This window comes from Notamacropus eugenii, chromosome 5 (genome assembly GCF_028372415.1).
Source record: "Notamacropus eugenii isolate mMacEug1 chromosome 5, mMacEug1.pri_v2, whole genome shotgun sequence".
NCBI classification, from domain to species: Eukaryota; Metazoa; Chordata; class Mammalia; order Diprotodontia; family Macropodidae; genus Notamacropus; species Notamacropus eugenii.
The window spans coordinates 70,903,056-70,975,144 of NC_092876.1; the positions used below are offsets into that span (position 1 = coordinate 70,903,056).

The window sequence follows — 72,089 nt, forward strand, 5'->3', positions numbered from 1 at the left end:
ACTTCAACCTATTTGTCTCAGTTTCTTCATCTGTAAAATGAGCTGGAAAAAGAAATGGCAAACTAATATCATTGCCAAGACAACCTCAAATGAGGTCAGAAAGAGTTGCATGCAACTGAATAATACAACAATGCTGAACCCAGAGCTACTATCTTTTTCAGGATTTTCTGAGGTCCCTTATAGTTCTGAGACTGATTTTGTCCTTTTTTGGGTTCTACCCCCAATCATCAAATGTTTCTTTGTGTTCCACCATGAGGCATTGAATGCTGCATGCAGCAGACACTCAATAAAGACATCTTGAATGAAAGAGCCAATGAATGAAGCCACATGGTTGACTTGCCTCAACCTGAGGTGCTCTTGGTTCATTCTTTAAGTGAATGGTAGGGTGGAATTCTTAATTGATTTTATTCATTCATTCATTCAATTTTCATCTCAATGGTAAATATGCATTGAATGGCTGAATTAATTAATTAATTAACACTTACTATGTACAAAGCCTCAGGATCCATGTTATGAAACATACAGTGTCCAAGACTTCTTCCCCCACCCCTACGCCATGGAGCTTCTAGTAATGGTGGAGTACAAGTTACTATAACACAAAGAAGAATGACCCAGTGCAAAGAGCCCTGGATTTAGAAGATGTCACTTCAAACCCAACCTTTGACATTTAATATCTGTGTTACCCTGTTTCAGTCATCTGACTTCTCTGGGCCTCACTTTTCTTATCTGTAAAATAAGGGAGTTGGACTAAATGGCCTCTAAGTTCCCATAGAATCATAGAATTTGAAAGCTGGAAGGGACCTCAGCAGCTACCTGGTTCAGCCCAGATATAGTATATGGAAGGAATCCCTTCTCCTCAAGTCGTCATTCAAGTTTCTGTTTGAATATCTCCAAGGAAGGAGAACTCACCACCTCTCTAGACAGTCCATTCCAGCTCTAAATCTATAACCCTAAATCATAATGTCACCAGGACTTCATGAGTGCAGGCAGGCGATGGATATTCAGAGAAGGGAGTGATTGCTAACGACTGGGGTGACTGAGGAAGAGAAGATGGGTCCTGAATGGAGTTCAGGGAGATTCTCAAAAGGGTGAGATAGGGAAAGGGGCAGAAGTGGGATAGAGGAATGCCTAGAATGTGTCAGAGGGATGATAAGAACTATCAGACCAGAGGGGGAGGTCCCATAGAGGTAAAAAGAGAGAGCCCAGTGGAAGGGCAGCTGGCTGCCTAAGAGCAAGGAGCCTTATCATCAGTTCAGCTGGCCTATGGAAGGGAGATGCTGGGTGGCTGTTGTTTGTTCTTCATTCTCAAAGAGGACAATGATGCCAGGGAGATGTCATGTCATGTAAGTGAATTGGATTTAAGTGAGGGAGGCCTGTGCAAAGTCACCAACCTCACTTTCTTCTCTGGAGCCATCTGGGTCCAGTGGCCAGGTACACATCAGGACTATTGGAGATGGCCCTGGGTGCAGTGGGAGACCTTTGCTCCCAGTCTCAGTTTGACCCACACAAAACCTATTCAATGATTAAGGCTAGGTAAAAAAAGAATAAGGCAAAGAATAGTTTCTTTAGCCTAGTCCTCCAAAAAAATCAAACTGGGAGGGGAAGCCCCTCACCTCCTCAGACCCCATGCTCAGTGAATATTGTCCCAGCTCATGCCTCCTGAGAGGCAGGCCCTGGACATCTAACAGGGCCAATGGAGTATTTTTGATGTGAAGTTGGAGGGGATGGGAAGGAAAAGGGGAGAGGGAAAGAATGAAGTCTAGGATGCCTAAGGGGAGGATTTTGCATTAACCTTTAAATCATAGGTTAAGTTAGATGTGCATCCCTGCAGTGTCTGCTACTAATGGGGCGCCAAGAACTGGAGAAAGCTTAGCCAATTAGAAGGCTTGGCTCTTACCCATTGCCAGAAAGCAGTCAGACTTTCCAGGGCAGTCGTTTCCCTCTGCCCTGACACCAGCCAGCCAAGAACAGAAATTCAGCCTTGACTGAGGAGTGTTTGTGTATGTATGTGGTGAGGAGGGGTTCTTGGAAGGGAGGGGTGATGGGAAATGGACTCAAAAGGGAATTATATCTAACTTCTGGCTTCAGGGATGTGCTGGGTTTATTTTTCTCATTAAAAAAAGAAAAAAGACAACAGAAAAGCTGCCCAACTCCAAATGTTCATCCAGCCTCTGCTTGCAGACCCCTAGTGATCAGGGATCTGTTGCTTCCCAAGGCTACTCCCCTCTTGCACAGCTGTAATAATTAGTAGGTTTCTTTTCCCTTGACACTAAGCTTAAATCTGCTCTTCCATGATTTTTCATCCATTGCTCAAAGTTCTACGCTATGTGGCCAAGCAGAGAAAGCCAGGTGACTTCTTTTTCATGCCTGCCCTCAGCTACTTTAAGACAACTATTACATCCTTCTCTGGGCTAACCATCCCCGCTTCCTTCAAGTGATCTCATTTGGCATGAGCTAAAAGCTCTTCACCTCCCTCATTGGTGATGCCATGGTGCCTGGCATGTAGTGGGCACTTGATAAATGCTTTGTTGACTTAACTTGGCTGCCCTCCATCTGGAATTCTTCAGTTTCTCATTGGAGGCAGGAGCTCTCTAAACCAGTCCAGGTCCTCAAATTCTCTGCAGTTTATAGTAGTTTCCTGGGGACCCTGAGAGGTTAAGCACCTGGCCCAAGGTCACACAGCTAGGATGTGCCAGGGTGTAGGAATTGAACCCAGGTCTTCCTGGCTCCAAGGTCAACTCTGTCTGCTGCAATATCTGTCTCTTCAGGCTGTGATTACCCTTACCGAGCTGTGGCGCTTTCCCTCAGCTATGACCCTCTGTCTACTCTGCATATAATTTCTGCATAACTAGTTGGTTGCTTATTATCCCCCCATTAGACTAGGAATTCCTTGGGACTAGGATTGGTTTTTCTTTTCTTTTCTCTTCTCGCCTCTTCTTTGATTTTCTTTTTCTTCCCTTCCCTTTTCTTCCCTTCCTTTCATTCGGAATAAGCTACTTAACTATCAGGAAAACTTAACTACTTAACTACTCTCAGACTCAATTTCTTTACCTGTAAAGTGTGTGTGTATGTGTGTAGGTAGGACTAGATGACCTATAATGTCCCTTCCAGGCTTAAGTCTATGATTCTTTTCCTTCCTTCCTTCCTTCCTTCCTTCCTTCCTTCCTTCCTTCCTTCCTTCCTTCCTTCCTTCCTTCCTTCCTTCCTTTCTCCCTGCCTGCTATAAAGGTTGAGAATTCTGAGATGAGACAGACAATTTGCAACATTTCCCAGTGTTCTTGCAGTTGCTGGTAATAGAGCATTGGAGTGCTGGAGATCCAGTCCCTGGGCATATTTGTGATGGAGTGTGGAGTGGTTATTGAATGAATAGAAGGAGGTGTGGTATTGCTTCTAGATAAAATGCAAACTTCTTTCTGTTTGGCATTTAAAGCCTTTCATAGTCTGGCTCCAACCCATCTTTCCAAACTTACTTCTCATTACTCCTCTTCATACACTCTACCATCTAGTCAGTCTGGTATGTTTGCTTTCCCAGATACATGACAGTCCATCTCCCACATCTATTCCTTTGCTCCCTTGTATCTGGAATTCTCTCCTTCATCACATCTGCTTCTTGGAATCCATAATTCTCTCTAGGGTTCAGGTCAAATCCACCTCCTAAAGAGCTTTCTGATTCTTTCAATTGTTAGTTATCACTCCCCCCCTCAATTACGTAGCCACTCAACAAGCATTTATTAAATACCACGGTGTTGGGCATTGTGCAAAATGTTTGAGATAAAAGAAAGAAAAAATCAAAGTCTCTGCTCTCAAGGATTTTACAGTCCAAAGGGGGAGACAACATGACAATGTAAATGGATATAGATCTATAGGCAGATAGAGACAGATGCATTATGTATGGACAACATATGTACAGGAAAAGGTAGAGATACTCAATAGAAGGAAGACACTAACACTAAAAGAGATGAGGAAAGGCTTTTTGTAGAAGATGAGATTTTAGCTGAGATTTGAAGAAAGCTAGGAGGTGGAGATGAGAAAGGAGAAAATTCCAGGCATAGGGACCAGGGAGATAAAGTGTTTTGTGCAAGGAATGGCAAAGCAGCTGTTATTGTTTGCCCTTTGTTCTTGAAGAGGACCATAACTTCAGGAAGGTGATGCCATGACATGCAAGTGAATTGGATTTAAGTGAGGCAGGGCTGTGCAAAGTCACCAGCCTCACTTTCTCATCCAGAGCCATCTGGGTCCATATATAGATCAGGGTGAATGGAGATGGCCCCCAGCAAGGCAGCTAGTATCATAGAGTATGTGGGTGTGGATGTGCTATGGGAAGGGTTGGAGGGGGAGGAGTTAAGGTGTGAAATGGAAAGGTAGGGGAAGGTTATGAAGGACTTTAAATGCCAAATAGGATTATATATTTGATCCTGGAGGTGATAAGAAATCACTGGAGTTTATTGAATAGGGAGGAAAGTGACAAGGTCAAACCTTCACTTTAGTAAGACCCATTTGATAGCTGAGTGGAAGGTAGACTGGAGTAAGCATAGCAGGGAGACTGGCTAGTAGGCTATTGCAGTAGTTCACAAGTGAGATGATGGTTTCTTCACTAAGTGGTGGCTGTATGTATGGAAAGAAAGAGGTGTATAAAAGAGATATGAAGGCAAAATCAATGGGACTTGGGACAGATTGGATAGGCAGAGAAAGACAGAATTAAGAATCAAGGATGATGCTTAGGTTTCCATTGAGTGACTGGGAAGATAATGGTGCCCTCAATAATAATAGGAAAGTTTGGAAAAGGAAGGATTGGAGGGTGGATCAAAGATAAGGAGTTGAATACGTTGAGTTTAAGATGTCTATAGGACGTCTCTTTTAAGATGTCCCAGGGGTAGGTGGAGATGTGAGACTGAAAATTAGCAGTGAGGTTGGGGTTGGATAAGTAGACTTGAGACTCATTAGTATAGTAGTAGTATTTGAATGCATTGGAGCTGATGAGATCATCAAGTGAAATACTAGAGAGAGAGAAGAGAAAAGGACCCAGGACAAAGTCCTGGGGCACAATCACCATTAATGGGCATGACCTGGATGAAATTCCATTCAAGAGATTGAGAAGGAGTGGTCAGATACTGAGGGAACCAGGATGAAGTCGTGTGATGGAAACCTAGAGAGAAGAGATTGGCAAGCAGAAGATGGTGATTAACACTATCATTCTGGCTGCTTGCAGTATTTTATCATTGACCTGATAATTCTGGAATTTGGCAACAACATTTCTTGGCATTTTCAATTTGGGATCTCTTTCAGGAGGTGATTGATGAATTCTTTTGATGGTTATTTTGCCCTCTGGATCTAGGACCTCAGGACAGTTTTCCTTAATGATTTTGTGGAAGATACTGTCCAGGCTCTTTTTTTTTACCCTGCCTTTCTGGCAAACCAATAATTCTTAGATTTTCTCTACTGGATCTATTTTTCAAGTCAGCGGTTTTGTTTTTCCAATGAGATATTTTATGTTTTCTTCTATTCTTTAGGTTTTGTTGGACTGATTCTTGATGCCTCATAGAGTCAACCCAATTCTAATTTTTAATGAATTATTTTATTCAGTTAGTTTTTGTACCTCCTTTTCCATTTGTCCAATTTTTCCTTTTAAGGAGTTATTTTCTCCAGTTAGATTTTGTACCTCCTAATCCATTTGGCCAATTTTACTTTTTAAGGAACTGATTGTATGTTTAAAAATCATTGACCAATTTTTCTTCTACCTCTAATTTGGCTTTTAAAATCCCTCTTGAGTTCTTCCAAGAATGTTCTTTGGGCTTGAGACCAGTTTATATTGCCTTTTGAGGTTTCAGATGTGGGTATAGTGTTAATGGTGTCCTCTTCTGAATTCATATTTTGATCTTCTCTTTCCCAGTAATAAGATTCTATGGTCTTTGCTTTTCCAATTTGCTTCTTGCTCATGGTGATTGAATTTTTCCTGTCTTTTAAAGTGAATCTCTGCTTCTGGAGCACAGGGGTCTCTGTCCCACATTTCTTGTGCTGGAAGCTAGGGGCCTAGTTACTGACTTTGTGTGCTGTTGCCTCTGGTTCTTTCAACTAGAAGCTATATAATGCTGCAGCTTACCTGGTGCTGAGTTGGCTGATGTGTGCCAAGGTGGAGGCCAGGTGAAGTTTATTTGAGTTTCCCCATGGTTACACTGAAGCCTGGAGAGTGAGGTATGGGGGAGGGGTGGTCTGGATACTGGAGATCTTCTTTTCCCCTAGGTCTGTGCTAGAGCATGAGTAGGTTCAATGGCTGTTGAACTCCATCTGAGTTGGTGTCTGCCTAGTTTCCCTGGCTGTGCTAAGACATGCCTGGGGTCCTGGTGTTGCTGCTTACTGGCTTCACCCCCTTGGGGCTCAGGATCTCCTGCTGATCCTCTGAGGTGGGGCTTGCTGGGACACCTCTGGTCCTGCACTGGTCTCCTTGTAATGTTAATTAGAGAGTTAAAGATCTTCCCCAATCATTAATGGGTCTGCTCACTAAGGGAAGCTTGATTAGGGGAGGCCCACAAGTTTTGTTAATTTCTAAGCACTCATTCTCAAGGTTATGACACCCTCTGACTCTGAAAAGTGTATAAATACTATGAAGTGAAGTTTTGTTTTAGGGTTTACTCACTGGAAGTGTTTGTTTGGCCAGAAGAGAGTCTGGGCAGCCTCTAAGGAGCCCCCTGGCTTTGAAAATTCAGATATTGGTGCTTCTCTCTCTGGTAACTCTGTACATATGTAATAGTCAGACAGTTGAATCTATCTGTTGAGTTGTGATATATGCATTGCTTAGGGTCAGACAGTTGGAAGCCCTGCTGTTGATTATTATTTCTTTGTATTTTCTCTGAAGTTCACGGTGCTGACATCCCCCTAAACCAAGTGAATGATATATGTGCTTGATTAAAATGATTGTTGACCCCTCAAAAGTTACTTTCCTTTCAGAAAAGCAGAACAAAGAACCTGGGGCAATATTCTCTGGGTTTTTCAAGGTCAACAAGTGAGGGTGAAAGCATTTATAGTTCACTCTATCATCTTGCCTCCTGGAAGTTCAAGTTGGTGATCAAAGGCTGCAGAGAGGTCAAGAAGGAGGAAGATTAAGAAAAATGCCAGTAGGTTGGTGATTATGAGGTTATTGGTATCTTTGGAGAGAGCAGTTTCAGCTGAATAATGTGGTCTGCAAGGCAGACTATAGAGAATTAAGAGAGAGCATGAGGATGAGAGAGGGACAATTTACTGGAGAATGTGGTATGCAGTAGGGTCACTTGTGCATGGGAAGGACTTTGGTTTGGTAAAAAGAAGAGCCATCCCTTCATGTGAGACAGAGGAGAAGGAGATAGTTGAAGAAGACTTCTGAATGATGTGGAGAAGATGGAGCTATTGCCAAGTAGCTTTCATCAGTGAAATATGAGGTAAGGTTCTCAGGTGAGAGCAAGGGAAGGTGAGCTATGGGAGGTTTGAGGAGGGATGGAAAGGTTTGGAAGAGCCACTGGGATGAGTGGGATAGTAAGTCAAGTAGGGAAATGTCAAAGGATTGCCCATCTTTTTATATTTGGCGTGACCTTTGATTCCTCACCCCACATATCCAGTCAGTAATGCTTTATTTCTATACAACATTTCTGGCATCTATCCTCTTGTCTCTACTTACGTGACCACCACCTTAGCCCAGACTCTCATCATTGCCTGGACTCTTGCAGTACCCTTCTAATTAGCTTCCTTAGTCCAAGTTTCTTCCCATTCCAATCTATCCTACACAAGTTATGAGAGTGGTTTTCTTAAAGGATGGCTCTAACTGTGCTTTGTATTCCCCTACTCCATAAAATCCAGTCATTCATTATTATGTCAAGGACTTTGTATGACTTTGGATGACTTTTAAAGTTCCTCACAGTCTGCCCTCTTCCTGTCTTTCCATAGTAGGATCAGAGACATTTTGGATCACCCTGAAGCCCCTGCACTCTCAACTCATAGCAATGCTGATATTTTCTATAGAACAAAAAACATGTTGGACAACTTTCTGGGTTTCAGTCAAGTCTGTACAATGACTTGTCAAACTTTCTGGACTCTCAAGGAGCAGGATGCTTCCCCTCTGCCTCAAATGCTTCATAAGAATTTTCCCTTGGTCTCACAGATGTAAATGACCTGTGCTTTGGTCTGCAGTCCCTCAGCTTGACAAGGGTACTCATGGAGTACCCATATAGCACAGACCAACCCATGATTGAGAGTGAGTACGCTCAATAAACCCCTGGCAAATGAACTGGGAGAACCTCTTCTCAGCTTCTTGCCTCTGGACCCTGCTGACTCTGGAAAAGTTTCCAACACCATCTAAGAGAAGATTCTTCCTGGATGCTCATCTTTCTAGATCCATATTTCAGTAGCTCCTCTGATTAGACACAAGTGAATTCAGTTCTGAATTAGACTATCTCTCACATTTAATTTCTAGCCTTCCTGCTGTACCTGGAGTCAGGAAGTCTTGAGTTCAAGTACTAACCCAGACATTTATTAACTCTATGGCTAATACAATGGCTAATGCAAGTCACTTGGCATCTGTGTGCCTCAGTTTTCTCATCTGTAATCATAATAGCATCTCCCTCCCAGGGTTGTTGTGAGGATCAAATGAGATAATTATAAAGTGCTTAGCACAGCACCTGGAGTACAGTAAGTACTACATAAGTGTTAGCTGTTATAGGCAGAAACTGCTTAATTTTTCCTTTTTTTGCTCCAGCACATATCACAATGCCTAGAATACAGTGAGCTCTTAATACATGGTTGTTGATGGAATAATTGAAATACTATTTTCTTCTGGGCCTTGAGTGATGATCATTATGGGAAAGCCTGGCAATCAATTAATCAATAAACAAGCATGAATTATAAGCTTTCCACGTACCAGATGTTGGGGACAGAAAGAGGAAAGGAAAACAATCCCTGAACTCAAGAAGCTTGAATTCTGTCGGGGGACACAATGGGGGCTAAGAGGTTTCTAATGATCCTGGTGCACAGGAGAAACTGACCGTCCTCCCCCCGCCCCTCACCTGGACTCTCATATATGCACTGCAATGGAGCAGGAAGCTATGTGGTAGGATGGAGGTACACAATCAAGAGGGATGAGCATTTCTGGTGTAGTGGTCTTGAAATCAAGAAGATCCAGGCTCATATCTCATCTCTGACTCAGGCTATGGGATCATGGGCAAGTGACTTACCTTTTCTGTGCCTTAGTTTCCTCATCTGTGATATGAGGGGGATTGGATCTAATGATTTCTAAGTTCTCATCCAGTGCTAAATCTATAATCTTATTCTTTTTCTTTTTTCTTTGAGATTCAGACTTGCTAATAAGCTCAGGGACACCTGGGATTATCAGTAGCCGATGACCCTTCAACATGAACAATTTTTCTTCTAGGAGATACAAGAAAGTGACCAGGCCTGGCTACTGAGGCTGCTGCTATAGCCTGAAATTTGAGCTGATGGTGAACAACACATCTGGAAACCAACCTGTGGAGGAGAATCAGATCCTGAAGCAGAAATCTATATTAGAGTGTGGGGGATGGGGTGGAGAATCCCAGGTCCTAAGTCCTATTGAGAATCCCATTAGCTGGTGAGTATAAGAAAGAGATGATTGATTTCTCCCACTACTCTTCCATTGATTTCTCATTTTATAGTTGGTGACGTGGAACTGAAGTTAGCCACACATACAGGCTTCTTTTCTTATTCCTTATCTGTGAGTTGTGAATCTCCTCAACCCACCCCCAAGCTCACCTAAAGATCTTGGAGGCATGGAGTCAGAGGAAAGTTTGAGATGTGACTGGAGGCAGATGGCATCCTATGGGAATACTTAATCCATTTCTTCCTGTTTTTGATATGGTTAATACATGGTATGATCACAATACACCAGACATTGGAATCCTATGAATGTGGAGGGTTGTGACTAGAAGGAAAAAAGCCCAGATAGCATCCTAACATCATTGATTGAGAGTTAGAAGGGACCTTGTAGTTCATCTCTTTCATTTGGAAAGATCAGGAAGCTGAGGCCCAGAGAGGTTAAGCAATTTTTGCCCAACTTTACAAAAATAGTAAGCACGATTATACGGATAGTAAGGCTGGGTTTGAATCCAGGTCCTCTGACTCCATAGCCAGAGCTAGTTCCACTCTAGCATGCTGCCTTCTTCTCCTTGATTTGATAATATTTGATATTCAATGAAATTGGATCTACAAGTGAGTGTTTAGACTGTTTAGTGCCTCTGAAAAGGAAGGGGTTCTTCATTGGGGAAAATAGTCAAGACTTCTTCAGGGAGCTTCTCTGGCAACCCTAGAGAATAGTATTATTTTTGAGGAGGCCATCTGAAACATGCACCAGAGGAATTGAGGTGACTATCTGACTGGTGACTAGTGGTGATCACCACCTAGTGGGCAATTCAGAGAATTGCACTCCCTTGCTGGAGAACTGATATAATAACATGCTGCCAGTCTATAGCCATTAAGGAGGATACAGCACACAAACCAATTTGGACTGCTCATTCTGTAGACTGCCACATGCATTGTAAAAGAAGTTATATGCCTATTCCAGCATCTACCAATGTGTCTGGTACTTAAAATGCTTGTTGGATTTCTCAGTATGGTATGATGTGTCGGGGATGGTTTGGGCATGAGGGTGTTGTGTCTCTCTCAGTAGAATATGAGCTCCTCAAAGGCAAGGATTGTTGAGCTTTTATCAAAGTATCCTTAGTATGAATACCTGGTACCTAGCTCCTAGTAGGCATTACAAAAAACTTATTGACTCGAATTTAACTGTAAGACTCATATCCCAATGAGTGGTCCTTCTCCCTTCTCCCCAGGGTCCCACACTCCACCAAAGAGCAAGAAGTTCAGATGACCCCCTCCTAAGTTGCCTCTTCTACCTGAAAGACATACTCAACATTTCAATATAGCTTTGATTCAAATGCATCTCTGGGCACGTCAAGAATGTCAAAATGTTAGGATCTTCTGATAAGGAGTGATAAATGGAACCAAAAGAATTAAATATAGACCTAATGAGGCAAGTGGGTTCAGTGAGATGTAGCTATGGTTACAGAACTTTATGATTTTCTTTCTCTACACTAGTCCCAGAGCCAGGCTGATATTTAGACTGGCATTAGAAAACTTTCTTAGAGGACCTCATTAGGAGGCTTGCCTCTCTACCTTCATGCCAATCAGGGCAGGGCTCACCTCCCAGTCTCAGCTCACCTGTTGGCTCTATAAAATGCCTGTTGAAGCAGGACTACATCTTCAGTGGGCCCAAGGGCCCCCACCTGAGTAGACCCAGGACCATCAGTCATTGTCCTGGAGGGCAACCCCTGTGGACACATGACCTGGTGCTTGCTCCTACAGGTGCTACAGTCTCCCCTTCCCAGGCTTTATAGACCTGGAAAAGAGAGCTGTTGTCATCAAGGATTATGACAATGTCATATGGTTCAACATCAGAAGAAGTGTTTTAATCAGTAGAAATGACATTGAAAAAGAGGCATGGTATATCAGCAAATGTTCTGACACATCTAGGATGGTCTGCTAGCACAGGTTCTTACATCTGTTTTTCTAAAAGGAAAGCAACTTTTTAAAAATAGTTTTATTTATTTATTTTTAGATTTCGACATTCATTTCCACAAAATTTTGGGTTCCAATCCCTCCTCCCCACCCCATAAAAACTTGCATTCTGATTACTCCTTCCCTCAATGTACCCTCCCTTCTATCACATCCCACCCTTCTCTTATCCTCATATTCTCTCTTTTCTTGTAGGGCAAGATAAATTTCTATACCCCATTACCTGCATTTCTTATTTCCCAGTTATATGTAATAATAATTCTCAACATTCGTTTCTAATACTTTGAATTCCAACTTCTCTCTCTCTCTCCCTTCCTACCCATCCCCACTGAGAAGGCAAGCAATTAAATACAGGCTATATATGTGTCGTCTTGCAAAAGACTTCCATAATAGTCATATTGTGTAAGACTAACTATATTGCCCTCCATCCTACCCTGTCCCCTCTTTTTTCTGTTCTCTCATTTGACCTTGACCCTTCCCAAACGTGTTTATTTCTAGTTACTCCCTTCTCCCATTTGCCCTCCCTTCTATCATTCCCCTCACCCCATTTGTCCCCTTCTCCCCTACTTCCCTGTAGTGTAAGATAGATTTTCATACCAAATTTAGTGAGCATATTATTCCCTCCTTAAGCCACCTCCTCCCTTTTCTCTTCCATTGAACAAGATTTTTCTTATCTCTTTTATGAGTGATAAATTTCTCACTTTCTCCTCCCAATATTTTCCTCTCTCACCCCTTAATTATATTTCTTTTATGGATATCATCTCTTCTGATTCAACTCAATCTGTACTCTCTGTCTATGTGTGTGTGTGTGTGTGTGTGTGTGTGTGTATAATCCCTCCACCTACCCAAATACTGAGAAGAGTCTCAAGAGTTACAAATATTATCTTTCCATGTAGGAATGTAAACAGTTCAGCTTTAGGAAGTCCTTTATGATTTCTCTTTCCTGTTTACCTTTACATGCTTCTCTTGAATTTTGTGTTTGAAAGTCAAATTTTCTATTCAGTTCTGGTCTTTTCACCATGAATGCTTGAAAGTCCTCTGTATCACTGAATGACCCTTTATTTCCTTGAAGTATTATACTCAGTTTTGTTGGGTAGGTGATTCTTGGTTTTAATCCCAGTTCCTTTGACTTCTGGAATATCCGATTCCAAGGTCTTCGATCCCTTAATGTAGAAGCTGCCAGATCCTGTGTTATCCTGATTGTATTTCCACAATACTCGAATTGTTTCTTTCTATCTGCTTGCAATATTTTCTCCTTGACCTGGGAACTCTGAAATTTGGCCTCAATATTCCTAAGAGTTTCTCTTTTTGGGTCTCTTTCAGGAGATGATTGGTGGATTCTTTCAATATTTATTTTACCTTCTGGTTCTAGAATATCAGGGCAGTTTTTCTTGATAATTTCATGAAAGATAATGTCCAGGTTCTTTTTTTGATCATGGCTTTCAGGTAGTCCCATAATTTAAAAACTGTTTCTCCTGGATCTATTTTCCAGGTCAGTTGTTTTTCCCATGAGATGTTTCATGTTATCTTTTATTTTTTCCATGTTTTGGTTTGTTTTGTAGCTTCTTGGTTTCATCTCATAGTAATTAGCTTCCCTGAACTCCACTCTCTTTTTTTTAAAGAACTATTTTGTTCAGTGAGCTTTGGAACCTCCTTTTCCATTTTGCTAATTCTGTTTTTTAAAGCCTCCTTCTCCTCATTGGCTTTTTGAACCTCTTTTCCCAATTGAGTTATCCTCTTTTGAAAGGTGTTATTTTCCTCAGTAATTTTTTGGGTAATCCTTTAGCAAGCTGCTGACTCGCTTTTTAAGCTCTTCTATGGCCTAAGCCCATTTTGTATTCATTTTAGAAGTACTGGAGGCAGAAGCCTTGACTTCCACTGACAATATACCTTGTTCTTCCTTATCAGAAAGGATGGAAGGAGACACCTATTTACCAAGAAAGTAACCTTCTATGGTCTTATTTTTTTCCCTTTTTGGGGCATTTTTTCCAGCCAGTTACTTGACTTCTGAATCTTTTGTCAAGAGGAGGGTCCTAGTGCTCCTTCTCCCCCCAGTACCATGCTCAGGGCTGAGGTTCAGGTCAGCTTCTCAATTCCCCCAGAGACTTTAAGCTGAGCTGCCTGGACAATGGACCCAGGCTGCTTCCACTGCCACCATAGCTATCCACTGCCCGCTGCTATTGCCGTCACTGCTTCTGCCACTGCCTGGGGCCAGTGCTGGGGGGACTCTGCTCCCCACTCTCCTTTCACCCAGCTGGGAAAGCCCTCCCACACTGACCTTTGGAGCTTTCTTGTCGCTTGTGGGTTGAGGGATCTGTGACCCTCCCTGCTGGGAATTTGACCCTGGAGGTCTGTTCAGGTCCTGTTCCTCCTCATGCTGCACAGCCAGGGCTGGACTCCACTCTGTTCAGCATCCCATGGGATAGACCTTCCCTGTTGGCCTTCCAGGTTACCTTTGGCTGGAAACCTCTTTCACCCTGTTGTTCTGTGACTTCTGCTGCTCTAGAATTTGTTGAGAGTCATTTTTTACAGGTATTTTGTGGGCTGTGGGGGAAGCGCTAGAGTATATGCATCTTTCTACTCCACCATCTTGGCTCTGCCCCAAGGAAAACAACTTTTGAGGGGTCAACAATGTTCTTTAATCACATATATCAACAGAGAAAATACAAACAGAGAAATAAAGACCAATAGACAGGGCTTCTAACTGTTTCATCATAATCAATACATACTTCACAGATCAACAGACAGATCCAACTGTTTGACCATTACATATATATATATACATAGCTACCAGAGAGAGAAGTACCAGCATCTGAGTTTCTAAAGGAAGGAAGAGGGATGCTCCTTAATGGCTACTCAGAGTCTCATCTGGCATACAAACCTTCCAAAGAGTAAGCCCCAAAGCAAAATCTCACCTCAGAGTATGTATACACTTTTCAGAGCCAGAGGACATCTGCATGCTCTTGACCCAGTGACTCAATAGAAATTAGCAAAAGGTGTGGGCCTTCCTAGAAAACAAGCCTCCCTCAATCAAGCTTTCCTTAATGGGCTTCATCTGAGGTCTATTAATGGGGGGGTAAGGAAGATTTTTAACTCACATAATACAAGACTGTCTGCTTTGTTGTTGTTCACTAAGTATCAGGGGATTTTTCACCTGATTTGAACTGAAATCTTTCATTTGTCTCCCCATTAGAGCATGAGCTCCTTGGGAACAGGGATGGTCTGCTTTTCTGGGAACAGTGCTTTGCACATAGTAAGTGATTAATAAATGCTTTTTCATTCACTCATTCATGCATTCATTCACTCACTCATTCATTCATTTATTCATTCATTCTTTCACTCAATACTAGTGGCTAGTGACTGAGATATAAAACAGGCAGGGAAGCAAGCAGCATTTGCACTGGGATGAGGGGTCACCTTAAAGGCCACCTTCTCTCTATAGCAATTCATTTTCATCCTCCCTGACTTCTAGTCTCAGCCTCCTTAGACCTATGATGTCTGCTTGGTACTCTCTGCCTTCATTGACCTCCCCAGATGCAAGTCTTCCCTACCTGGACTGGACAGCGTCTGCTGTCTTTCTCTGGACCCAGATCTCTCTTGTTATCAATCATTAACTGTGCTGAACTCTGCCTGTCTTGGGGGACACCTAGGTTTGGCTGTTCCTAGCTGGTGCAGGCATGTTGCTGCCTCTGCCCCAGGGAGACGAGATCAATGTTCCTAGGTAGAACCTGTGGAGCCCAGGGCACGAAAGGCATCTAGGTGATGCAGTAGATATTGTGCTGGACCTGTCATCAGGAAGACCTCAGTCCAAATCCATCTTTAGACACTTCTCATTTATAAAATGAGGTTAATATTAGCACCTACCTACACAAGGCTGTGATAAGATAACATATGTATCATATAACATACTTTGAAAATGTTATAGCTGCTATATAAATGCTAGCTATTATTAAAGAAGTTACACTAATTCTTAGAGTAAATTTGTATTTGCATTCATGTAGATTCCTATTCCATTATGAAGAGGAATGGAAAGCAGAAGTGTTGACAGTGGTATTGGAGGAGGGAAAAGTTGATCAGGGAATCTATGGACTGAGATGGAGGGGAGCAGACTGGAAATGTCAGAACCAGAAAGGAACATGAATGATATTTGGGAGGGTGGTGGTAGTGGTGGGGAAGGTCACCAAGAAAACATCAGCCACAGGCCAAATTTCTCATCTCAATAAAGTTTTTATGAGAAAGGTGTGCATGTGCACTGAGGCTATCCTTGATGAAAATATTAGAAAGAAACAAGCAGGCATAGGTAGACGATTTTTCACAGTAGATTGCATCTTCACAGTCGCACAATTGACTTTGAGGTGCCCAGAATATACAATCACGTTGTGTTTATTGTTTGTTGATTCCAAAAACAGCATTTTACTAGGTAGAACCATTAGCTTGGAGACTTTGGGTCTTCTCTCCTCCAACAAGGTGTCTCCTATGAGTCCTTCAGAATCCCTCTAAAGACATAACCAGAGAGATAACCCTTTTTTTAAAAAATATTGATGGATTTCGTTTTCTGTCATTTCTGGATATAGCCTTCATGCCTCACTAACTCGGCAAATCCTGGGAATAAATCCTCCCTTGTAACAAAGAAAACAGTTAATAAGACCAACTGATTCAGTGACCACATCTGGCAGTGTATACAACATTATTCCTCTATGTCTCCTACCATGAGAAGAGAGGTTTTTTATTTTATGTTTTTATTGATATTTTCTATTTTTGACATCACTGTAGTTATTCCAAGTATCCCTCCCTCTCTTTCTCCCAGAGAACAATCCCATATAAATAGTATATTCTAGAAAGAATAAAAAAATCAGCATTACTGATTCATACATTGAAAAAAGTGTAAAAACGTGTGAAATACGTAATATTTGTGGACCTTTCATCTCCATTAAGGAGTAGGTTGAGGGTATCTTTTCATATCTTTTCATTTGAGTCCTGCTTGACTTTTATCATTTAATTATATATGCTTTTGATTTTTGGTGCGCCATTCTTACCATTTACATTGTCGTAGTGACTGTGTGCATTTTCTTGGCTCTGCTGACTTCACTCTGCGTCAGTTTGCATAGGTCTTTCCATGCTTGTTTGTATTCATCCTTCACATAGTTTCCTACAGCACAATAATATTCCATTACGTGTACTAATCACAATTTGTTTAGCCATTCTCTATTTGATCTACTTTGTTTCCAATGCTTGGCTTTCACAAAAAGTGATACCATAAATACTTTGAAATATATGAGAACTTTTTCTCATAGATGATTTCTTTGGTGTCTAAGTCTAGTAATGAAGTTTCTGGTTTAAAAACATTTTAGTTTTGGATATTTTAGTCACTTTGCATAATTCAAAATTATTTTTCAAAATGGTTGCATCATTTTATAGCTCCACCAACTATGTATGTGCACCTGTCATTTGTTTGCTGATTTGCAGAGAGTGAGGTAAAACCTCAAGATTGTTTTGATTTGCATTTCTTTTTATTAGTGTCTTGAAGCATTCCTTCATGTGGTTGTAAATATCTGGCTATTCTTTCGAGAATTGTTTGTTCATAGCCTTTGACCATTTATCTCTTGGGGAATGGTTATGTCATCTATGTTTATGAATTTTTTTCTCTATTTGGATATGAACCTCTTAGTGGAAAAATTTAATACAAAGATTTTTTTTCCTATTTGGCCACTTTCTTTCTTGTCCTAAATGCATTAATGTTGTCTGTGCAGAAGCTTTTCAGTTATCACATTATCTACGTTATATTTTGTTGATTTGCCTCTCTCTCTGGTTAAGAGTATATCTCCTATGCATAGCTTTGAGAATTATATGATCTATTTCTCTTCTAATTCTTATAGTATAATCTTTAATATTTTAATTTAATAAATCAATAATCTAATATTAAGGTTGTGTATCCATTTAGTACATATTGTGAAATACTGTGTGAGGTGGTGGTCTAAGGAAGGAGTGTGCTGTGTCATCTCAATTTTCTAAGTAACATGACTAGTTACAGTTTGACTTTTTTCAGTAGTTTATTTTTAATAATTATAAGATTTAATTAATTGTACATATTTTTCTTTTACTTCTTTTACCCCATACCACTTCATTCAAATTATCCCATGTATCTGTGAATTCCTCACAGTCATCACTTTTTTATAGCAAAATAATGTTCTGTTACATTCAGTTACCATAGTTTCTTTAGCCAGAGGGCTATATATATTATAGCCAAAGGGCCATAATTGATGGACTTCCATTCTGCTTCAAATTGCTTGTAACCACAAAAGTGCTACTGTGAATATTTTGATATATACTGGACCTTTCTTTCCCAAGGATAATTTTGTTTATTAAACCTCTAACTATTAATATCAAGAAAGACTTAAAACAGAGAGACAGCTCACCAAAGGCCTTTCCCATGGCATGGAATTTAAGTAGAAGAAAATCATATAAATAGTGACATTCTCCAGATGCTCCTGTTTATGGACAACATTGTGCTGATTACAACAAACCTCAGAATACTTCAGGGCCTTCCTAGTGAAATATGCAGGTACTTAAGGGATATAGGTCTAAAAGTATGCATAGAAAAAATTAAGTGGATGAGAATGCTTATTTTCCATATTATGACAAACATTTAGATGAACAGTTCTTAGTCATGTTTGTCCATCTTTATATCCATCTATCTTGTATTGGCATCGCATGTAGACAATGAACTGGACCCAGAATTGAACAGAGAGAAAAGCAGACTGGACTAGATGTGAGAAACTACATAATGTTCTCAATGATTATGTGTTGATATAAATTAAATGAATTAAAAAGTATCTATGGAGTGCTTATGATATGATAAATACTGTGCTAAGCTCATGTTTTCAATTGCTCAATATTACTCGTCTCTTCCTGATGCTACATGGCTACAGACATTGATAAGTGCTGTTGGGGGTGGGTCCACATCCTGTTTAGGTTGGGACAAAATGGGACAATCACAGTTCATTGACTAGTTAACAAAAGGAGGTTTACTTAGTCTTTACATAGAAAAGATATTCAATAAGGTACAAAAACATTTACTTTGGGGAGGTACAGCACCATTCCCTCTCCCCTTGTGAGCAAAGCAAGGTATTGGGACTAAATCTGAAGGACACCAATGCTGTGTAGGTGGGCACTCAGGTGACCAGGAAACCATGTCACTATCATCAGTATAAGGAAGTTTCATCTGAGGAGACAAAGCTTGAGCCTAGTCCAGTCCAGATATTGTCATTTTTTTTTTTTTTTTTAGGGAAAAGCTAGGCTGATGCATATTGCTGGGAGTGAAGCAACATTCATATGTTGACCCTGTCACATATGAATATATAATTACCATAAAGATTTTATCTACAAAAGGGTTGAACAGGGAAGTTTCTTTATCACTTTGCTGAGGACTTTACAGGAAGGTGAGTCTTTGTTGGGGTTCTGACTGTACTTTTCTGTGAAGGGATGTGCCTACTTGACTCAGTCTGGACTCAGTGTAGATTTATTGGGCTTGCATTAATTGGCTCAGATAATTATAGGAGAAGCTATCTCTTTGCCTACCTGTTGAAATCCTGTGTTCTAACAGAAACTACCTTCCTCAAATGTCACCTCTTTTACTAAGTCTTCCCTGATCTCCAAATCATTAATGACCCTTACTTTCCAGGGACCTCACATAGCACTAAGTTTTAAGCTCTTCTGAAGAATTTTCTGTAATCATAGATTTATAAGATCAAAGTTCTAGAGGGATTCAGAAATCATCTAATTCAATCCTTTATTTTATAGTTAAGGAAACTGAGGCCCAGAGATGTTGTCACTTGCTGAAGGTCACACAAATGGTAAGCCTCAGAGATAGGATTTGAGCCCATGTCCTCTAACTTCTAGCAGGGGCTGTCTCGAGCACTGACTAGAGGTAGTCTTGGAGCCAGGAAGACCTGGCAAGGTTAAATTCCTGACTGATACCTTCTGACTGTGGGAAAGCCACTAACCTCTCACTGTAGCTCTAACCAATTCTCTATTACTGCAGAGAAGGTGCTGGCTTATATTGGTAGGGGGAGTTTCCTCATATGAGAATCCCATATATCAAATGAAATCACAGACCCAATAGCAATTCCAGTCTTCTAACTCCAGAGCCAGTGTCCCTTTCATGTATCATAGCTTCCTATGAGACTGTGCATGTCATAACGCTAAGATTGAGGTTTATTTAATATTTATGTCTTTCCTCCAACTCAGATGGAGGGAGCAGCATGAAAAAAGGCACAGAGGGGGCCAGTTGTTTAGTTTATGTATCCTAGGGGTTAGTGACTGGTTCAGTGTGGTTGGATGGTGCAGTATATAGAGGATATCCTTATGAGTTAAATCTGGAAAAGTAAGGCTTCATCTCATGGAAAACCTTGGATGCCAAACAAAGGAGACCAAATTTTACCAAGTAAGCATTAATTAAGCAGCTAAAAGATTTGAAGCAAAGCAGGGGCATATTCCTGGGCTCAGTTGGCATCCAGCCCAATCTTCACCTTCTCCATCTCCAATTCTTATTTCTTGACAGGTAAGGGTAAATCTGTCAGCTTTGAGTGGGCAGAATTATTACCAGTGAATGGGAGTTGTAAAGAGATGAATTTGGGCTTCATATGGGAAAAACTTCTAAATAATGAAAAATATTCCAAAGGGGAATAGGCTATCTTCATTGGAGGTCTTTAAGCAGACTTTGATGACCACTTGTAAGATATATTGTAGCAGAATTTTTTTTCAAAAATATGGATTGGCTTCTGGAGAGTGATTTGGAACTATGCCTAAAGGACAATCAAACTGTGCATACCCTTCGATCCAGCCATACCACTACTTGGTCTGTATCACAAAGAGATCAAAGAAAATGATGAAGAACCCACATGTACAAAAATATTTATAGCAGCTCTTTTTATGATGGCAAAGAATTGGAAATTGATGCCCATCAATTTTGGGATGGGTGAACAAGTTGTGGTATATGAATGTAATGGAACACTATTGCGCTATAAGAAATGATGAGCAGGCAGACTTCAGAAAAACCTGGAAAGACTTACATGAACTAATGCTGAGTGAAATGAGCAGAACCAGGAGAACATTGCAACATTGAAACAGCAACTTGGTGTGATGACCAACTTTGACAGACTTAGCTCTTCTCTGCAATGCAAGGATCTAAGACAACTCCAGAAGGCTCGTGATGAAAAACACTATCCACTTCCAGAGAAAGAACTATGGAGTCTGAATGCAGATTGAAGTTTATTATTTTCACTTTCCTTCTTTTTCATGTTTTTTTCCTCTTGTTCTGTTTCTTCTTTCACAACCTGACTAATGTAGAAAAAATAGATGTATGGATTGGATGAAATAGCTGCTGAAGTCCTATCCAACTCTGAAAGTCTGTGGTCAGATTGTGCTGGCTGATTAAAGGGAGTATTCATTGTAGATTGAATTCTTGTTTTTATTTTGCTCCTTTTTCATCATCTTACCCTTTTCAGAGGACAGAGCAGAGTAGCAGAACAAAGGATAAGCCCAGATTCTGAGGACTGAGGGTGGAAAGAACCTGTCTTAAAGCATAGTTGCTTTCTGACACTTAACCTGGGGGCTGCTAATGGTCACCTTGAGGTAGAGGGTCACATGTGGACTGTGAGGAGGAGGGGAAGGTAGCAGAGGAGGAGAAGGAGGAAAGAAGGGGGAGGAGGAGGATATCATGGCACCCTGGGTTCCTAGACTTGAAGTCTCTGGACTGAACCCTAGTGAGGCAATGGCAAGGATGCTTATGCTCTCAATCACATGCTAGCTGTTGAGAGGGGAAGTGAATGGTCTAAGTGATGGGAGTTACTGGACCGCAGCTTCAGGGGGAGCTGGACTAGATGGACCAATCATCAAGGTTTGCTTGAACTCTCAAATTCTGTGAATCTGAGTGTTAAATTTCTGGACACCAGCCTCCTGCATTGAAAAGGGGGAAGGTTCCTCAATAAGATCCAGGAACCCACCATTTTGGCAAGGGAAATGAAGTTTTCATTGTAGTAGTACCAGTCTTAAGACTAACTGGCTAGCAGCACCAAGCTGGATAATTTACAGAAGTCGGCCTTTAGGAGGGAGAGAGATGGAGTTTCTGGGAAATACTAATGTTTTGGAAGAAAGGGCAGATGATACATGGACCCCTAAATTTGAAAGGAGCTGAAATAAAGCTGTTATGATTTGGAGAACAAAAGGTTCAGACTTTGCTTTCCTACTATTGCTACATGTTATTTTTATAGTGTAAGGCAGCTGGGTGGTGCAGTGAATGGAGCACTGGTCCTTGAGTCAGGAAGACCTGAGTTTAAATCTAGTCTCAGGCACTTACTAGATCTGGGACCCTGGGCAAGCCATTTAACTTCTGTTTGGCTCAGCCTTCTCAATTGTATAATGAGGATAATACTAGAACCCACCAAAATAAATAAATAAATGAACAAACAAACGAACGAATGAATAAATGAATGAATGAATGAATAATGTCAGGATTGTTATGATGATCAAATGTGATATTTGTAAAGCCCTTAACACAGTGCCTGTAGATGTCAGGCAAACCCTTCCCTCTCCTCCCCTCCAGTTTCCTTCTCTTCCCTTCCTGAGGTTACCTATTTGGTAGCCCCAAGTATATTCCCCTTCTGAGGATGCCTAAACCCCCCAGAATAGTACACCATCACTGGAGGCCTCTGAATTTCTAAAGATGAAGAAAGACTCAAAACAACATCTGGGGTGGGATTGGGGGTAGGAATTTCCTAGTCTGCTTGTCTAGCAGCTCCAAATGTGTTTCTGCTTCCAAGAGAAGTCCAAGCCCTTAGGATGGTATCACAAAGTAAGATGCCAATATGGCTCTCTGGGGAAAAAACAAAAACCAATCAAATAAAAAGTCTCACTGGATTTAGGCATTACTTCCATTGTAATACTAAGGTTTTTTTTTTCTTCTCCCCTCTCCCGGGGAATCCACACTGAGATTGTGAGACTATGAGTACTGAGGACATTAAGGCCCCTGGAGACTCACTGCAGAGGTAGGAGAAATGTACTGATTACTTGTAGGCTACTTCAAATCTTCTCTGTGGTTTACACTTATTCTGTTGGGTGAAATAAAGCCTATATCCTGAGTTTGAAATATGCATTGTTAACCATTAGGTCTTGTATAGGAGCCCAGGATGCTTTTATTCACATCTGTGGAGAGCTAGACATTGAGTACTATTCTGAGATTTCCAGAGGCCCTGCTGGGTGGGGATAATACAAGCCCAAGAGAGATGTGATTTGGTGGGGAGGAAGGGGGAGAGATGAAACTGAGATTGAACCTGATCTGTGTAAACCCAGCACATAAGATGCTGGGCCCCAAGGTTAGGAAGTGGGGAGAGGGATTGGTAGTTACCGATTTTTTTTATCATTTTCTTATAGCTTTATCATCAACAAATCAAAATTGCAGCTGACCCAAAGGGCAATGGAGATACACACAGTGGTTGTAAATAGGCTTCAGCATATTGCTGATGATGACTTGCACATAGGAAGTATTGTAAAAATATTATCCAAAGAATGTATGATTGGAAAAAGGAGGTTGACCAATTGTGGGTCAAGATCAAGGTGTGATGAAGTGAATGTAATCAGAAGACTCCAACATGATAGCATCAATACTGTGAGAGTCTTAGGAACACTGATCAACCCAATGACCACAACTGCAAAGGATTCTTGAGGAAACATGCTACTCACTTCCAGATAAAGAGCTGATAGACTCAAAGTACAGACTGAAGTATATTTTCTTTTCTTTCTTTTTTTTGTTACATGACTAATGTGGAAATTTGTTTTGTTGTGACAATATGTATTTATAACAGGTTCTGTTTTTCTCGACATTTTAATAGGTAGAGGAAGGAGAGAATTTGGAACTAAAAAGAATCTAGGTTTCTAAAATATAAAATAAAAAATTAAATTAAATTAAAAAAATCAAGGGATGACATATAGATGGAGGGCTTCCATTACACGATAAAAAAGTTTGTAAAGCCCAACTTCAGTGGTTTTGTTGATTTCTCTTGTGAGGAGGATTTGTCGTAATATGTACTTGAGATTTGCATGGCATGAGAAAGTGTGGATTGGTGGTGATCCAGGCTGGTGGAGCATGAAGATTCATACTCAGTTGGGTAAGACATGGCAACCAAGGCCTTGTCCTCTTCCTTAGAGTAAAGGAAACAAAAATTTATTGATACTGTATTTCTTACTAAATGCCAAGCACTGTGCTAAGCACTGGGGATAAATTAAAGCAAAAAGAAAGATGCTCCCTGCCTTTCAAAAGCTTAAATCCTAATGGGGGAGGACCATGCACAAAACTAAGCTGAAAGAAGAGAGGGAGGAGGATGAAGATACCCAGGGAGCATGATTTTGAAGTCCAGAAAATCAAAAATAGGGCTAAGAGGAGTTTGAAGCCAAGCCAGCTTGTGCCCCTTCACAAAATAGTGGCTCCAAGAGGAATCCCCCAATGGGAGAAGTGGGACAGGTCTTGCAGAGGGATACTCCAGGGAAAGCGGCTTGTTGGGTGGTAGGGCACTTATGGGGTGAGGAGGCTCTAGGCAGTGATGGAAGTTCCAGGATGAGACAGCACTGGAGCAAGCATGAGTTTGGGGTCCAAAAGGGTCTGAAAAGGGCCTGGAAAGGGGAATAATTTGGTTACAAATATCATGTAGAGTCAGGAGATACCTCAGAGTAGCACTTTCAGATTTGTCATTCTTTGTAACTTGATTAATTCAGGCCAGATTCTCAGTTTCCTCTATTCCTCAGATTTCCTTGATACACTGATTAGGGGGTCTCAATGTAGGGATTTCCTGGTAAGGGAACATAATCCCAGGGAGGCACATGAAGGCCGACAAGAGTGAAAAACGTTGGGATAGGTAGAAAGTTCCCTAGGTTATAAAGAATTCTGCTTGAGTTTCTATCTGTGAAATTCAATAAAATCCAATTCGATCCAATCCAATTCAATCCAATTCACATTTGTCAAGTGTCTACTATGTTAGGTCACACTTGCCTTCTAGTTGTTCTTTACCCATAAAGTTCTATCTCTTGCCTCCATGACTGTGTTTTGACTAACCCACACCCATAGAATGACATTTCTTTTCCCTTCCCATTTTATAATTTTTAACTTTTTTCAAAGCTCAACTTAAATACTATCTCTTATGAAAAGTCTTTCTTGATCCCTCTTAGAAGTTAGTGTCCTCCCCCTCCTTCAAAAAGCACCCTTACCTTTGCTTTGTATACTTACATGTACGTACATGAGAATGTAAACTCCTTGAGGATAGGGTCTATTTCATTTTTGTCTTGCTATCTCCAGCCTCTAATGGAATAAATGTTCGATGATTGGTTGATTATAGAGCATTATTCTAGGAATTAGGGAAGATGCTTAGTCCCTCATAAGGGGATTTCAAAGAGCTTACTTCAGGTCTTGAAGAAAGATGCATCACAAGCCTGATTAGAGACCTAGATGAGACAGTGAATTCCTTGGTGTGGATTCTCTCCCCATTGGTGCAGCTCATCTATGCCTTCTCAACTTGTAGGATCTTAGGTCATTTTTAGAGTAGCTACATTATATAATAATAATTGACGGTTAGGTGTTGTTGGCTGTCGTTCTTGGCATCATTTACACTGTGTCTGTGACTTATCAGACCAATATGAGCTTAGAAGGCTCTACCACTGGTCGGGCACATGTGAACATGTGGGGTGGATTCTTGACATTTGCTCATCTTGTGCTTCTTTTGAGCTACTTAAATTCTGTTTTGCTCATAGAGCACAGAACTTTCTTTAATACGGGCACACCATGCTGAGAGGCCCTGTGCTAGTGTCTCCCATGTCACAAAATCAATTCCAAAGTTTTTAAGAAAGACCTTGAGAGTGTCCTTGTATCGCTTCTGACCACCATGTGAATGCTTGCCCTGTGTGAGTTCTCCATAAAATAGCATTTTTGGCAATCATACTTTTTGCATTCAAACAACATGGCCAGCCCATCAGAGTTGTGCTCTGTGCAGAAGAGTTTGAATGCTCTGCGGTTTAGGTCAAGCAAAAACCTCAGTGTCTGGTACCTTATCCTGCCAGGTGATCTTTAGAATCTTCCTAAGACAATTCAAATAAAAATGGTTGTAACTGACATACACAGGAAGGCCTGCTGTACAGGTTCTTAGATCTGCCTTTCTAAAAGGAAAGCAACTTTTGAGGGGTCAATAATCATTTTAATCAAGCACATATATTATTCACTTAGTCAGCACCTTGAACCTCAGAGAAAATACCAACAGAAATTACAAACAGAAAGACCAGCAGACAGGGCTTCCAACTGTCTGATCATAAGCAATACTTACATAGTTACCAGAGAAAGAAGCGCCAACATCTGGGTTTTCAAAACCAGGGGGTTCCTTAGTGTTTACTCAGAGTTTCATCTGGCACACAAACCTTCTTCCAAAAACTAAGCCCCAAAATACTCTTTCTAGGGCTGGAGGGCATGACCCTTATCACTTGTGTCTCATTAGACATTTGCAAAAGGTGTCTGAACCCTATAAATGGATAGGAAAGATCTTTACTCCCCCCCCCCCCCGCCATTAACCTTACATTATCCTTACAGTGATTCAGTTTCCTAGCATGGCGTTGGTAACTGTCCAGATTTTACAGGCATACAACAATGAGGTCAGCACAAAGGTTCGGCAGACCTTCATTTTGGCAGCCAGTCTGATACCTCTTCTCTCCCATACTTTCCCTTCAGTGCATCCCAAACATTGAGCTAGCTCTGGCAATGTGTACGTCAACTTCATTATCAATGGGTACATCCCAAGAAAGTATATTTGCCAAGGTAAGTGAGCTTGTCAAAAGTATTCAAAACTTCTCCATTTGCTGTAATCAATGGTACCACGTATGAATGGTGTGGTTCTGGGTAATGGAGCCCTTGTGTTTCTTGGTGTATTGATCCATATTTTGTTGCATCCCAACTTCAGAGGCTGTACTGAGTGCACAATCATCTGCAAACAGAAAATCATGCACCAACACTCCCTCCACTTTAGTCTTAGCTTGTTTCTTCTTCAACTTGAAGAATTTACTATCACTGTGGGACCTGACCTTGATGCTGTGTTTGTCCTCATTGATGAGATTTGACAACATGGCTGAAAACATCATGCTAAAAAAGTGTAGGATCAAGCACACATCCTTGTTTCACTCCGCTGGTGATTGGGAAAGTATGAGAGCATCATCCATTATCTAGAACCTGCACAAGTATGCCATCATGAAACTGACAATACTGATGAACTTCTCTGGGCAACCAGATTTCGACATAGTTTTCCATAATCCCTCATGATTTACAGTATTAAATGCCTCGGTTGGATCTACAAACGTTGTGTTCAGACCTCTGTTCTTCTCCTGGCGTTTTCTTGGAGTTGTTGGGCAGCAAACACCATACTGAGTGTTCCTTGGTCCTTTCTGAAGGCATACTGGCTCTCGGTTAGATTACCATCTTCCAGGTGAAGAATTAGCTTATTAAGAAATACTCTGGCAAGAATCTTGCCAGCAATGACTAAGACAGAAACTCCCTTGTGACAATTTATTTTCTTACCTTTATAGAGATGGACAGTGGAGGCATCCTTGAACTCATAGGGGATAACCTCCTTTTGCCATATAACCCAGAAAATTTCAGTCAGCTTTTATATGAGTTTTTGTATGACCCACATTGTAAATCTCAGCTGGAATAGTATCCCCACTAGGTACTTTGCCACATGAAATGCGCCTTATGACATTCAAAATCTCTTCTTCAGTTGGAACTTCAGCTGGGAGGGATTGACTTCAACCTGAGGTAAACAGTCAGTGGTTTCAGCATTGATTGACAATGGTCTTTTGAGAATGCTGTGGAAGTGGTCAGCTCATCTCTCTAGAATGATGTCCTTATCACTAATCAATGTGGCTCTATCAGCACTGAATAGTTAAGATTCACTATAGGTCTTTGTCCCATAAATAGCCAGTAGGGCATCATAAAATAGCTTTGGATTATTGCTATCAGCATAAAACTCAATTTCATCTGCCTTCTTCCTGAGCCAAGAATCCTGCATCTCTCTAAGCTTCACTTGTACTTTACTTTTTGATGGAATTAAATGCTGCCTTCTTAGAGATGGATGGACTATCCCACTGGTAAACCCTGTGGAGTTCTCATTTTTCATTTAGCAGCTTCTGAATTTTCCCATCTTTTTTGTCAAACCAGTCTTGATGTTTGTGAGTGTTTTGACCCAGTCAAGTAAATGCAGTGCTGTACACCAAATCCCTGAAAGTTGCTCACTCCTTTTCTTTTCCACTGTTGCCATCTGTGTGTTGGCCCAACTGTCCCTCCAACTTGGCCACAAATTTCTCCCACTCAGAGAAGCCCCCTAGCCTGTTGACAAAATCTTCTGGTAGTCATTTTACCTTGAGAGTACTACTTTTGTTGAATATGAATATTTAGCTTAAGGAGGAGGAGAAGTCTATGATCAGTACTCTGTGTCACATTGCCTTTGTCACTTTCACATTCTGTCTGTCTCTTCTCCTTATGATCATATAGTCTATTAAATGCCAATGTTTACTGTGAAAGTGCATCCATGAAGTTTTATTGCATTTAGATAAATGGAAGACAGTGTTGGTGATGAGAAGACCATGAGCTACACAAGTCTTCAGTAGGAAGTGACTATTGCTGTTGTTTCCCACTTCATTCCTCCCAAGGACTCCCTGCCATGTGTGGTAGTCTGAGTCTACTGTAGCACTAAAGTCATCCAGAGTTATAAGCTTGTCCTCTTCTGGCACATTGATGATAAGGGTCTCCAGGTCTTCACAAAATTTTCTTTGACTTCATCAGAGTTTGGCATGGTGGGAGCATAGGCACTGATGATGGTGGCATGGAGTTTTCCTTCAAATGGCAATCAGTTTGTCATGAGCCTGTCATTCACTCCTTTTAGGAGACATGCAAGCCTGTTGACTAGATGAGTTTTGATTGCGAAACCTACAACAGCTTCATGACTCTCCTCTTCACTGTGGTCACTCCAGAAAAATGTATATCCAGCTCCAACTTCAGTAAGCTGACCTTCATTTGCCAGCCTTGTCTCACTCAGGGATGCTATTTCGATGTGATACCCATTGAGTTCTCTCACAAGAGGTATTTGTCTTTCAAGTCTACTGGATTTTGTATTGTTTAGAAGTGTGTGCACATTCCATGTACCAATGGTGAATGGAATCATCTTTGCAGAAGTTTTTCTTTTACATTTTGTGTATGTGTGTGTGTGTGTGTGTGTGTGTGTGTGTGTGTGTGTGTGTGTGTGTGTGTGTGTTAACCATAGAGTGGCATCCCCATGTGCTGCAATAATCAGGCCAGAATTGCATAAGCAGACAATTTTAGGGCACCTTTTCTAGCCCCTTCCTCACGCCAGAAGATGAGCAGTGTGGTCCTTAAAAGGCTATTTAGACACCCAGGGAGCTGCGAAATCCCACTGCTGCTTCTAGTGAAAAGACGACCCGATGGCCTGGGCCACCTGCGTGAAGGGTTGTAATATGATATAACAATAACACTATTTTGTTATTATAATAATAGTAATATAACAATAATTGTAACCATAAGAAAGGCCAAAGATCTTTCTCTAGGGTCTTTTTAATTTTATTTTAATAAAGAAACTTTTGGCCTATCTGGTTATTTATTCTTGTTCTTGTTACATGACTAATCTAGTTCCTTTTCCATTTATACATGTTCTTGATGCTGCTACTTCTTTCATGCAAAGTTGGTCAAGTATAATAGCCTGCAAGAGCATTAGAGGTGGGATGAGTTACCATCCATTCACACACTGTTTTTCTGCCCCACTTTCCCAACAATCACTCATACTTACAAGAGCCAAGGACAGAGACACCTCTGACACTGGTCATTTGATTCTGGTTACTTGTCTTTAGCCCAAAGGAGACAATTTTGTGTAGTTAAATCTTTGACTGGCTTTTCCCCTGCCTTACGCTTATATATATATACACATGCGCACAACACACACACACACACACACACACACACACATAGAATGTATAATATATGGAGAATATAAAATATGAAATATAAATGTATATATACACATATACACACAATGCACATCTACACATAGAGTATATAATATATAGTAAATACAAAACAGAAAATATATGTGTATATATACATCACACGCATATAGAATATATAGAAAATACAAAATATAGAGAATGTGCATAAATATGCATAAACACGCACATAATATACATACGTATATAGAATATGTAATATATAAATAATGCAAAATACAGAATATACATATATAGTACATATATACCTACAGAGATGTATTGTGTATTAGTGTATATATATGTATATATACACACATAGTTGTATCCTATAGATATCTCTATATGTGACTTAAAAAGCAGCAGAAAGATTGAGTAAGAAGGTATGGGTTCATATTCCACTTTTGACATTACCTGTGTAATTTTGGGCAGTCATAGGCTCATAGTTTTGGAAAGAGAAAGGACTTTAGAGGCTCCTGAGTATAAGCTTTTCATTTTACAGATGGGGAAACTGAGGCAGACAGCGGTTAAAATAACTTGTCCAACATCACATGGCTAGTAAGTATCTGAGGTGGAATTCGAACTCAGAGTCTTTCTATTAACTCCTAGGCAAATAAATTCCCTAGCTGCTCTATCATTCTGTCTCACTCCAGTCTTTGTTAAGCATCTCTTATGTCCCAGGCACTAGAAATACAAAGATACAAAATGAAGCAATCCTTTCCCACACAGAGCTTACATTCTATTTAGGAAGAAATGATGTGTATGAATTAGCATATAAGTAATAAATTCAAAACGAATGCAAAGTAACTGCCTGTAAAGTCGTTAGGGAAGGAAGGCGCGAGCCTTTGGGGGCACCAGGAAAAGTTTCCAGCAGGATACACTGTTTGAGTTTTATCTTAAAGGAAGATGAAGATGAGAAAGGAATGAAATCTAAGCATGGGACACAGCCAGTGCAAAAGCATGGAGGTAGGAGACAAAAGAACCCTGAACAAAGGGAAGGTTGGTTTGAGTGAACCATAGAATAGGGAAAGGGGAGTAATGGATGATGACTCTGGAAAGGCAGATTGAGGCAAGATTAGGGAGGACTCTAAAAGCTAAACGAGGAGATTCTATTTTACCCCGGATGCAATAGGGAGCAATAGGAATTAATTGAGTAGCAGAGCACCTGAAGCACCAGAAGAGCACCTGAGTGATAGATAAGTGTAGCACAAAGTGCTTTGAGATCAGATAAAGAAGGGAATTACTTCCATTCGAGAGGATAGGGGAACCCTTCCTAGAAAAGGTGGCATTTAAGCTGAACCTTGAAGGTATAACTTCCAGATTCTTTCCAAAGCTATTTCTATTATAACATGAAACTTTGGACATTTAAAAAATTAATAGTACTTTTTTCCAATTATGCATAAAAATAGTTTTCAACATTTACCTTTGTAAGATTTTCTGCTCCAAATTTTTCTCCTTTCCTCCCTTCCCTCCCCCCTCCCCAAGACTGCCAGTGATCTGATATAGCTTGTGCATGTACAATCATGTTAAACATATTTCCACATTAGTCATGTCGTGAAAGAAGAATCAGAACAAAAGAGAAAAACCACAAGAAAGAAAAAACCAGTGAAAATAGTCTGCTTCCATCTGCATTCAGGTTCTATAGTTCTTTCTCCGGATGTGGTCAGCATTTTCCATCTTGAGTCTTAAAATTGTCTTGAATCATTGCATAGATGAGAAGAGCTAAGTCTATCAAAGTTAATCACCACACAATGTTGCCTTTACGGTGTACAACGTTCTCCTGGTTAAGCTCACTTCCCTCCACATCAGTTCATGTAAATCTTACTTTGGATATATTTTTAAAAAGACATAAAGGAATGAAGCTGAGATGGTGGAATGGCAGGCAGTGAACCCAATAAAAGCCTAAAATCTAGGATATAGCAACGTGAAGACAAAGGCCCATGCCAAGTCAGAGGTCTAGCTATCGGTATCTCTGTTTTGTACTACCCTTGGGAAGTCTCTTGTTTGGATGTAGATGAGTGGATGAATGAATATATGGATAAATGAATGCATGAGTGAGTGAGTGAATGAAAAAAACACTTGTTAAATGCCGTATCTACCAATTAATAAATATATATTAAGTGCCTGCTATGTTTCAGGCTCTGTGATAAGCTCTTACTATATATATGCCATAGTAAGGCTATGCTAAGTAATTGTGGGAATAACTACAAAAAAGAGACAATTCCTGACTTTAGGGAAGGTCTATTCTAATAGGACAGATAAATCATGTGGAAGAGTGGTAGCCAGTGTAGTGTACTTTGGTTTCGAAAGTTACAGGGATAGTGAGTGGAGATAGGGGACAATAGATAAACACATCTTTGCCATAGCATTGGCAGTATTGAAGTAATTATGATTCCAGACCTAGAAAGTAGGTGTGAAGGGTGATGGTGTGTGCATCTGTGTGTTGGGGTGTGGAGAGCATGGAAGAAGCCACCATGTGATTGAGGAGAAGATGGCGGGGAATGATGTGAAACATGGCTAGAGCTGTAGTGGGCTGGATGAGGCTATCACCAATCAGGGGAGTGTTGTCCCAGGGTGGGAGTTCTGGAAGTGCAAGGGTTATGGATAGTGTTTAATAAGCTACCAATGAAGATTCTTGCAGTATGAGGTGGTGGGGATGATTCCCAGGGAACCACCATCCTACCTTTTCCTTGGTAAGGCTGGCCTTCATTCACACCTGTGTTTTCCTTGTTTAATTGGTTCATGGAGGGAACGATCTGTCATTTCTGCACGTAGGCTGTGGCTGGAGAATAATTATAATAATTAATACTAATAATAATTCTTTATTTCCCTTCAATTTTGCCAAGCTTTATATACACTACTTGCCTCAGCAGCCCGCAAGAGGGAAAGCTTATGTTTACTAGGAAGAGCAGGGGAACCAGCTCTGGGGGGACAAAGGTGGGGAGGCCAGAGATTTCCTTCCCAGAATTTGGTCCTCAGGCCTTTACAATTATAGAAAAATCCATCCCTTTCTTTGCTTTACTGTTACATGATAAACCATCCCTTTCTTTGGGAGTCTCTACAATGGCCCCCATTGACTCTAGGGTCAAATAGAAAGTCCCCCATTTTCCGTTTACAGCCCTTCACAATCTGACCCCAACCAATGTTATTCCACACAATTCCCCTTCCTACACTCTGTGATCTAATCAAACTGGCCTTTGCTCTGTTTCCCACCTATTCCATACCATCTCTAGCCTCTCTGCCTTTGCACTGGCTGTTCCCCAGTGCCTAGAATGCACTCCTTTCTCCCCTTTGCTGGGTAGAAACCCCCTTTTCTTTCAATACTTGTTCAAACACCATCTTCTACATGAAACCTTTCCTATTCTGTCCCTATTCGCTTTGCTTCTTTCCCCCCAAATTACTTTGTATTTTTATATAGATTTTGTATATAAGTACATATATGTATATAAGGAGGTGCGGGTAGATGAGTAGATAGACAAAAGAAACGTAACTGGATATATTAGGTAGAGAGGGACAGACAGGCAAATAGATTGATAGACAGATGTGTGTGTTGTGAGAGAGGAGAGATGGGGGAAGGAAGGGTGAAAAAGAGACAGGAAGAGAGAAGAAGAAGGAGAGAGAGAAAGAGAGAGAGAGAGAGAGAGAGAGACAGAGAGAGAGAGAGAGAGGTGCACTTAGACTTTTGGGACACCCTGTATAAACTCTAGCTTTTTTATTGTCTTATTCAAATTGGGGAAACAACATATATAATACATGTATACACACATTTACATATATACACATGTATGTATGCACACACATATATACACACATATGTATACATACACGAGATAAGTGGAAAGTAAATAGAGTGGATGGTGATAGATACCAGAGGTTGGAGCTTGTTGGCCCATGAAGCTTGACTGACTGTTCTGGTCAAATTGGAAGTTTTTCAATATTAGCTCCCCTGATTCTATACGTATACACTTCTGGGAATGGTAAGTTGTTCTATTTTCACATTAAGATATGAGACAGCATGGCGGAGTGGAGATAGCACCAGACTTGGAGTTGCAAAAACTTTGAGCACAAATCCTGCCTCTGACACTTCATGTCTATGTGACCCTGGGAAAATCACTGAATCTCTCTGAGATTCAATTTTCTCATCCTTAATGGAAGCCCATAGTGTCCAATCCCAGTAGGTTGTTGTGATGATTCCTGCTGTCCTTTAGTCATTTCAGTCATGTCTGACTTTCTGGGACTTCATTTAGGGTTTTCTGGGTCAAGGTACTGGAGTGGTTTGCCACTTCCTTCTCTAGCTCATTTTACAGATGAGGAAACTGAAGCAGGCAGGATTGAGTGACTTGCTCAGGGTCACACAGCTAGTAAGTGTCTGAGGTCTGATTTGAATTCATGTCTTCCTGACTCCAAGTCCAGTGCTCTATCCTCTGTGCCACATAGCTGCCCATAATAATAATAAGAGCTAGCAATTAAGCGATGCTTTAGAATTCATTGTCTCCTTTGATTCTCACAAGAACCCTGGGAGGTAGGTGCTATTATTGGCCCCATTTTATAGATGAGGAAATTGAGGTGGACAGAAGGTAAGTGGAGTGTCTAGGTAGGTGTCCAAGGCTAGAGTTTAACTCAGATCTTCCCAACTTCATGTGCAGGGCTGCATTCATTGGACCATCTTGCTACTTAATATTATCTTTCTCTCCACCTCACTCTTCCTCAAAGGGCCACCATTCCCTTCCCTGAGTCAGATATTCCTGAAAGCTTCTGAGTCCTGTCTCTGAACCCAGGGTGGGGGCAAAGAATTTTCATCTTAGAGCTGAAAGGGCCCTTAAAGGCTAACTCCCTAATTGTGTAGATGAGGCAACTGATGGGTTCATTGTTATATTCAGGGTCACATAGCTACTAAATGTGAGAGTCAGGATTTGAACCCAGATTCTCTGACTCTAAATATAAATATAGAAAAAAATCTATAAAATATAGATAAATATAGAAAGCATTTATTAAGTTCTTACTATGTGCCAAACACTCTGTTTAGCACTGGGATACAATATAAATACAGACAATTAAGAAAGTCACTACTCAAGAATCTCACATCTTAATGAGGGAAGACAAGTAAAGAGGAAGGGAAAAAGGGATTAATTGAGTGGGGGCAAGGCTACTGGCAATAAGAGAAGGCAGAAAAGTTCAGAAAGTGAGCAGTGGAGTGTGGAGTGAAGTAAGCGTGGCCTGGGCCTCTCACAAAATGGCGGTCTGGGCTAAGAGATTCACCAATCAGGAGAGTGGACCTGGGGGTGGAGGCATCTCCAGGGTGGGAAGGCTGTTCAGAAGGAAAATTTCTCCTCCTTTACATTGTACCAACCAGACTGCCAGTCTAACCAGACCTCAGAGCTGGGAGTCTATAAAGAGCTAGTTTTGGAGTTGAAATGTTATTATGTGTATGAATATTAGCGATTGTGCAGATTTGACTTGATTGTAAAATTGTCTCCATTTTGAAATTGCTAACCGGGAAGAAAATCCAATATCACAGGCCCAGAAAACTTTTATCTGAAAGAGAAGTCTAAGGAAAAATCATTTGTTTCTACGACAAACTTTTTTTTTCTTTTTTCAATGACATGCTTTTCTGGCTACCTTTGTTCTCAAGAAGATGGGGATGAAACACTTCCTGAGATACATTCTTCAGATCTGATTGGATCAGAAAAAATACCCTTATTGACAGAACATGCTGTCAGCCCACCCAGCAACAGAGAAGCCCCCCAGAGTCTTGGGCAAAACATCTCTCTTCGCGGGCTCTCTTTACCTAAAATTCTTCTATTAGAAATTCATTCCTTTGGTTTAAGACTTAGTGTCCTGGTAAAATATTGATGATCTGGCAGCAGGTAAGGGTTGGGGGAAGGAAGAAACGCAGTGTGATTGAATAGAGGACAGAGGAATAGATAGAGGATGGGATAGGGAAATGAAAGTCTTGGGAGTACGAAGTTAGTGTGGTGATGGAGTGATGTTGTCAATCATTTATTAAGCACTTACAATGTACCAAGTACTGTGCTGGGTCTACATGATCATTGCTAGGGACAGCCTTGTTGATGAATGGGATAGCTCTCACTAAATGTTTTGAACATGGGACACATCATTGATATGTGTGGGCATGTCTCATATGACAGAGAACCTTGTACCCCGGTGCAAAGCAACAGGTAAGAAATAAGAACTTGTCCACAAGGAGAGGAATGAGTTCACATTTCCCTTGTTCTTAATCAACTGACTTGATTTCTTCCATTTCTTTCTATTCCATTCAATTTATTTTAGATAGGATCTAAATCATCAGCTTTGTCCAGAGGGAAACTGTGGTTCTCGAAAAGCCAGTGGTCCATGACCACAGATGGCCCTGTAGTGAGTGCTGGTGGCAGCATTACGAGGCCATCTTTATTCCTTCATGTGGCCTCCTTTTTCTGTTTCTGGTCTCTTTTCTTCCTTTGTAAGGTCCCTCCCTCCAGCTCCAGCCTGTTCCTTACCAGTGTTAGGGAGCAAGTCTCCTAAACCTTCCACAACTGAGACTCTCCTTGTCTCAGCTCAGGGCATTTTCTCTGACTGTCCTCCATGCCTGCAACACTCTTCCTCCTCAGCTCCACCCACTGGCTTCCCTGTCTTCATCTATATTCCAACTAGTCTGGTGCTGGGAAACAGTTCAGCAGAGACCATGTCTTAGAAGGCTGTGTGGGTTCAACTATGGTGGTACTCAGCAATGACCCTGATCTGTGACCTTCAGCTCCTTGCAGCTGAGGAGGACTGGAAAGAACCCTGGAGCTGGAATCAAAAGATTTAGGTTCAAGTGCTGACTCTACCATTCAGGGCTATAAATAGCCATTTCTTTTTCTTTGGGGCAAGTAGCCAAGAAAAATTGTCCATTGTACTTAATTTAATTTCAAGGATTAGGTGAAAGGGAACCCGGGATACCTAGAAACTGTTGATGTGGACACTATCAAGGGGGTGGAGAGGAATAGGGTTACTTGGTCTGGTAAAAGGAGAGGAAATTGCTATTAGGTAGTTTCCTATTTCAGCTAATTATACTTGCTAATTACATGTGCAAAGTTCAATCGCGTCTATACCATTGAAGGACTGAAAGTATTGCTAGTGCTTTTCTGAATTTCACCGCCCTTGGACAGAACTGTGATTGCCCTACTCTAGTTATATAGCTGTCTTTGCCACAGAGCTTGAGCAAATGCCTTCCCCCTCTTTGGGCTTCCCATTTCCTATCTATGAAATGAGGAAGTTGAACCATGGACTTCTGAGATCGCTGCTAGCTCTCTTATTCTAGGATTTTATTTTACTTTCTAATGAGTCTTTCCAGAATGAATCATTTTTTCCCATCCAGTTCAGAGGGCCTTCTATTTCCTGAACAATTTTTGGAGAATATCATGAAGTGGTGAAAGGAATACTTGGTCTAGAAGTCAGGACACCTGGATTCAAATCTTGATTCTGCTACTGTGAGAGCTGGGGGCAAGTCACTCCCTCTAAATCTTGGTTTCTTCATTTGTCAAAAAAGAGGTTGGATTAAATGATGAGTCTTGGGTCCTTCCCAGCTCTATATTGTGTGATTCAATACTTTCTAATTAATACTAATGAGTATTAAGTATATTAAAGTTATTAATAATTAATACTAATGAGTATATAAGTAAATACCTTAATTAATACTATTGAGGCAGTGCTGGCTGTCTCCTTTTCCACGAGACCATAGAGAGAGCTCTTTTGAGACTGATTCTGGTCTACAGCCTGTGGGAATGGCAGGGTGAGATTTAGCATGCAAGCCGTGTAGCGTGATGGTTTCAGGACACGTCGAGGTTCTAATGTTGTTGAAGGCTCACTGAGCCACAATTAGATAGAAGAGGGGAAAAAAATAACTCAACAAAACCCATCTTTAATTTCCAGCCTCAGCTGCTGCCGCTGCAGCCGCCTATGGCGTTTGAGCCCTGGTAACTTTTTCTTTTACGTTGCTAAATGGAGAGAAAATAATCAATGGGGGTGAGGGTGGGCAGGTGCCTGCTCTTGTGGAGTCCAGGCAGGAGGCAAAATGGTGAAGCAAGGGCCTGATTCTGTGTTTCTTTAGGATCTTCCCCTGCCTTTCTCCCATCAAAGCACATACGATGGTTTGGTAGAAAGAATCCTTTATTGCTTGGAATAGAAACCTGGTTCTTAGTCCTGGCTCTGGTACAAAACTATAACTCTGGACAAGTCATTTTTTTCTGGATTTCAGTTTTCTTATCTGTAAAATGACATTGGATTAGATAGTGTCTAAGGTCCCTTCTATTTGGTTCTCACCCCGTCTTCCACAGAGCTGCTGAAGGGATGACCACTCCACTGCCTCTGTACAATGAACTGTAGAGATTTCCTTTTACCTCCAGGATCCGATACAGACTCTTCTGTTTAGCCTTTAGCATCCTTCACAACCTAGTTTCAACCTACCTTTTAAGGTTTGTCACCCATTCCTCCCTTTCACACACTCAGGGGCTCAGCTGAACTCACCTTCTCCCCTCTTTATCTGAAATGTGATCCCTCTCCACCTCTGCCTCTTACACTCTCCAATTTCCTTCAAAATCCAGCTCAAGCACCTTCCCCCTCTCCCTGTCCCTACATGAGGTCTCTCTGGAGGCTCTCAACTGTTTGTGTAAAGTATTTAATTCAGTACCTGGAATGTTGTTGTTCAGTCCTTTCGGTCTTGAATGCTTTGCTGGAATGCTTTGCCATTTCCTTCTCCAGCTCATTTTACAGATTAGAAATGGAGGCAAACAGGGTGAAGTGACTTGACCAGGGTCTCACAGTTAGGAAGGGTCTGAGGCTGGATTTGAACTCTGAAAAATGAGTCTTTTTGGCTCCAGACCTAGCGCTCTATGCACTGTGCCACCTGGAATATACTAGATGCTTAATAAATGTTTGTTTCCTTCTGTCCCTTCCTCTATCTCCAAATTACTTTGTATTTTACATTTACGTATATGTATACTATGATGTCTCCCGATAAGCTCCTGCAGAGTAAAATGTGTTTGGTTTTTGGTCTTTGTATCTCCAGGGCCTGGCACATAGTAAGAGCTTAATACGTGCTTGTTGATTGATTGACTTCTTGATCGATAAGGGATTTCCCATCTCTAACATTTATTGTTTCATACTACTTACAGCTTTAATAGTCTATCTCCTAAGATTCTTTTCAATTATGACACTGCATTCTAAGGTCCCTTCTACTCCCAATAGCTAGGTAGGGCAGTGGAGTCAGGAAGACCTGAGTTCAAATCCAGCCATAGATACTTACTAACTGTGTGACCCTGGGCAAATCACTTCACTCTGTTTGCCTCATTTTCCTTCTCTGTAAAATGAACTGGAGAAGACAATGTTAAACTACTTTAGTACCTTTGCCAAGAAAAACCCCAGTGGGGTCACTAAGAGCTGGACATGACTGAAATGATCGAACAACAAATGTATACCTTCAGAAGTAGTGGGAGGGTGTAGATGACAACTAGTGAAAATCAGTTGGTAGTTAACCATGGACCAGATTAGAGCAGGGCTTCTGAACCTACAGTCTATGAACTTTTTTTCTAAATAATTTAAAAACTATATTTCAACGTTATTAGTTTCTTTTGCTATGCTCTGTATTTATTTTATCCATTAAAAGACATGACTCTGAGAAAGGGGTCCGTAAGTTTCCCCAGACTGCCAGAGGCATCCTTTATACATCGAAAGATAAGAATTCTCTGTGTAGAGGAGGATCACAGGAGATTGGGCGTGGGACCTAAAAATACCTCCAACGTGGACTGGCTTGTGTTAAGAACCACATGCCTGACCCTACAAAGCCCTACCAGGAGGTGCCAGTGAAGCGGACCATGGGGGCAGGATAGAATGTCCAGGCCTGTCTTATTCCAATGCAAGTGAATTCAACAGGGATTTATTGAGAGCTTATTTGGGATTGGGGTTTTATTCTTTTGGATTGGGCTTGTGATTTCAATGGCCTATGGAACTTCAGCTGGGAAAAGTTCTTCTGTCCATACAAGTGACATCTTCTCTATAAACTTAGAGTCTCAGAGAGTTGTCTAGGGACACAGAAAGGTTAAATGATTTGACCAGTGTCACATAGCCTGTACATATCAGAGCAGGACTTAAATCCAGGTCCTTTTGGCCTTGGATCACCCCTTAGTCTGCTATTCCAGAGGTCTAGAGAGGTAAAGGAGTTCATTCCAAGGTCTAGGACATCTCAATACTCTCTACACTGCTCCACGCTGGCCTCATGGGAGGGCTGAGATTAGGAAGGTTATATGATTGGAGGGATTATGCACCAACCTCAGCCTCTCAGAATAAGGCCCTCTCTAGGGAAGGATATCTGAGTCCTCTTTCCCTATCTCTGAGCTGTTGCCCAGTTGTGGCAACCCATACCCTAGCTTATGGTGGATCTGATTCATTTCAATTCATCTCAACTTAATTTAGTTTATTGCAGTATAATAAGTATTTATGAACCTCCATGCTAAGTGTCAGGCACTGAGGATAAAAAGACAAAAGAAAAACATAAACAGTTGTTGCCTTTAAAAAACATACTGGCGATGGGGGAGAGGGCAGGGGAGGGACCCCCTACAAGCTAGTATAAACAATTACCATACCAGTAGAATTAGCTCGGTTGGAAGGTACCTAATGGGTCAACTTGTGCCTGAAAAGGGACCCCCTCTATATCATACCTGACAAGAAGTCTTTCAACCTTTCCTTGAAGACTGACATTAAGGGCAAAGCTATTCCCTCCCGAGGCAGCCTCTTTAATAGAACAGACCACTAGAGGACTTCTGGCTAGATTAAAAGGCATATTCAGCTTTTCAATGTAAAAACAAAACAAAAAACCTAAAAAATCCCTAAGGTTTTGAGTTGATCTGAGGCTTAATATGAGTCAATAATAATCCTTTTCTCCTTCCCTACTTCTCTCCTCTCCTCTCTTTTCCTTCTTTCCTTCCTTCTTTTCTTCCTTCCTTCCTCCCTCCCTTCTTTCCTTTCTTTTTTCTTCATTCCTTCTTCCTTTTCTTTTCTCCTTCCTTCTTTTTGTTCTTCCTTCTTTATTTCATCTCTTCTTTCTTTTTTCTTCCTTCCTTCTTTCCTTCCCTATTTTTTCCTTCCTTCTTTGCTTCACTCTTCCTTCCCTTCATTTCTTCCTCCTTTTCTTTTCTCCTTCCTTCCTTCTTTTCTTTCCTCCTCCCTCCCTTCATCCTTTCTTTCCTCCATCCCTCCTTTTTTCTTCATTTTTTCCTTCTTTCCTTCCTTCCTTCTCTCCTCTTTTTTCTTCTTTCTTCCATTTTTCCCTTCCTTCCTTTCTGCATTCCTTCCTCCCTCTCTTAATCCTTTCACATTAGATTTTAACCTGGACTATTATTTCCAGCTCTCCATGTCATATTTTAGGAAGGACAGTGACAATTTGGAACCAATCTAGGAGAGAGATGATGCGGATGGGTGAAAGCTAAAACTTTATCTCAGGTTGAGCCCCTGGACAAATATCAATTCTCATTGGTGGTTACAGGCTCTGGAGTAAGACTACTTTGTACAGCTGTGCCAGGTGGAGATGAACAGACCTTGAAATCCATTTTCAGGTTGTTTCTATCTGGTCTATAACTCAAGTAAATTTACATGCAGACTGAATGAAGGTTGTGAGTTCCTTTGGATCAGGGACTATAGCTTATATATCTTTTGAACACCCATGGCATCTATAATACTACTTTTAATTTCATAGACGTAGACTTAAAGAGCTATGGAGGATCTTAGGGCATAGAATTTCAGAGCTAGAAGAGCCCTTAGAACACAAAATGTCAGAGCTAAAGTCCCTTGACTTTAGCACCTACAATTTCAGAGCTAAGAAGGATCTTTTAAGTATAATGCCAGTGCCAGAAGAGACCTTAGATCATAAACTAACAGAGAAGGGAAGGATCTCATGACATAGGACGCTGACCCTTGGAATTTAGAATGTTAGGGCAAAGAATCCATCAACATCAGTCGACAACCATTTATTAGGTACCTACTATGTGCCAGGCACTTTACATTATATTCAATGCGGATGGTAAGCTTCTTGCGTTAGATCCTATTTCACTTCTGCCTTTGTATATTTAGTGACTAACACTGTGCCCAAGACATTATAAGTTAGTGAGACAAACTCTTCACATATTGAGGAACTGAGGTCCAAAGAAGAAGAACGATTTGCCTAAAGACACCCTCCTAACTTCCAGTTCAAGGCTTTTTTCATTAGACCATGGATGCTCAGTGGATGTTTGTTGAATAGACCCATTGGGAAGAGGATGGTTGGTTGGAGGGAGGCTGGCAAGCCTAGACACCATGCCCACAGAATCTCAAGGTTGACTGCCTTTTCAGGAGTCCTCCAGTCCAACCCATCCTGAGATAATTTCCTTGATAAACTTTTATTCAGCCTCTAGCTGAAGACCTCCAATGATGGGGAATCTACAATTTTAGATAATGCTAGCCCACTTTGTTTGTTTGTTATTGCTTTTCCTATGAGATGTCTAAATCTACCTCTTTCCAGTATCCCCCTTTTGCTCTTTTTTCTAACCTCTGGGGCCAGGAGGAACCTCTCATTTTAAGAAGCATGCCTCTCCCAATATAGCCTAAATTCACATTAGCCTTTTGGGCTGCCATATCATATCAACACATATTGAACTTACGATCCACTGAAATCTTTAGATTTTTTTTCAGATGAGCTGCTGTCTTGCTGTGCCTCTTCCATCTCATAGCTGTGAAGCAGATTTTTTTTATATCAAGTATAAGGCTTTAAATTTATCCCTATTCAATTTCGTCCTATTAGATTTGGCCCATCGTTCCAACCAGCCGAGATCTTTGTGGGTTCTGACTGTGTCATCTAACACATTAGCTCTCTTTTCCTGCTTCCTGGAAACTGCCCCAGCCTCCTCTTGACAGGAAGCAAGCCAGCTACCCCTGTGCTGTAAAGTTATAAAGTCATAAATTCTGCCTCAGGAATCTATCGGTGGTGATGATGAAGGCTTGAGATGGAAATTTTGGCTTTGGGGCCTAAGGTTTGGGTTCTTTTCCTTTGATAAGGATGCGGGCTCTACAAGGGTAGGGGGAATTATTTTCTCATCTCTGTTCCCAGGGATCATCTGAGTTGTCCTTTTCGAACCCCCCACATGGCCTGTCAAAGGAAGAAACTGAATCAGAGCTGAAATCAAACTAACTAGGAGAGGGAAGGTCGCCATGGCAACAAGTGTTTGCCTGGTTGCCTGGGAAACACTCATCCACCCTCTTGGAGGGGGCATCCTGTTCAGAGCCAATCAGGGATAGGTGGGATGCTCAGACTGGCAGCAGGCTAAGGTGGTTAGTATAGGGGAGAGTTGGGGGTCATGGGGAAGGAGAGGGAAATTAAAGGAAGAAACCCTGGATCATAGGAAAGGGGCCAGTCTGGAGACACATTTTTTTAAATTTGTAAGATCTTAGAGCTGAAGAAGATCTTATAGATACAGTCCAACTGCCCCCATTTTACCAGCAAGGAAACTGAGAGAGGCTAGGCATTTTAGACTCTCCATATTAATTTTCTTTCCCTCTTTTTATATTTCTTTCCCTTAATAAAGGAAGTATAGTGTGCTAGCTGGAGCACTGGATGTGGAGGTAGGAAGACCTACGTCCCAATCCTCTCTTTCTGTGTGTGTGTGTGTGTGTGTGTGTGTATACACACACACACACACACACACACACACACACACACATATATATATATATATATATATATAGTTCCCTCTTTTTATATTTCTTCCCCTTAACAAAGGAAGTATAGTGTGCTAGCTGGAACACTGGATGTAGAGGTAGGAAGACCTACACCCCGATCCTCCTCCTGACATTTCTCAGCTGCCTTACATTGCCCGAATCATTTAACCTCCTGAGATCTCAGTTTCTTCATCTGTAAAAAATGAGAAGGATAATTTCTATAGTACCTAGTTGAGAAGGTTGTTTCAAAACTCGAAAGAGATAATGGATGCAAAGGACTTTGAAAACTTTAAAGTTCTACACAAATGTCAGTTATTATTATCATAATTCCCTCCATGTACTCTATTCCAGCAAAATTGTACCATTAGCTGTTCCCGAGTTCAACGTGCCATTTTGCACTTCTGGGTGTTTGCACATGCCTAGAATGAACTCCCTCCTCATTTCACCCTGTTAACATCCTTATTTTCTTTTAAGGTTCACCTTAGGTACCACTTCCTCCATGTGGCCTCCCTGATTCCCCCAGCTGGTAGCCCTCCTTCCCTCTTCAAGATTTTCTAGATTACTCTATCTGCATATCTCTTTTGCCCTCTCATTCCTAAAGCATTGCGGGTAGAATGCTGAACTTAAAGTCAGAAATACCTGAGTTCAAATCCCAGTTCAGGACATTGACTAGCTGTAACCCTAGGCAAGTTATTTATGCCTGAGTCTCAATATTCTTATTTTTAAGAATGAGGGAAAATTATTAGCATCTATTTCACAGGGATGTTGGCCAATCCTTCTGCCAATAACTATTTATTAGATTATACATATATCACTGTTGTTCAATTGTTTCAGTCTTATCTGACTTTCCATGACCCCATTTGGGATTTTCTTGGCAGAGATACTGGAGTGGTTTGCTATTTCCTTCTTCAGCACAATTTACAGAGGAGGAAACTGAGGCAAACAGAGTTAAATAATTGCTCAAGGTCACACAGCTAGTAAGTGTCTGAGGCTAGACTTGAACTAGGTCTTCATGACTCCAGACCTGGTGCTCTATTCATTGCGCCACCTTGCTGCCCCCAAATCATGTATATTGCCACCCTGTAAATCTTAAAGCCTATAGAAATGTGGGTTGTGCTGTAGTTCCCATGAAGGGAGGATTTTGTTTTTGTATTTGTATCCTCATTGCCCGACACAGAATAGGCTCTTAGGAATAATTTGCTGAAGTGAAGCCTGTTGCTTAAATTCACTAAAAGTAAGTTAGTGGCAGAACTCAGGTGGATTTGCTCAGGGTCATACAGCTAGTGAATGCCTAAGGTGGATTTCAAACCCAGGTCTCCCTGACTCCAAGTTCATCTCTCTCTCTCTCCCTCTCTCTCCCTCTCTCCCTTTCCCTCCCTCCCTCCCTCTCCCCCCTTCCTCTCTCCCTCTCCCTCCCTCCCTCCCTCCCTCCCTCCCTCCCTCCCTCTCTCTCTCTCTCTCCCTCCCTATCTCCCTCTTTCCCTCCCTCCCCCCCTCCCTCCAAGCCTGAAGAAAAGATGCTGCCTTATGGGGAAGGAAGCTGTAGTTTAGGAAGGCAAAGCCCGGGCAGTCTTTCTTCCTGAGGGAAGCTGAAGGAAAGGACGCCATTTGGACCAGGGAATGGGCACATGCTCCCATCCCAGGGACATTCATCTCCCTGCTTGCTCAGTCTCTAGAGAGAAGTTCCAGGCTTCTATGGAGCCCAGATTGCTGGGGTTCATTAAGGGAATGGCATCAGGTTGAACACTGGATAAAATGGCCCATGACTCAGTAAGGAGCCTGGAGAGACAGGACAACAGAGGAAGAACTTCAGGAAATGAGGACCAGACTGTCTCCCTTGGACCCCCAACTCCCTTCTCACTGCAGCAACCCCGACCTGCCCTTTTGCCCATTTGTTTCCCCAGGGCAGCTAAAACTGGGGATTTTAGCGACAGAGACCTCAACAGGAGCCAACAGGGTGACGTGGATGCCAAAAAGCCTCCTATTATCTGAGACTATGCCATCATAGGAGCCGGGTAGCTGGCGTCAGGGAAGTAAGAGCCCTACTGTTCACCACCTGAGCAGACCTTGTCTGGGGCGTTATTTTCAATTCTCAGCCCTGAATTTTAAAGACACAATTTTGCTTGGGAGATGTTTAGTGGGGGAGGAGGAGTCTGTTGAGGTACAGGCGTATGGAGCAGAGCTTGCAGAAGGGAAGGGATGGAGAATGTGTATGCATGTGAGTGTGTGTGTATGTGTGTGTGTGTGTAAGAGAAAAAGAAAGAGAGAGACAGAGAGAGACAGAGAGAGGGAGAGAGAGACAGAGACAGAGAGGAGGGAGGGAGGGGGAGAAAGGCAGAGAGAAAGAGGGAAAGAGGGAGAGGGGGAGAGAGGAGGAGAGAGGAAGGAGAGGAAGAGAAGCAAGGAGAGAGGGAGGAAGACAGAGAAAAGGGAGGGAGATGAAAGAAAGAGAGATGAAGAAGGGAGAGGTAGAAGATGGAGAGGGAGATGGAGACAGAATAAGACAGAGACAGAAAGAAACAAGGAGGGAGAGAGGGGTGCAAGGAAATGAGAGTAGGAGAAGAAGAGACAGAGACACAGAGGCACAGAAAGAAACAGACAGAAACAGAGACAGAGCAGAGAGACAGAGACATGAACTGATAGAGCAGAGAGAAAGAGAGAACAGAGAGAGACACACAGACAGAGATAGAGCAGAGAGACAGAGCAGGATAGAGAGAGACAGAGAGATACAGACAGACAGAGAGAAACAGAGAGACAGAGACAAGCAAAGACAGAGAGATGGAGACAGAGACAGAGAGTAGAAGGTCTGCTGCTCTGCTTATTACTTCTGGTCAGCCACATGCTCCTAGCCATTGGATCACAGTTTCAGAACTGGCAGAGATCTTAGGGGTCATCTAGTCCAAATCCCTTGTTTTCCAGATGAGTCACTAGATCATATACCTAGTGTTGGATGAAACCTTAGAAATAATTTTATCCAGATCTCTCATTTTACAAAGGAGGAAACAGAGGCCCACAGAGATTTGAGGCTTTGTCCAAAGTTATGCAGGTAGCAAGTAATTGAACTGGAATTACAACCCAGGTTCTCTGACTCCAGAGCTGGTACCGTTTCCTCTTCTTCCTGTTTCCCCAGTGGTGCCTCTTCTTACTAGGATCCATACCTGTACTTTGGCAATGCTTATGAAAGTAGGACGAGATATTGTATTGTCTGCTTTTTAATCCTGCTGGTCCTGAATATTGGTGGAAGTAATGCCTCTTCTCCAAGGTAGCAGTCAGTTTTGAACTGCATAGTACTGTCCTATAGAAAAACAAAACAAAGTAAAACCCAGAAAACCATTCCTTCCATACCTGTCCCATTGGAGATCACTCTTTTCTAAGTCTTCCTGCTTTAGCTGGAACCTAGTAAGGGAAACATGTATTTTCATGGCTCTCTTTCCCTACACCAAGTAGCTAGAAAAGAACTAGGTGTCCACTGTAAACTATTAATTACCAAGGATGGGTGGCTGAGCAGGCAGGTTCCTAATAGTTTCTTCCTGGGCCAGCTCCCTAAGCACTGATCATGGGAAGTCAATTTCCTCCTCTGAGGTTACTGGAAGAACATTGACCCCTGGTGGGATCTGCTGGTCACTGTGTCTCTTGGGTGATCTGAGATGGGGGCTCAGGAGAATTGGCCTCCAACTAGACCGCATGGACTATATTTCAATTCCATTCTATAACAAGTATTTATTATGTGGCTACTATGTACAAGACACCACCATCCTTGGGTACTAGGAATTTTTTCTTTTGTAAGTTGGGGTTTCTCCAGACCTGTGTGTTCAATGATGAAAGAAACATTCAGTGAAGAGATTCTCTCCAGCAAAGCTCATCTCCAACTATTTTGTGATTTCTGGCTTTGGATGTGCCTAAGGCACTATATGTTTAAGTAGAAAGACTCACACAACCAGTATGTCAGAAGAGAGATTTGAGCCTAGGTCTTCAGGACTCAAAAGTCAGACTTTCTATCCACAACCATAGTGCTGTGGATAAGAAGTCAACATTAAAAAAAAATAATCCCTGTCCTCAAGCTGGCTTCTGCCAGAAGCCCAGATGTTCCAGTTCCCCAGTCTTATAATCAAAAGATACATGGAAAAATAACATTGGACAGTTACGTAGCAATATCTGAAATAAGATAAGGGAAAATGGGGTGATTCGTTCTCTCAGTTCTTCCTTGATGGCACACTATGTCAATCTATCATACAATGTGCTACCTTATCTACGATCTATAATATCATCTATAACATATGACATGTATGATATAGTCTATAATACCATCTATAATCAGCTATTATCCATGCTCCTGCTATCCCCTCTGACTACTACAGTTCCCAAGACTGTGTCTAGCACTGTATGCTGGGACCATCTCCTAGCTCATTCCACTATGCGTTTTAGAACCCTCACTCTATCCTCAAGAACTCTTTATATCTTTGGAGTTTTCAACAAATTCTCCTGGCTTTGATGGAAGAAACCTGGCTTTTCCCTGAGAATGACATCCTTCTAACCTTCTTTGTGGGAGACCACTATTTCTTTTGCTCCTTTCCAAGGCTATAGAGCCACTGGAAGGATTATCCTTAACCACTGATGCTTTTGCACAGTTCTTCTCCTATCATTCCTCAAGGACTTTTTCTCTTTTGAGATTCATATAATCTGTTTGTTTTTCACTATGTCTCAATTTTTGTAGCAATTTCATTCCCAGTCTAGTAGATCAGCATTCTGAAAGTATGGCCCACGGATCCATGCAGATCTCTGACACTCTGTCACGGAAGTCTATGAGGTCAAAACTATTTTCATAATAATACTGAGACATTTTAATGTCTAATATGATAAATAAAGATAAGCAAATGATGTTTAATGTGGTAAGTGTCTATGGATAAATAATGTCTAGTGTGGTAAATATCTATAGATAAATGATATCTAATATGGTAAATATCTGTAGATAAACAAATGGTGTTTAGTGTGGTAAATATCTCAGGCTGTTGTTTGTACTTTGTTCTAGAAGAGGACTGTGACATCAGGAAGGTGATGGCATGACTTGCAAATGAATTGGACTTAAGTGAGGGAGGCTGTGCAAACTCACCAGCCTCACTTTCTTCTCTGGAGCCATCTGGGTCCAGTGACCAGAGCTAGATCAGGATCACTGGAGATGGCCCCTACAAATGTCATAGATGAAGCAGCTCTTTAGAGAATACTCAATAATAGTGAAGAGTGCAAAGGGGTTCAGAGACCAAAAAGTTTGAGAACTTCTGTTCTAGGTCATTCTCCCAACTTTCTTAATGGCATTAGAAACTGACTCACATCTTCCCTTTCTGCCTCATTCCCAGTCATTGATCAAACACTTTATTAAGCCCATATCATGTGTGAGGAATAGTACTAGGCTCTGAAGATACAAAGATGAAAGTGAATAATCCTTGTCTTGAAGGAACTTACAGTCCATAGGGGGAAACAACATATACGTGATTAATAGATGTAAAATATAGACTAAGTAATGTGGGGGAGGGATGAGGAAAATCATCAATGATTGGGAGGATCAGGAAAGGTCTTGGGTAGGAGATAATATTAAGCAGATTCCTGAAAAAAGCTAGGGATTCCAAGAGATGGAGATGAGGAGAGAGTGGATTCAAGGCATTGGGGACAGCATGTATGAAGGTACAGAGACAGACTGTCATGATTTCCTCATGAAGAATTCCTATTCTACATTTTCCGAACACTTCCTCACATGCCCTCCTGGGGACCCCAAGGAGGCAGAGCAGGAGTCAACATCACATAGAACAGAGCTACTGCTCAAAATCATCAGATCACATGTTGTTAGAGCCAGGAGGGATCTTCAAGATGGAATCATCAAATATCCAAATTAAAGGGCATTTCAGAAGCCAACCAATCCAAGCTGTACCTGAAAGTGAATGTCCTCTATAAGATTGCCAAGCATCTTGGGGACTTCTTTTTGGAGACTTTCAGTGGTCAACTGTTGCTTGACTCCACAGTAGGTTGGCAGCTGCTGTAAGCGCGTGCTTAGAGCCTGCATCATGAAGAGAAGCTTTTCTCTTCCAGAGGTGGGGTCCCCTGTCTTAGCTTCCCCTACAGAAAATTTCAGATCAGTCCCTAGAGGAAAGAAGATAGAGAGTAGCTGGTGACGGAGCCAGTGTGGTCCTTCCAGGGTTGGTCCTTCAGTCTTCACTGTGTTTCCTAACTCCTGGCTGTTAGTGGGGAGAAGCGTGGTACTGTGAAGTATGCAGTAAAAAATGGAAAAGCACTGATTAATGCTTAATTAACCAATTCAGTCTCTATTTGAAGACCTCCAGTAATGGGGAATTTAGTACTTCCTGGACCATTTCATTTTTTGGTCTCTTCTGCTAGGAACATTTTCCTTATAACGAGTCAAAAACTTGCCTCCCTATACCTTCCACCCATTGTCCCTAGTTCTGCCCTCTGAGGCCAAGCAGAACAAAGCTATCCATCTTCTACACAACAGGCTTTTAAGCATGAGAAGACAACTATCCCGTCTCTCTTGTCTACTCTGTTAAATATGCCCAGTTCAGTCAATGAATCTTCATGTAACATTGGAAAAACAGTGAAGGATAGGAATATAGCACCATATATTTAGACCTGGAAGAACCCTAAGAGGTTATCTAGCCTAACCCTCTCATTTTACAGAGGGGAAAACTGAGGCCCAGAGAAGTTATATGCTTGTCCAAGGTAACATAAGTAACAAGAAGCAAAGCCAGAATTTGAACTCAGATTATCTAGTGGATAAAGTACTAGAATGAGAAGATCAGAGTACAAATCCTTTAGATAGTTACTAACTGTATGATAATAACCAAGGCCCTTTACATCTTACAATATCTGTTTCTTCTGTAAAGTGGAGGTAATAGTCCTTATCCTCCTAACCACACAGCGTTGCTAGTAAGGCTCTTTGTAAATCTATGCAGAGAAACATGTTATTATTACTGTTCTTATATCTTTTATCATTCTGGCAGTCCCTCCTTTGGGATAAATCAGCTTGTGTTTTCTAAATGTCCTTCGTCAAAGTCCTTTTGAAAATGTGGGGAGAACAGGACCCAGAACTCCTTATGTGGAAAGAAGGTGCTGAACTGGGAACCAGGGATCCAATGTTCCTGGCCCCAGCACTGTCTGCCCTTGGACAAGTCATTTCCCTCCTCTGGGCCTCATGGGTTAAATGGATATTAGACTACATGATGTATAAGGTCTTGTCCAGCTTGGACTGACACTCCAGTTCTGACATTCTGTGTTCTAAGTTACCTCTGATATTCTATGTTCAAGGACTCTCTCAGCTCTCACATTCTGTATTCTAAGGTCCCTCCCCAGCTGTGACATTCTGTGTTCTAAGGTCCCTCCCAGCTCTGACGTGTTGTGTTCTAAGGCTCTCCCAGCTCTGACATTCTGTATTCTAAGGGCCCTCCTAGCTGAGATTCTCTGTTCTCAGATCTTTTATAACTTGAATGTATTCTTCTAATCTGGTCACTTCCAAAAACAACTTGTAACTTTGTAGATGGGCTGTTTCTCCAGGCTGCTCCCTTCTTATTTATGCACAAAGTTGGCAGATTCAGAGACAGAAATCTCTTCCCTGCACCCCCTCCCACCCTGGCCTGCTGTGCCCACATTTACCTTGAAGAAAGGCGATTTTTTCATGATGGCTTTTCCCCTCTGTGCTGTCAGAGCCTTTTTATATCTTAAATTTGCTCCCAGGTGTAAATTTGAAAGCAGATGAAAAAGATGCTTCACGAGTTTCATTCAATGCACTTGACTGTTTTGGCAAAAAAAAAAAAAAAATCCTTGGTTTGGAACAAACCCTCCCGCTCCTCCAAACTGTGAGATGAGTTACTGAAATGCCAGCCTCTTCTTTCTTCCTTTGGGGACATTCAGGGTGAACTGTTGCCTGACTCCACAGTAGGTTGGCAGCTGCTGTAAGTGCATACTTAGAGCCTGCACCATGAGGAGAAGCTTGTCTCTTCTAAAAGGGGCCTCCTGCCTTAGTCTCCCTCCTGAGATCTGCTGAAAACTCCAGATGAGTCCTGGGAGAGGAAAGACAGACCTTGCTGGTGATGGAGCCAGTGTGGAACTTCCCATGTTGGTCTTTCAGACTTTACCTTGTTTCCTGACTCCTGACTGTTAGTGAGGGTGGGAGGCAGAGTGCTGTGGGTTCTGGGTTTTAGAATGGAAAAGCATTTAATGAATACTCATTGTGTATTTGCTGAACTGAAAGTCAAAGTGGCATTCCCAGGGTCACACAGCTAGTAAGTGCCATGGGTGGGACTCGAATCCAAATCTCCCTAAACACAGGTCCAGTACTCTACCTCTTATGCCATACAGACTTTCTATAGCTTAATAGATATAAGAGCAAAGTTTTCCAGCAGGGCAAAAAATAAATTGTACAAGTAAAATATGTGGGAGGAAAGGCTTAATAGCAGCCAACAGTGAAGAATGCTAATGTGATCTAGACCTATATTAATTATATAGATACTATTGATATAATAACTATAGAACTATATGTATATTTATATATAACTATATAAGGCACTAGTCTTATACTATAGATACTATTTAGAGGCAACTTGTGACAAGTGGATGGAGTACTGGGCCTGAAGTCAGGAAGACCTGAGTTCATAATTGGCCTCAGATACTTATTAGCTGTGTGATCCTGAGCAAATTATTTAACCTCTGTCTTCCTCAGTTTCCTCAAGTATAAAATGGGGATATTAATAGTAACTACTTCCCAGGGTTGTGGTGAAGCCCAAATGAAATAATATTTGTCAAAAGCACTCAGCATGGAGCCTGGCACATAGTAGGTTCTTATTCCTTAGAAAGATGTAAGCTTCCCTGTTAGCAATCCCTGGTTAGGGGATTCCAGAATCCAGTCTTCTGTCAAAGGAGGAGCCCCTATGAGTTTTTGGGTACCACTCTCCTGGAAAAAGGAGAATTGGGTACATCTTAGGATTGATAGGACCAATTAGCAAAGAACTACTGTCCCAACATGGAGAACACAGCATGTGGATTTTCCCCTCCACTGTTACCATGAGTTATTCATACAGTACAAATCAACCCCAAGGGAATGAGATTGCTCTCCCACAAGACCAAAGTTTGGTTTCATTCTGGGCCAAGATGGTACCATGAATACTTTGATGCCTGTATGAGGTCTTTGTAGTGAGAGACAAAATTCACCAGAATGTTGAGCAGTTCAAATTTACGACCCTTCTAAGCTACAGGTTATATGAGCAAAACGAGCCTTTAAAAAATGGGAAACTACTGGCTTCTGCCCTGTCTTTACTCCATTCTCCAATGACCTTGAGGTGTTTCTGATGGAACAGATGTTCTGAGTTCTCTCCAGTATAGGCTGTTGTGTCCCAAAGGGGTCTCCCCAAGGTTTTCCCACTTTTCTCCTATCAAATTAAGATGATCTAAGGGTGTGGTTTGTGATGTGTACTCCAGGAAGCAGAATTACTACCTATAACTCTGCCAGAGTCATAGAATCTCAGAGATGGAAGGGACCTTAGAAAGCATCTAGGATTATAGGATCATAGATTTAGGACTGGAAAGGATCCCAGAGGTCTTTTCACTCACCCAAGTCATTTTAAACATCAGAAATCCAAGACTCAGTGCACTTAAGTCAAGATAACACAGGTAGTAGATGTCATAGCTAAGATATGTAACTAAGTGTGTAACCTCTGAGCCAGGACCCTTCTCACTGTGTGTGTGTGTGTCTTAGTCTTTTGTTGCTGAAGAGGACCATGCCATCAAAGAAATAATGACATGATGTGCACTTGACCATGCTTTTTGAGTGAGGGAGGGCTGTCTCACTGTGATACTGCCTTAGAGGACAACCTCCTCATTTTATGGTTGAGGAAACTGAGACCTTTCAAGGAAGGGAAGGGATTTCCCCAGAGTCATACAACAAACTAATGACAAATAGACTAGATTGAGTCTGAGGTCTCTTCCAGTTCTAAATGCAGGATCCTATGATCTTAGGTGGTTTCTAACATCCCTTCTGGGTTTCCTGACTCCAGGACTGCCTTCAGGCTTATGGAAATTTTCAGCCACTGGATCCAAGCCAGACCAAAGTCTACAATGACTGGAGTGGCACGGGAGGTGAGCCACAATGTGAATGTGTTATCAGGGAGGGGACAACGAAGGTCTCAATCTCTTTGCTTGGGAAGCATGATTCTCTGTCACCTGGATCAAAGATGGTGGACTGTCTGACATTACCAAACTTCTGGGCTGCCACTTCCCTTTTCCAACAGTAGTTTTAATTCCTTTTGCTTGTACCTCTTTGATCCTCATATTTGGTCCAAATAAGTTGATTTGTAGAAATGATCATTCCCCAGAGCTATTCTCACTGACTCGTCACTACCACTTGTTACAAGCAGTTCTGAATAAGCCCTGGAGTCCAGCTGGGACAAATTCATCCCTCTAAAGTGACATCTGCTAGGAGGATCTATTGAATTATGCTACATTATAATAGAATTTCCCTCTGTTCTTTTAACCTTTATTTAACTACACTCAGAATCACCCACAGAGAGTCCCGATTCGGTGGCTGAGGACTTCGCCTGGCAAGGGCACATCCTCTATTGGTATGAATCAGGTGACTGTCACAAAAGATGGCACACAAAAGTCAATCAGTGATGATAAGCAAGGAGCCCTGGGGTTCTTGGGCCAGGTGACAAAGCAGAGGAAACTGGAGAAAGGAGGAGGCTACTTCTATGACAAAGGCATAGTCGGAGAGAATGCTGATCTTGGAGATGCTAGGGCTGGATTTTGGTCCTGCCTTTGCTGTGTCTCCTCCTTCTCCTCCTTTTTCTTCTCCTCCTTCTCTTTCTTCTTCTCCTCCTTCTCTTTCTTCTTCTTCTTCTTCTTCTTCTTCTTCTTCTTCTTCTTCTTCTTCTCCTTCTCCTCCTCCTCCTCTTTCTTCTTCTTCTTCTCCTCCTCCACCATCATCATCATCACCACCAACAACAACTTCACTTACAATCATAAAGACAATAATAATAGGTTATATTTATATAGAGCTTTCGGGTTTTCAAAGTGCTTGGCATGTATGACCTGCTTTGAGCCTCACAACTCTGTAAGGGAGGCACTATTACTATCCCCATTTCACAGATGAGAAAGCTGAGGCCCAGAGTATTTAAGTGACTTGCTCAAGGTCACGCAGCTAGTAAGTGTCTGAGTTCTCTTCCCTTACCAGGTGTCAGTAAAGGTGTCAGTGAAGGTGTCAGACCAAGAGAGAAGAGCTAAAGAGAAAGTAACTGAAAAGGATGAGGGCTTTTGAATTTACCCCCTGTTTGGGTTGGGTAATCAATTAAAAATTTGTCTCCTAGTCATGTGATTCGTAGACTGGAAACAGTTACAAAATGTCTATAGTAGGGTCCACGGTCTCTTTCGAAGGTACTTCCATTAATATCTTCACAAAATTTGCTGTCAGGGGTGCTCTGCTCATGTCCTAGTTATGGAAGGAAGGAAGGAAGGAAGGAAAGAAGGAAGAAAGAAATAAAGGAAGAAAAAAGGAAGGAAGGGAGGGAGGAAAGAGAAGGAAGGGAAGAAAGAAAGGAAGAAGAAAGGGGAAAGTGGAAGGAAAAAAGAATGAAGAAAGAGAGGAAAGAAGGAAAGAAAAAGGAAGGAAGGAGGGGAAGAAGGAAGAGAAGGAAGACAGGAGGGAGGGAAGAAGAACTTAGAATCCAAAGATCTGGGATTCTAGATTCAGCTCTGCCACTGAGTCTCATAATGACTTCACTCTTTCCCCCAGGCTCTTTATTTATAGCACCCAGGGGCATCCCCTAACTTGTATGAGGATCCCCTAGACAGAGCTAACCCAGGTTCAAAGGTTCTCCGGGGTTGCTCATCCATTCAGAACTAGCACTCATGAAACCAGATCTAAGTGTTTATTTACCTTTCCTAGTCAGTCAGAGGACATGATTTAGTTCAAAGCATTCCTGTTCAAAGCACTTAAAATTCAAAGGCATTTAATGTAGCACCATAATAAGAAACCAGCAATAAAACATTTCCCCATAAATTGAAGCACAATCTTTCACAACTGTGTGTACTGTCATCAGGAAGAGTGGACACATGTAGGGAAAATGCATATAGGGAACCCATGTAAAGTACATGCAATGGATGGACATACATGTAAGGATCATGTGAAGCTGGAGCATGCATGTGGAGGAGCAACTCAAGCTTCTGGTCCTTCCAGGCTGGCTGCTGTCTTGGTGCTTCTGCTTCCCTGGGAGTCTACTCTCTCATGGTCTTTCTGGTTTCTCATGGGCCCCGTCTCTTCTAGGTGCATGGTCGTTATCAGATCCTGCTCCCTTCTGGTCTCAGGTAGCTACTGCTCAGCGCTGTTCAGCTGGTTCTGTGGCCACTGCTGGGCTCACCTCAACTTGAGGCAAGCTCCTCTTTTTTCATCTAGGCTCAGCTTCAGTTGTCAGCTAGAGTGCTAGTTGTTCTTCCTAAGAGGAAGAGTGGGCTCTAACTTACTTCTATCATTTTCAGGTTCTGAGGCTTTCTTTGTTACGGTTCTTTTTTACAAAAGACACAGTCACACTTTGCTTGGGGCTGTGGTGGGGGTCCTCTTCCTAGGATAAAGCCCTTCCTGGCTTTCTAGCCCCACCTTCTTCCCCCCTGTTTCTCTGAGCTTTATATAGAATGACTTTCTTCTCTAGAAGGAGATTCTTGACTCCAGGCCAGGCTGGTTAGAACACAGAACCAAACCCACTCCTAGTCATCTCAGGCTTAATTTTATTTTTTGAATCATATTTTCTGGACACTCAGACTTATTTCTCTAGCTAGGGTAGGCAAATCTATAGAATCTGATATTTCATTTTTTCATGTTAAGCTTCACTCAACATACATTCCAGTAACTGCTGCTGCTGGTTAGCAATTTTGTTGTCATTTAGTCATTCTTCAGTCGTGTCCAACTCTTCATTTCCTTCCTCAGCTCTTTTTACAGATGAGGAAACTGAGGCCAAGGTCAGCGATTTGCCCAGGGTCATATAGCCAGTAAATGTCTGAGGCCAGATTGAACTCAAGGAGTTTCCCTGGACTTCAGGCCTGGTGGTATATGCCACGCATCACCTAGCTGCCCTTATGTAGTGTGGAAAACTTTGCAAAATATTTTACATACACTTATAATCTTTGTTTAAGAGGTGAAGAGATAAGTTTTCTGCAGGTTTGGAGTTCTTTCCTGCCCAGCCATGCTCCTGGCCTTGCCTGTGTATGTGTTTGTACCAGTGGAGTCTGTCTTGGTTTGGGGTTCTGCCCACCCCCGCCCCCTCCCTCCATGTGCTGTGAAGAGGTTAGATTGGACACTCTCCAAGGCCTTTGTAGCTCTGAGTCTTCCTCTAATCTTCTCCAGCCTTCCTGCTAGATACCCTCGGAGCTCCCTCCCAAGTGCGAGATGCTGTGATTTTGTGAAGCTTCCCTTCGGCTATAGATCTGTGTGTTTCTGACACTGCCTCTCATTCAGACAACCTGCAGGACCTTGGCTCTGATGTGCTCTGAGAGGAGGAGTTTAAATCAAAAGAGTGTGTGTGCGGAAGGCCCCAGGTGTCTCTGAGCATCTCCTCTCCTCTGGCATGTCCTTGGCCTCGGTTTCGTTTTGCTGGCTTGTCCAGACTCTTTTCTAGATGAATTTGAAAGAGGGGAAGGTGAGACGAAAGGAATGCGACCAAGATAAGAGTAGAGAGATGTCTCTAAACTTCAAAGTCTGTAATGTAAGGAAAGGAAAAGAGAGACAAGGCAGGGGGTTCACAGAGACCCAGGGATAGAGAGGAGGAGGAAAGAAAGGTATAGGAAGAAAGAAAGAAAGAAAGAAAGAAAGAAAGAAAGAAAGAAAGAAAGAAAGAGAGAAAGAAAGAGAGAAAGAAAGAGAGAAAGAAAGAAAGAGAGAAAGAAAGAGAAAAAAGAAAGAAGGAAAGAAGAAAAAAGAAAGGAAGGAAGGAAGGAAGGAAGGAAGAAAAAGAAGGAAAGAAAAAGAAAGGATGAGGAAATGGGTGAGAAGGAAGAAAAGAAAAAATAAGGGAGGAAAGAGAAAGGAGGAGAATACAAATAATAATTAATAATAACAATGACTGGCATTGTGCAGCCTTTGGACACTGAGTCACGTCACAGACGTCTTGTCTGGATCTCCCAGCACCTCTATGACGTACGGTTGTTGTAACTACGTTACCATTCCACAGACTGGAAGGGATGAAGGAGGGGAAAGAAGAAGAAATGGGTGAGAAAGAAGAAGACAGGGAGGAGGAGAAAGATGGCAGCCAGAAGGAGGAGCAGATGAGATAAAGGATGATAGTGTGGGTGGAAGAGAGAAGATGAAGAGAGAGAGTCTGCCCACCAACACTTATTGAGAGCTTCCTCTGGGCCAGGCCCAGTGCTTAGCTCTGAGGAACATGGCGCCAGCCCTCAAGGAGCACCAGCCTAAGGTTGCTCTGCACATACAAGAGACAGACAGCGTACATGGGAGTGCCAAAGCAGTGGGGTGGGGGTGGGGGGACGATGGCCTTTTGTAGAGAGGTGAAGGTGGGGAGGAGGATCAAGAGGAGAAGAACCAGAGAAAAGGGAAAGAAGGCCATGGAGGAAGAGGAGGAGGAAGGAGGGGGAAGGGAGCCTGGGTGTTTCCTCTGGCTTCTTGGGTGGGAGGTTGCCTAGGGGAGAGAGGTGGGTACAGCTTTTACACAAGCAGAGATGCATTAATGGGTAAAAAATCCAGCCCCAGGAAGGTCTGTTGCTTAGCTTTCAAATGAAGAGAAAAGGAAAACCTAGGGCAGCCGGGCTTTTCTCCTCGCTCAGGGGACAGAGTGGGGATTAGCTGGCCTTAGCCTGGCCTGGAGTTACGTGAGGCCAAGCGTGGCTGTAAATGGGCTTCTTCTGCATTAGCTTGTGAAGCAGAGCTCCAAATCCCTGTGCCCAGCTCTGCTCCTGGGGGCTTAGCAGCAGCAGGAAGCCCTGCACGGCCTGAGAGCTAGCAATTACCTTCCATCCCTCTCCAGCTAGCAATGGAGCTGAGAAGTACCCCCACCCTCCAACAACGATGCTTTGTTGAGTGTCAGCTGGAGATGTGAGGAAGCCTGGTGGAAGGAAGGAAGGAGGGAGGGAGTTAGGGAGGGAGAGAAGGAGGGAAGGAAGGAAGGAATGGAGGGAGGAAGGAAGGAAGAAAGGAAGGAAGGAAGGAAGGAAGGAAGGAAGGAAGGAAGGAAGGAAGGAAGGAAGGAAGGAAGGAGGGAGGGGATTTTGCCAATGCCTGGCAGATTCAGAAAGAAGGTTTCTGCTACTGACTGTGAAACAGGGACATGGAAGAGATGGGACTGACATGGATATGACTATGAGAGACCCCCTAGGGTGTGATGGTCAGCCAGACAATAGCTCAGAAACACAGGGATGTGAAGCCGAATCATCAATAATGATAGCTAACATTTATAGAGTGCTTTAAGGTTACATACGTTGATTTATGTGACCCTCTCAATAACCCTATAAGATAGTATTAGTATTATTCCCATTTTACAGATGAGGAAACTGAGCCCAAGATAAATAAAATGACTTGCCCGGGGTTATACAACTACTAAGTTTCTGAGGCAGATTAGAATTCGGGTCTTCTTGAATGCAATGTGAATTCCCTATCTATTGACCCACCTATCTGTAGTAAGTGGATTGCTGCAAGCCCTTATAGTAGCAGAGGTATTGTAGGTTTGGTTATCAGTCCTAGACAAAGAAGTGGAATGAGGGGAGAGAGGTGTCTACTTACTTGATAGCAGAGCAGATGTCTACTAGCTGGACACAAGTTTTCCTAGAAGACAGAGTGAGATTTGCCAAATTTCCCCTGTCTTAACTACCATTTTTTCTTCCCTTTCCTTTCAGGAAAGGGAAGAAGCAATTGCTATGCCTGTGTCCATGACTGATTCCCAACGGGTGATGATGGGGTCCTACAGAGGAGTGAGGTACATTTGAGTTTACTATATGCCAGGAACTTTGCTGGCTGCTGAGAATACAAAGACCACATTTAGACAGTCCCTGCTCTCAAGCAGCTTAGAGTCTATTGTTAAAAATGGAGACCTTGGATAAGGTAAGCAGTCAGTGAGTCCACTGACAGTTTAGAGCTCCTTAAAATCATTTTATAGGCAGTTAGGTGGTATGATAGTGGACAGTGCCTAGCCTGGAGGCAGGAGTCTTTCTGAGTGACCCTGGGCAAGTCACTTAACCCTGTTTGTCTCAGTTTCCTCATCTGTAAAATGGAGAATCTGGAGAAGGAAATGGCAAACCACTCTAGTACCCCTGCGAAGAAAACCCCAAATGGGGTCACGAAGAGTCGGACATGACTGAAAAACAACAAAAACACTTTACTCTCATCAATCTTGATGGATTCTAGTTCCCTTTCTCCCTATTCCATGGATACTCTGCAAAGGTTGAAAGCATATGGACACGTCAGAGCATTACTTCAATTCTGGGCTCTACCTCTCCTGCCATTGTCATTGTGGGAGCTTTGGACACTGACTAAAAAATGCTTTGTACTTTCAGTAATGCAAAAGTGGAGCTGAAACTCAATCCTCCCCAACTCCTGGCGGCTTCCCCCAATGTTTTGTTACCCTTCCTGGGAACTGGAGAGCACTGGAGCAGACCCATCTGTGATCCTTTTCCTCGCCCTGACTACACTGCCAGCCCACCTGCTTTTACATACCCCTCGCTCCCTGATGAAAGGTACCTTCTGCTACTTCATGCATATAAGTCACGCATGAGGAAATTAACATAAGTTTAGGTAAAGCAAAACAATGTGACAGTGCCTTGAACACAGGAGGGTATTGGTCCTTCTCACCCTCCTCCCCATTATTGTAACAACAATGCAACCAAGTCCATAGAGTTCTGAAATGATTACCTTTAGACTGTCAAGGAGGCTGGAGCTGGATTTAGAATAAGGATCAGAACTGGGTTCAAATCCCCACTCCATCTTTTATCTTTGTTAAAAGGTATTTTGTTTCCAATTACATGTGAAAGGAATTTTTAAATTTTTTTTTCAAATTTTTAGCTGCAAATTCTCACCTTCCCTCTCTTTTCTCACCATTCATTAAGAAGGCAGGTAATTTGATATAGGTTATACAAGTGCAGTCATGTAAAATAGATTTCCATATTAGTCATGTTATGTCACTTATTGTCTATGTGACCTTGGGCAAATTGCTTCTCTGAGCCTCAGTTTCCTTATCTGTAACATACACTAGATGGCTACTGAGATTCCTCTCATCTCTATGTTTACGGACCGGGGATTCTGTGATTTCAAAAATAAGGTTGCTGGATCTGATTTACGACCTTGGCAGTCCTTCCCAATTGTAAATATTTGATCTTAGGACTAGAACTGTAAGCTTTGATCTTCCAGCAGTCAAAGAGGGCTTTGAATTTGAAATCAGATGCTGGATTTGGATTTTGAGGCTCGGGGTTTGAATCCCAGCCCTGACCCTTGCTAGTTGTCCTACCTTGGACAAGTCTCTTGCACTGCCTAATCTTCAGTGTCCAACTATGTAAAATAAGAGAGTTTCAGCTGGATGACTGCTGAGGATCATTTCAGCTCTCCATCTTTTTTCAATCCTATTTGCCTGGTTTCCAACATTTTTTGCAGCTCTGTTCATACCTGTGTTGTCGTTCAGTCGTACCCTATTCTTTGTGACCCCATTTGAAGTTTTCTTGGCAAAGATACTGGAGTGGTTCACCATTTCCTTCTCCAGCTCAGTTTACAAATAGGAAACTGAGACAAACAGGGTAAAGTGACTTGCTTAGGGTTACACAGCTAGTAAGTGTCTGAGACCGGATTTGAACTCAGATCTTTTTGACTCCATGCCACTGTGCCAGCTAACTGCCTACTCATACCTGTAATGAAGATTTAATAGGTGGTGCTTTATCTTTGCCTAGACAGTTATCTTGTTTCCTATCTCTATGCCTTTGCATTGGCTATGCTTCTCATGCCTGTCATGAACTTCCTTCTCACCTTCATTTCTTAGAATCTTTCGCTCCCTTCAAGACTCAGCCCAAGCACTATTGCTTCCATGAAGTTTTTTTGATTCTCCAGTTGGAAGTGCCCTCAGCCCTCCCAATTATTATTGGTTTTGTATTTACTTATCTATATGCATGGTGTTCCCCCCTTGCCCCATTGGAATATAAGTTCCCCAAGGGCAAGAACTGCTTTATTTATGATCCCAGCATATAAAAAAATGCCTGACGCATAGTAGGCATTTCATAAATGCTTGCTGACTGACTGACTGAATGAATGTGGGCCTATTCAAAACATTACATACTATACCAATGGCTTTTGGTGGCTGGTTATGTATATGACGTGATCTTTGTTGGCATCTTTGACTCGATAAGGTGTGTGCTCGGGCCAGAGATACCAGTAGGGAAGTTCTCAGGCTTGCTTCCACCTCTCCACACTCATCTGTTCGTGGGTAGTGGTAGTGTTGGATTCACTATGGATTTGTTCCCATATCAAGACTCACTGGTGATTGGCTTACCTCTCACTGGACTAGGGCTGATGAAAATGGATTGATAATTAAAGAAATTACCAGCACTGAGAGTTTTCCTCAGTGATTGGGGTCACACCCTCTGGGGAAGAGAAGAGGAGGACAAAAGAGTCTGAATAAACTCTCAAGGGTAAAGCAGAGAGGAATGTGGGAATGATGGCAAGAAGGATGGCATAATGGTCCAAGATGAGACATATTTGACTTCAGGGCCACTTAGGGATCCCTCATCAACTAAGAGAACATAGACCCAAAGCTACATGGTACAGTCCTTAGACTGGGGCCTGGGGTCAAAATGACTTGAGTTCCAATTCTGTCTCAGACACCAGCTGTGTGACCCTGGGCAAGAGACTTAACCTCCATCTGCCTTTACAGATGAGTTTCCTCATCTGTAAAACGGGGATAATAGTAGCATCTACCTCCAGGGTTGATGTGGGGGTCAAATGTTAGAATAATGGTAAAGTGCTTAGTCCAGTGCCTGGCACACAGTAGGCACCATATAAATATGAGCTGTCGTTGTTGTTGTTATTGTTATCTCTAAAGCCCTCTTCTTGGTGGCTCTGATCTAAGTTGCTCCAGTCGAGGTTTCCCAGTCATTCATCCTGCTTGGCTCTTCTCAGTCCTGTCCTCCAGTTCTGTGTTTTAGCTGATTTGACTTTCACTTGGTTCCTACCTGTGTTTACCTTTTTTATCTCATTCAGCAAATTCAATCCTACAAACTCAAGTCAACAAACACTTAATGATGCAGACTCTGTGTGATTCCGTGTGTGTGTGAGGCTAGGGGGCATTGACAGAGATGAATCAGAGATGGCCCTTGCCCTCAGGGAGCGTGCTGTGCAGCAGGGAAGATACTACATGACTGTAGTACCAATGAGGATGCGATAGGTGTAGAGACCAAGTCTAAACCCAGGAAATTACTAGAAGAGAGAGACAATTTCCAGCATGGGGGATCCAGGAAGGCTGTGGATAAAGCACAGTATCCCCAAGGCACAGAATTTCAGAGTTGGAAGAGATATCAGTGGTCATCTAGTTAAACCCAGGAAAGCCCTGATCAGTGAAGAATGAATATGTAGGGAAGGATGGATGAATGAAGGAGTAAAAAAACCAACAAACATTTATTAGGTATTTACTTAAATACCTATTAGGTCTAAATCTTGTAGCATGGATGGATGGGAGTAAGGAATGAATGAATGAATGAATGAAAAATATTTAGCATGTGATAGGCCTAAACTTTGAAGCATGGAGGTACGGGACTGAGGAATGAAGGAAGGAAGAAAGGAAGGAAGGAAGGAATAAAAGGAAAAAATATTTACTATGTGGTAGGCCTAAACCTTGAAGCATAGAGGGATGGGAGTGAGGGATGAATGAATGAATAAAAAAAATTTATGGCATTTAGAATGTGTCACGTCTGAATCTTGAAGAATGGATAGTAGTGGGGCTGAATAAATGAATTAAAAAAGCATATATTAAGCATTTAAAATGTACTAGGCATTTTGTTACAAAATGGAGATGCAAATACCCAAATGAGACATTAGTCTATTGTCAAGGAGCTGGCATTCTCATGGGTGACACAGCACACATAGGAGATCAGAGATCAGTAGTCACGGGGAAGGGAGATTTTGTCTGGGGAATCAAACTGACATGCCCTTTCCAAAAGCAGTGGGAGTGCGGATTTGATTATTGTTTCCAGAGCAAGAGGTTAGAAGACTAGAAAGTGGAAAGGTATGGTAAGGTACGTATGGGTGGGACAATGTGTGGTGGCCACGGGTGAAGAAGCATGGTTGAGTCTGGGATCCATGGGCACATCAATAGCAGCAGCAGGTTGGAAGATGGGATAAGACGGGCTGGAAAAGTCACTGAGATGTGAAAGAATGGGGCATCCCTGAAGTATGATGACTCATCCAATTTGGCTAGTGAGAGTGTGGAGACTGTAGAAAGGGAAGAAGAGTATGGAATAAGATTGACCAGTTGGGATGGCATCGGACAATGGAGGTTCTGAAGATCACAACTAAAGAGTTTGATATTTACTCCCTAAGCAATAGGGAGCCATTGAAAATTTTTGAGAAAAATGTCATAGTAAGATCTATACATAAGAAACATTTCTAAGTGTTAGAAAATTTTAACTTTTTGCTGACAATTTTTGATATTATTTTCAAATATATCTTTCCCCATCTCCTACTCAGGAGGCTACAGAGTAAAATGGAAAGAGAAAAAAAAGTAATTCAATAAATTAACCCATATATCAACTTAGTCTGATATTATATACATTTTCCACAGTCGTAGTCTCCCACCTCTGCAAAGAAGGGAAGAGATCATTTTCCTGGGAGGATCATTCTGGCAGCATAATAGTTCAGAACAGTTGGGAGAGGGAAAAGAACACAAATGGAAAAGCTCATCTCCTAGAAAGTTCCAGGAAGGTGACAATGAGGGTCTTTTGTAGGACAGTGGCAGTAAGAATCGAAAGGAAGGGTCAAATACAGGAGATGTTGTGGAGACAGAAGGATAGGACTTAGCAATTAACTGGAGGTGAGAGGTAAAGGAAGGCATGGAGGTTTCCAATATGGGGGCTGGGCAAGGAAACAGAGTGGTACCATTGACAGAATCAGAGAAGGGAGATAGAGAAATGAGGCTCCCTTGTTCCCCAGCCTAACATCCCATTTATTGACCATAGTTCATATTGAAGGTTGTCTGTTCCCAGCCTTGGCCGTGGTCACTGGCAGCTTCACCCCTGGCCTCGCCTTCTGAAAGTCTTTGCCCAGTCTCTGACCTCTCGAAGATGACATGATAGAATCTTTGCTCTATCTTTGACATCCAATCTCCAGTGGCTATACTTCATTAAGCACCATCTCCTTTGCAGCTCATCCAGAGGAGACAGGTCACTCAGATCCTCAGGGTGGGTGCAGTTAGTGCCCCTTTTCCCCATTAGGGGGAAAGCAAGCAGCTGACCCATGCATCAAGTATATGGCACAATCTTCCACTATCTGGGCCATCTATAACATCCCCCAATCAAGACCTGACAGCATGGTAGTGTGATTTAATAATTGTTCTGGCTGGTTCTGTGAAGCCAGATTTATTCTAACATTAAAAAAAACAAATTTAACTCCTGACTTTAATAGCCAATTGGCCCATTCATGATTGCTGAAATCATATTTACCGGGCGTCTGAGGCAGACACATTAATATCCCTGCACCTGCTTGACTGGGTCACGCTGGGTGAGGGCCAGGGGAGAACATTCATCTACTGTGACTGGTGGCCCCTTACCTAAGAAAATTTTATCTTTTAATGCATTTCAAAGCATTTGGAAATCAGTGACTGAGCCACAAATTACCCCCGATACTCAGAAAGAAAGAAGCACTTCTGAGCCTTTTTTCATAACCAACCCTGGTCCATGTGTTTTATCCTGTAAAGACAGGGCAAGGGAAGGCAGAACCTAGTCAGAGCACAAGGGATCAGCCTTGCACAGGGGGGCCACTTGTATGTGGCTGCTATTGGCTCCCAGGAAAGGAAGTTAAGGATTGCCAGGAGGGGAATTCCATCCCTTCAATCCTGTCAACTTTGCTGAGGGACCCGCATGCATCTTAACTGCCATTCTCAATCATTGATTCCCTTATTACTCAGTCCTAATCAGAGAATCGTAGAATTATAGAATCACAGAAGGGACCTCAGTGGCTAACTAATCCAATCTCTACCTGAAAGGATTCTCCACTATGACACGCTTGACAAGTCTAGCCATTGTGTGAAAACCTCCAAAGAGGGAGAGAAGGCTTCCATTCCCCACGTCGGCAGCTGTAATTATTAGACATCTTTCTGTGACATCCAGTCTAGTTTTATCGCTTTGGAACTCTCACCCTCTGCTCCTGGTTGGATGCTTTTTTTTTTTTTTTTTTTTGCTTTTAACTTTTTTTTTTTTTTTATTAATTTTTTTATTTTTTTAATGTTTAACAATCACTGCCATACAATTGCGATTTTATCCCTCCCCACCCACCCCCCACTACCTCCCTCCCTCCCCACGACTGCATACAATTCTGTATAGATTCTACATATACTTTCCTATTGAGTATATTTTCACTATAGTCATGCTATGTAGTCAGACTAAGATAAATGAAAGAATCCGTATAACAAATCAGAACATGATACACAAACAGATACACATACACAAACATGATCTGCTACATTATGTGAGTGACTTCCATATTTCTCTCTCTGAGTGTGGAAGGCATTTTGCCTTGAGGTCCACCATTGGGATTTTTTTTTTTTTTCAGAAGTTCTTGTGTTATTACAAAAATCTAAGTCTACCAGAAAAAACTCTCACACACTGTGGTTGTTGCTGTGCATAAAGTTCTCCTGGTTCTGCTCCTTTCACTCAGCATCAGGTCATATAAGTCCTTCCAGGCCTCTCTGAAGTCTTCTTGTTCATCATTTCTTATGGCACAATAGTACTCCATTACATTCATATACCATAATTTATTCAGCCATTCCCCAATTGATGGACATCCCCTTGACTTCCAGTTTTTGGCAACTACATAGAGTGCTGCTATAAATATTTTTGTACATGTGGGACCCTTTCCCATTTTTATGATCTCTTGGGGATATAGTCCTAGTAGCGATATTGCTGGGTCAAAGGGTATGCACATTTTTGTAGCCCTTTGGGCATAGTTCCAAATTGCTCTCCAGAATGGTTGGATGCGCTCACAGCTCCACCAACAATGAATTAGTGTTCCAACTCTCCCACATCCTCTCCAGCATTTATCATTTTCTTGTTCTGTCATGTTTGCCAATCTTATAGGTGTGATGTGGTACCTCAGAGTTGTTTTGATTTGCATCTCTCTAACCAATAGTGATTTAGAGCATTTTTTCATATGATTATAGATAGCTTTAATTTCTTCCTCTGAAAATTGCCTGTTCATATCCTTTGACCATTTATCAATTGGGGAATGACTTGTATGATTATACATTTGGGTCAGTTCTCTATATATTCTAGAAATGAGGCCTTTATCCCCGAGCTTAGCTGTAAAAATTTTTTCCCAATTTACTACATCCCTCCGGATTTTGGTTGCATTGGGTTTGGTTGTGCAAAAACTTCTCAGTTTAATGTACTCAAAGTTATCCATTTTGCATTTCATAATGCATTCTATCTCTCCTTTAGTAAAGAATTCTTCCCTTCTCCATAGATCTGATAAATACACTATTCCTTGCTTCTCCAGTTTATTCATGGTATCAATCTTTATACCTAAATCATGTACCCATTTGGACTTTATTCTTGTGTATGGTGTCAGGTATGGGTCTATGCCTAATTTCCGCCACACTGTTATCCAGTTTTCCCAGCAATTTTTGTCAAACAATGAGTTCTTATCCCAGAAGCTGGGGTCCTTGGGTTTATCAAACAGAAGGTTGCTATATTCCTTGCCTACTGCATCTTGAGTGCCAAGTCTATTCCACTTGTCTACCTCTCTGTTTCTTAGCCAATACCAAGTGGTTTTGATAATTGCTGCTTTATAGTACAGTTTAAGGTCTGGTAGCGCTAGGCCACCTTCCCAAGCATTTCTTTTCATTAGTCCCTTTGATATTCTGGACCTTTTGTTTTTCCAAATGAATTTTGATATTATTTTATCCATCTCTAGAAAGTAATTGTCTGATAGTTTAATTGGTATGGCACTAAATAAGTATATTAATTTGGGTAGAATTGTCATTTTTATTATATTAGCACGGCCTACCCATGAGCAACTAATGTTTTTCCACTTACTTAAATCTGAGTTTATTTGTGCAAAAAGTGTCTTGTAATTGTGTTCATATAGTCCCTGGGTTTGTTTTGGCAGGTAGACTCCTAAGTATTTTATACTGTCTACCCTAACTTTAAATGGGATTTCTCTTTCTATCTCTTGCTGTTGAACTTTGTTGCTAATATATAGGAATGCAGAGGATTTGTGTGGGTTTATTTTGTACCCTGCAACTTTGCCAAAGTTGTTTATTAATTCAAGTAATTTTTTACTTGAATCTCTGGGATTCTCTAGGTAAATCATCATATCATCTGCAAAGAGTGATAACTTAGTTTCTTCTTTGGCTATTCTAATTCCTTGAATATCTTTATCTTGTCTAATTGCTACAGCTAACATTTCTAGTACCATATTGAATAATAGTGGTGATAATGGACAACCTTGTTTCACCCCTGATCTTATTGGGAATGCATCTAGCTTATCCCCATTGCATATAATGCTTGCTGAAGGTTTTAGATAGATACTGCTTATTATTTTATGGAAAGTTCCCTTTATTCCTACGTTCTCCAATGTTTTTAGTAGGAATGGATGTTGTATTTTGTCAAAAGCTTTTTCTGCATCTATTGAGATAATCATGTGGTTTTTGTTAGCTTTGTTGTTGATGTGGTCGATAATGCTAATAGTTTTCCTAATATTGAACCAGCCCTGTAGTCCTGGTATGAATCCTACCTGATCATAATGTATTAATCTCGTGATAAGATGCTGTATTCGTTTTGCTAAAATCTTATTTAAAATTTTTGCATCTATATTCATTAGGGAAATTGGTCTATAATTTTCTTTCTCTGTTTTGTCTCTTCCTGGTTTGGGTATCAAAACCATATTTGTATCATAGAAAGAATTTGGGAGGACTCCTTCTTCCCCAATTTTCAAGAATAGTGTATGTAGTATTGGAATTAACTGTTCTTTAAATGTTTGATAGAATTCACTTGTGAATCCATCTGGCCCTGGAGATTTTTTCCTAGGGAGTTCATTGATGGCTTGTTCAATTTCTTTTTCTGAGATGGGGTTGTTTAAGTATTCAACTTCCTCTTCTGTTAATCTGGGCAATTTGTATTTTTTAAAATATTCATCCATCTCGTTTAGATTATCGAATTTGTGGGCATAAAGTTGGGCAAAGTAGTTTCTAATTATTGTTTTAATTTCCTCCTCATTGGAGGTGAGTTCACCCCTTTCATTTTTAATGTTAGTAATTTGGTTTTCTTCTTTCTTTTTTTTGATCAGATTAACCAAAGGTTTATCAATTTTATTAGTTTTTTCATAAAACCAACTATTGGTTTTATTTATTAATTCAATAGTTTTCTTTATTTCAATTTTATTAATCTCTCCTTTGGTTTTCAGTATTTCTAATTTGGTATTTACTTGGGGGTTTTCAATTTGTTCTTTTTCTAGCTTTTTCAACTGCAAGCCTAAGTCATTGATCTCCTCTTTCTCTATTTTATTTATGTAAGCATTCAGAGATATAAAACTTCCCCTAATAACTGCTTTTGCAGTGTCCCATAAGTTTTGGTACGTTGTCTCACTATTGTCATTCTCTTGAATGAAGTTGTTGATTGTTTCTATGATTTCTTCTTTAACCCAATCCTTCTTTAGAATTAGATTGTTTAGTTTCCAATTGATTTTTGGTTTCTCTTTCCATGGCCTTTTATTACATGTAATTTTTAATGCATTATGATCTGAAAAGGATGCATTGATTATCTCTACCTTTCTGCACTGGATTGTGAGATTTTTATGTCCTAGTACATGGTCAATTTTTGTAAATGTTCCATGTACCGCTGAGAAAAAGGTATATTCCTTTCTATTCCCATTTAATTTTCTCCAAAGATCTATCATATCTACCTTATCCAGAGTTTTATTTACCTCCTTAACCTCTTTCTTGTTTATTTTAAGGTTGGATTTATCTAGTTCAGAGAGGGGGAGGTTGAGGTCCCCCACTAGTATAGTTTTGCTATCAATTTCTTCCTTCAACTCCCCCAACCTCTCCTCTAAGAATCTGGATGCTATACCACTTGGAGCATACATGTTTAGTAATGATATTGCTTCATTGTCTATGGTGCCTTTTAGTAGGATATAGTTTCCATCCTTATCCCTTTTGATTAGATCTATTTCTGCTTTTGCTTTGTCTGAGATTAGGATTGCTACTCCTGCCTTTCTTACATGAGCTGAAGCACAATATATTCTGCTCCATCCTTTGACCTTTATCCTATGTGTATCCCCCCGTTTCAAATGTGTTTCTTGTAAGCAGCATATTGTTGGATTATGGCTTTTAATCCATTCTGCTATCCGTCTCCGTTTTATGGGAGAGTTCATCCCATTCACATTCACAGTTATGATTACAATCTGTGTATTTCCCTCCACCCTCTTTCCCACCATTTGTGCTTTTAACTCTCCCATCTCCCTTCCCCTCCTCAATAGTATTCACTTTTCTCCCCCTCCTCCTGCAGCCTTCCCCTCCTTCTTTTAGCCCCCCTCCCTTTTAGTCCCCTTTACTCTTATTGCTTCTTTCCTCCCTTTTAGCCACCCTCCCCTTTCTTCCCCCTTCCCCTCCTACTACCTATAGAGCTAGTTAGGATTATCTGCTTAAGGTTATTGTTCCCTCCTTTGAACAAATCAGATGAGAGTACCTCTCAAACAATGCTCATCTCCCTCCCCTCCTTCCCTCTACTATGGTTTTGTACTTCTTCCTGTGATATAATTTGCCATTTTCTGCTTCCCCCTTTCCACACCTCCTATTACATTCCCTTCTCATACTTAAATCATATTTTTGCCATGACATCATTTACTTTATGCCCGTTCCCTCTACATATATCCCTTTTATCATAATAGCTGCACAGTTCTCAAGATTAACAGGTATCACCTTCCCTTACAGGGAGGTAAACAGATTGCCCTAATTGAGTTGCAAGTTTTTGTTTTTGTTTTTTCCCCTCTGTTTACCTTTTTATGATTCTCTGGAGACCTGCATTTGAAGATCAAATTGTCTATTGAGTTCTGGTGTTTTGGTCAGGAAGCTCTGGAAATCCCTTATTTCGTTGAATGACTTTCTCCTTGCCTGAAATGTTATGCTGAACTTTGCTGGGTAGTTGATCCTCGGTTGGAGTCCCAACTCCTTTGCCTTACGGAATATTGGGTTCCAATTCTTTCGATCTTTTAATGTAGAAGCTGCAAGGTCCTGTGTGATCCTGACTGTGTGACCTTGATATTTAAATTGTTTCTTTCTGGCTGCTTGTAGTATTTTCTCCTTCACTTGATAGCTCTGGAATTTGGCAACTATATTTCTTGGGGTTTTGAGTTTGGGATCCCTTTCCGGTGGGGAACGGTGGATTCTTTCGATGACTATTTTGCCCTCTGAGTCTAGTACTTCTGGGCAGTTTTCCTTGATGATTTCCTGGAAGATATTGTCCAGACTCTTTTCTTCATCATGGGTTTCTGGCAGGCCAATAATTCTTAGATTTTCTCTCCTGGATCTATTTTCCAGGTCAGTTGTTTTTCCAATTAAATATTTTAGATTTTCTTCTATCTTTTCATTCTTTAGATTTTGTTTGACTGATTCTTGTTGCCTCATTGAGTCATTAGTTTCTACTTGCCCAATTCTAATCTTGATCGTATTGTTTTCTTCAGTTAGCTTTCGCATCTCTTTTTCCATCTGGCCAATTTTTCCCTTTAAGGAGCTATTTTCTCCATTTAATTTTTGTACTTCTTTTTCCATTCGACCAATTTTCCCAGTTAGGTTTTGGGTTTCCTTTTCCATCTGATCAATTTTCCCTATTAGGTTTTGAGTTTCCTTTTCCGTTTGATTAACTCTTCCTTTTAGGGAATTATTCTCTCCAGTTAATTTTTGAACTTCCTTTTCCATTTCTTCAATTTTCTTTTTCAAATTGATGTTCTCATCAGTGAATTCTTTTTTTATGGTTTTAAAATCATTGGCCAGTTTTTCTTTTATATCCTTCTTCAGACGTTCCAGGTAATCTAGTTGTGCTTGCGAGAAATTCATAGTCCCATCTGAGGTTTCAGATGGAAGTACAGACTCAGCTCTGACCTCTTTGGTGTTTGTGTTTTGGTCCTTATCCCCATAGAAAGATTCTATGGTTTTTTCACTTTTCGTCTGCTTTTTCCGATTCATGATGTTGGCTGAGTGTTGTAGCTTTTGGTTCTTTCAGTCAGAAGATACAGATCTTTTAAGTTGAGTTGATGTTTGTCTAGGCTAAAAGCAGGCTTTTTTTTTTGTTGTTGTTGTTGTTTCCCAGATCAACCCTGGGTTTAGCTTGATAGGTGTGTGGGAGGTGTGGTCTGGTCTCAGGCTATCTCCTCAGCTGGCCTGAGGCAAAGGCAAGGTCCAGGGGGATGGTGATCCCAGCTTCCCTATTGTCTTCCCTTTTCCCCTGGAGGGCTGGGGCACGCCTAGAGGCTAATGCGTGTTCCCGCCCCT

At 41.5% G+C, this 72,089-nt stretch overlaps 1 long non-coding RNA gene across 1 annotated transcript; it reads right to left on the bottom strand.

The window, feature by feature from the left end:
* Positions 1-15,950: 15,950 nt before the first annotated feature.
* Positions 15,951-42,817, bottom strand: LOC140508599 (uncharacterized). Its single transcript, XR_011968472.1, has 4 exons — positions 42,312-42,817; positions 32,327-32,425; positions 16,605-16,717; positions 15,951-16,064 (listed from the first exon to the last, which is right to left on the bottom strand). It is a non-coding gene; the product is annotated as an uncharacterized lncRNA (long non-coding RNA).
* Between the last annotated feature and the right edge of the window lie 29,272 nt (positions 42,818-72,089).